Raw genomic sequence first — 71718 nt, 5'->3', positions numbered from 1 at the left:
AAACGAGATATTTTTGTTAGACAACAGTATACCTACGATACACAAGGAAGCGTTGATGGGCCCTGACTCCGGAATTCGCTAAATTCCAATATAATCCGAGATAGTTTCCATAAATGATTCAAGATTTAAATCTTGATAAACCCTCCGAAAGACTTAGAGTATAACGGATTGTAATGGGACTATAAACTGATACGATAAAAATATTTTATCCATTAAGCCCAACTTGTTGCAATAACAAGTTCAAGGAGTTGACTACAATGAGATTGTCTCACTGTAGCAATGCTTAAAGTCGGTTCAGGTTAAACTAGCAATTAATACATATTTCAATCATGAGAAAAGAAACATGGATGACAAAAGAATTTCCATGAAATGGAAGTACAACCTAGGACTTGTATGTGATACAATCCAAAGTATTTTCTCCGTCCAGAGGATGCTAGTAAGTATGCAAACTTCAGAGTTCCAACAATGGAAAGAAGAGAGCAAAATGGAGTTGGAATCTTCGTTTTTGATGGAATGGTCAAAGGGGTTTGACTTCATCAATAGGTAACGAAGATGCTTGTGGTTTCAAGAAAGTAAGTGGGAGCATAATAATATTTCTCAAAACCTTATGTGCTTGACACATTGTTAATTGGAAATAAATTTCTTGACACGAATTAGGTCTTCGTTTGAAAATAGTTTTCTGATGAAGCGCTTGGGCTAAATAGCCTTGATATTAGGTATAATGATCTATGGAGATAGATTTACCTAATGGGGCTGAGAAAAAACACATATTGACAAGATTCTAAAACCGTTTAGCTCTAAGAACGACAAGGAGTGATTCTAGCCGAAGTCACATGGAAAGAGTTTTTGCAAGAATCGGTGTCCCAAAACACCGATGAGCAAAATACATGATGGAGATTCCACACACCCATGTGTTTGTATTAATCATGTTTTCCATGGTATGTAAAACAACTAGATATGTCCAGTACTCCCAAGCTGTTGCGAATATAGATACCAAAGTGATCAAAAGTACTGATCATGGGACAACAGTGAAAAAAGGTCATTGAGTACTAAAGTAGCATCGATGACATGTTTTCTCGCAAGTGGAGATCATGAAGAGTTCGTTGTATGATGGCGCAGTTAGTTGTAAATCGATACAGTCTTTATCATTTCTCCATGTGATTTTCGATTTAAATTGAGAGTTTTGTGTAACACACAATATGGTGGCGCAGTTAGATGTAAATCGTTCCAAACAAGTTACTGTGGCGAATTCTATAATAGAGGCGGAGTATGTTGCCGCTTCAGAAACGACAAACAAGATGTTGAATCATATAGTTCATTCATGAACTTAGTATGGTTCCAAGAAGGCTTTGGTCAATGGGACACTATTGCAAATAGTTGATCCATAGCTCAGTCTGAGGAATCGAGTTTCAACCAATGATTCACATATATACAAAGCCAAGTCCACACAAAATATGAAATTTGTGAAAGCATGAAAACGCGAGGATATGCAAAAGATACACATGGAGTTGAAGTTGTCAGATCCGTTGGACATCATGCTATACCAAAAGCGAAGCATATTTTACACCAGTATGCCATATGTGTAAAGTGCATTAGCATTGACTAGATTATTGACTCTAGTGCAAGTGGGATTCTATAGGAGATATGCCCTAGAGACAATAGTAAATGCTATTATTTATCTCCATGTTCATAATTATGTTTATGTTCCATGTTATAACTTCTATGGTTCTCGAGTCTCCAATAACACAAGGCTCGGTGGAAGACTCATATGCACGTGTGGGATAATAAACTGTAAGAAGTATTCCTAGTCTGGCCTCTAAGACTAGCTCAAGTGTTGCATGATGGTTCTATTTTCCTGATCATGGGCATTTCTATGCCAGCAACTTTGAGGGCACAATATTAGAAGAACATTTGTGTTGAATTGACCCGGATTGATGTTATGCTATGAGATTCTTTCGTCACAAGTTAATGGTAAATAACACAGAGATGGTTAACGTTTGCATGATTCCTTAGACCATGAGAGTATAGAGTTTCTTCATGCTTGCTTCATGAACTTTGGGGTTTGTTAAACGTCATCTCTAAATGGGTGGCTATTACGGCGGCTTACGGGTTCATGGAAAAGTATGTCAAAGTAACTTGATAGCTCAAGATTGGGATTTGCTCCTCCAACGATGGAGAGATATCTCTGGGCCCTCTCGGTGTTACGGTATCCATCATCATTTCGCCAGACACTTTGTGATTTGATCACGGGGATGTCGGAACATGGGAACAAGAAAAGAGAACAATACAGGTAACGAGTTAACTAGCATAGTGGACAAGTTGTTGATCCACGGGGATGCCAACATGTCTCACCTCGGGTATTTGTAACATATCACGAAGCAACAGGAATAGCACACGACAACTGGAGGTTCACTCGAATATTCATTCGTGTGGGTATAGGGGTCAATATGGGTGTCCACGGCTCCGATGTTGATCATTGATCGGAAAAGGTTCCAGTCATGTCTATACTTCACCAAACCTATAGGGTCACACGCTTAAGGGTCATCTATGTGCTGAATACTAGACATGGAGTCTGGAGAAATTAATCGAAAAAGTTTCGGAGACAATGGAAGAGTTCCGGAGGGAGAATAGCGAAATATGTTCGTAAAACCGATAAGTTGTTTTGGGGTATACCATTAAGTCAAATTGTTTTCGAGGCACACCTGATAATTCTTGGAGGGTGCCAGAATTATTCTAGAAACTTCTGGGAATTTTTCTGGATAAAAACCGGAAATGTTCCGGAGCGGCCGGTACCGGTTTGGTTGCTTTTCGCACATGAAATTCACTAATCCGAAATTGTTTCGGAACAAATTCAAAATCATTTTAGTGGGTACTGGAATTATTCTAAGACCCACGGAAATATTTTCAGATTTAATGGATGCGAAAAATTGTCTTCATGAATAGTGAAAACGCATTCTTGTTTGCTTTTCGCAGATGAAAATCACTAATCCGGAATTGTTCCCGAACGCGTTGAAAATTATTTTAGTGGGTACTGGAAATGTTCTAGGCCCACATAAATATATTCGGTTCGAACGGACACTGAGAAATGTCGTCATCAATAGTGAAAGTGCTTTTTGCTTGGCTTCTTGGAAAAGCCACCCTTGGACTTGGCCTATAAATAGGGGTGGAGGTGGCTGCCTAAAGACACACTCTTTCTCACATACAAGTGCCATGCATGATCTGGCTTCTCTCTCCCTCCCAGCAAAATAGTTTCGTAGAGCCAAAAGGTTGTATGGGTTCCGGTGGGAACTAGTTCTGGAAGGTGAAGCCCTGCCAACTAGATGACACCATTTGTGTGCAACTCTGTAGAGAGATCGTAGTTTTGGTCTTAGTTCAAGAGTGCCTCCCGAAGGGCTGTCCGTGTGACCGTTTGACTTTGGAAGGTCCTCCTGAAGGGCTGTCCGTGTGACCGTCCGAGGGACTGTCGGACCGCGCCCCGTAGGGCTGTCGGAGGGGCAGACGAGGGTATACATCCTTGCAGTTGGGAGGTTGTAAATCCTAGCTGCGGGGATCTGCATCGCCGATCATCGTCGACTCTACTTCTGATGCGCAATGAGTCAGTAACGAAAAGATCAAACCTTGTATGCAGTCTCCATAGTGGTCCTGGGCTGGTGCGTAGGTCGAAAATGTTTTGTTTTCTGATGCATTACCCAACAAATCGGTTAGTCCCAAAAATGATATAAAGTTGCTAGTAAATGTATATAAAACATCCAAGATTGGTACTTTAATAGCATGGAACAATCAAAAAATATAGATATGTTGGAGACATATCACGAGCCAGCAAATATGTGAACTTCAGATCAAAGTCAACAACAGCTAGCACATTCTAGCTTGTGTAGTGCTTCCTCCCTCTATATGCTGCAACTTGTGACCTTGGCACTTTGGCAGTGACATGAGTACCATCTATTGCTCCAATGCAATCCTGGAATGGCATTACAATATGTTATCAGTCTACTTCAGAACAATAACAACATATGAAGGCATGAACTACATATTGTAAGTGCTCACCTTGATGTATGGATACCATCTTGGGCTAGTGTGAATCTTGATAGGAGTCCGGTCGGTTGGTGACCTGATCATATCCCCTTTGAGCTCACCAACAACATAAAACACTTGCTTGAAGTACCTCTCCATTGATCTCCTGAATGTGTTGTGTACAACCATGAACCTCTGGTTATGACCAACAACATGGAGGAACATAGCCACTTGCTCTTCCACGGTGGTGTGGATGCTATCTTGTAGCAGCCTCCTCCTCCTAATCGTCTTCACAAGCCTGGCGAAAGGTGCTCTTTTCATTCGAATCATCCATAGAGCTTCTGTGTCATTGCAGTTGTAGATGAAGTTCGGATTTGCTATCCTCTCTTGATCCTAGATTAACATCGGACCATACCGGATGCGAGGTTTCTCATTCAGACGAACATCTCTCTTATGGACCAACAGGATCCAGGCCTGAACCACAGCTATTAGTGATGCTGCCCGAACAATAAGCTTCATCCGTTCATCCACATCCTAAGCGACATCCATGATATGGTCAGTGATGGCGCTATCGACCTTAAACGGTCCTATCGAATGAACTAACACATAACAGAGGAGGGGGAGGGGGTAGCTTACCAGCATCGAGGTCGGGGGAGACATGGCGGAGACGAGGATGGTTGGACGGAGTCAAAGAAGAAAGGGAGAAGCGGTTGCCGCTGCTGAGGAGTGCTCCTGCCGCCTCTTGCAGCTTCAGGGGAGTGTCGCAACCACAGATCTGAGTCGCTGCTAATGATGATATAGACCTAGGGTAGGGTCATAGGCCTGCCCATATACCCTACCCAAGGTCACTGCCCTAGAAGCAAAGAAGCTCAAGAGACAACTGGGAATACCAATCGAAGACGTCGAGTGCAATCCACTCGACCAGTCATATCACTCGGGTACCCCTCCTTCCCGATACCACTCGACCATGCAAGAAACCACTCAACCTACTAAAGACCAGGAGTCGCACAGGACAGCAATGGTCAAGCATTCACTCCGTAGTCTTCCAAGGCATTAATATCACTTTATAGCTGACGCTATCAGTAACATCCCCTCTTTATGTACATTGAACTCTCTGTAATGGGGGATGGCTGGGGTTCTGGCGCACTCTATATAAGCCACCCCCATCCTCTAGGACAAGGGTTCGCACCCCCTGTAACACACACACGCATACTAAAATCCAGTCGACCGCCTCCGGGCACCCAGACATAGGGCTTTTACCTCCTCCGAGAGGGGCCTAAAATCGTAAACACTTGCATACAACCTCACCGTAGCAAGGACCTTGCCTCCTCATACGTACCCCCTACTCTTACTGTCAGTCTTAGTACCACGACAATTGGCGCCCACCATGGGACAAAGCGTCTTAGCGACTTCCGGCGAGGTTGCATTTTCTTCAGTCTTCGTCAACATGGTTTCCGGTGGCAGTTTGATCATGGGCCACGAGTTCCGACTTGGGGCGCTCACGTTCGTCGCCGACGATTCGGCCTGGCTTCAGGAGGCCTCACTCGACGTCGAGGCTCTGCCGATCCGTGGTTCATCGCACTTCCGCACGAGCACCCGCGGCGTCCTCCTTTGGAAGTCGTCGACCCCGTACCAGTCGACGCCCGTGTCGTTCTCTCACTCCACTAGATACCGCCGCAGGCGGTCGGGTCATTCATGACTCCAGCGATGGGTGAAGCATGCGGTGGCTTGGCAGGCGTTCAGCCCCCAAGTTGCGGTAACCGAGCCTGGCATATATCACTGCGGTTCAGTCGACCCGTCGACTGACCTAGCAGACGCACTTTCTGAGACCGGGAGTTTTAACCCCGCGGCGGAGGTCCTCATGGTCGACTCCCACTGCAGCCCGCCTGGTTTCCGTCGTGGCGGCGAGAACAGGGACGGCGACGACGCGTCGTTCGGCCATGAGGAGTACTAGCCTCAACCTCTCAGTTCACAGCAAAGGGAGGAGTTGCGTCGTGATACGTCTCCAACGTATCTATAATTTTTGATTGTTCCATCCTATTATATTACCCGTTTTGGATGTTTATGGGCTCTACTTTACACTTTTATATCATTTTTGGGACTAACCTACTAACCGGAGGCCCAGCCCAAATTGTCGTTTTTTTGCTTATTTCAGTGTTTCGAAGAAAAGGAATATCAAACACAGTCCAAACGGAATGAAACCTTCGGGAGCGATCTTTTTGGAACAAATGTGATCGAGGGGACTTGGAGTGCAAGTCAACAAACAAGCGAGGCAGCCACGAGGGTGCCCAGCGCCCCCCCTAGGGCTGGGCGCGCCCCCACCCTCGTGGGCCCCTCGAGCGTCCACCCTCCTATATATACCCATGTACCCAGAAAACATCAGGGGAGCCACCAAAAAACTATTTCCACCACCGCAACCTTATGTATCCGCGAGATCCCATCTTGGAGCCGTCGTCGGCGCTCTGCCGGAGGGGGAATCCACCATGGAGGGCCTCTACATCAACTCCAAGTCCTCTCCTATGAGTTGTGAGTAGTTTACCATAGACCTTTGGGTCCATAGTTATTAGCTAGATGGCTTCTTCTCTCTCTTTGATTCTCAATACAAAGTTCTCCTTCGTCTTCTTGGAGATCTATTCGATGTAACTCTTTTTGCGGTGTGTTTGTCGAGATCCGATGAATTGTCGGGTTATGATCAAGTTTATCTATAAGAAATATTTGAATCTCCTCTGAATTCTTTTATGTGTGACTAAGTTATCTTTGCAAGTCTCTTCGAATTATCAGTTTGGCTTGGCCTACTAGATTGATCTTTCTTTCCATGGGAGAAGTGCTTAGCTTTGGGTTCAATCTTACGGTGTCCTTTCCCAGTGACAGCGGGGGCAGCAAGGCATGTATTGTATTGTTGCCATCGAGGATAAAAAGATGGGGTTTATATCATATTGCATGAGTTTATCCCTCTACATCATGTCATCTTTCTTAATGCGTTACTCTGTTCTTCATGAACTTAATACTCTAGATGCATGCTGGATAGCGGTCGATGTGTGGAGTAATAGTAGTAGATGCAGGCAGGAGTCGGTCTACTTGTCACGGACGTGATGCTTATATACATGATCATGCCTAGATAATCTCATAATTATTCGCTTTTCTATCAATTGCTCGACAGTAATTTGTTCACCCACCGTAATAATTATGCTATCTTGAGAGAAGCCACTAGTGAAACCTATGGCCCCCGGGTCTATCTCTTATCATATAAGCTTTCAATCTACTTTTATTTGCATCTTTACTTTTCCAATCTATATCATAAAATACCAAAAATATATTTATCATATCATATTATCGCTATCAGATCTCACTTTTGCAAGTGGCCTTGAAGGGATTGACAACCCCTTTATTGCGTTGGTTGCGAGTTCTTTGTTTGTTTGTGTAGGTGCGCGGGACTTGTGAGGAGCCTCCTACTGGATTGATACCTTGGTTCTTAAAAACTGAGGGAAATACTTACACTACTGGGCTGCATCACCCTTTCCTCTTCAAGGAAAACCAACGCAAGCTCAAGACGTAGCACGTCGCCGCAATGAGGAGGCTCTCCATACCCCCACCGTAGGGGAAACCGCTAAGGCTCGGGCATTGGAGTACGTGCGCCTGGCCACGCTGGCCGAGCATACTCGTTTGGATAATCTCTAACATTCTCTCGACGATTGTGCCCGTTGATTGATCCCCGGATCCAGTCGGCGTACACGACAACTGTTTCCACCGGAAACTCACGTATTCCATACGCCGATTCAGAGTCTCGCAGCCACTGCGCGTATTGCGGAGTCCATTCAGCCGGCTTGCTCGGAGGCAGGAAGGGGCCTAGAACAGATCAGAGCGCTGCTCCGGGCAGCAGGAGATCAGAACTCCACCGTGTCCCAATCCGCGGAACAGAATTCACAGTCGATCGGTAATGGCAGATACCGTTCAGTCGGCACACAGTCCTAGGTCACCGTTGAGGCAAAGGGATCATGAGCATCGTCAGGATCGGCATTTGGGAAGAGTTCATGGAGAAGATGATCATGAGTTCGCCCGCGACAACTACCGTAAAGTGCCTTCGCCCCTTCCGAGAGGCGGGTCGTACGCGCCCCGATGGTATGACGACAGGCGTCCATACGATAATGACCGTAGAGTTCCATTCGACCCAAGAGAGCCTGGGTTCGATGCGAGGTCGGTCCTTGTTCAGGGCTTGGTCGACCGGAACAGAGCATACAGAGAAGGGCTAGACAAAGACAGGCCCAGCGGAAGCAGGGTCCACGTATCTGGTCCCGAGTGTTTCGGAAGAGCCATCAGGGCCGCCGAGATCCCCCACAACTTCAGATAGGCAACTGGTGTCAGCAAGTTCATGGGAGATCGAAGCCCGACACTTGGCTTGAAGATTACCGAGTGGTTGTGCACATCGGCGGCGGCAGCGATGAGGTGGCCATGAAGCACCTCCCTCTGATGCTTGAAGGTTCTACCAGAGCTTGGCTGAATCAGTTGGCCCCTGGGGGCATTTTGAGTTGGGATGAGTTAGCCCGAGTGTTTACCAGAACATTCGAGGGTACCTACAAGAGACCTGCGGTCTACCAGAGTTGCAGCATTGTGTGCAGGAACCGAATGAAACCTTGAGAGACTATATCCAGAGATGGATCACTCTGCACCACACAGTGGAGAATGTGTCAGACCACCAAGTAGTATGTGCCTTCAAAGAGGGCGTTCGCTACAGAGAGCTCAATCTGAAATTCGGTTGGACAGGAGATATGACTCTGACTCGGATGATGGAGATTTCCACCAAGTACACTAACGGCAAAGAGGAAGACCGACTCCCGAGTGGTAAGCACAAAATAGTCGCCCAAGACACCAGAGGAGGAAATTCCAATCGGAAGCAGAAGCAAAAGGCTGAGGCAGCAGGACCTGCCGAGGCAGCAGTATTAAATCAAGGAAAGTTCAAAGGGAAGCCCAAAGGGCCCTGGAATCACAAGAAAGTAAAATATCAAGATGGAAATGATGTGATGGATTTGCCGTGTCATATTCACACTAAGAAAGATGAAGAGGGGAATCTGATCCTCCCCAAGCATACCACTCGACAGTGTCGACTCCTGATCCAGAACTTCCAGAAGAAGGGTCAGCCCAGTGAGAAGGATAAAGATTCTGAGAAGGAGGAGGACAAGGAAGAGGACGAAGATGGATATCCTCATGTTAATGCCACCTTGGTGATTTTTGCTGATGTCGAGAGCAGAAGTCGACTGAAAGTCATTAATAGAGAGGTGAACATGGTTGCTCCGGCGACACCGAAATTTCTGAAGTGGTCAAAAAACCCTATCACATTCGACCAGTCGGACCACCCGCCGCGAGTAGCTACCCTTGGGCGGCAGGAGCTGGTGGTCGACCCAGTTGTTGGGGGCACTCGACTGACCAAAGTTCTGATGGATGGGGGCAGTGGCCTCAATATCCTATACGCTGGCGCCCTCAAAGGAATGGGCATTCCAATGTCCAAACTCAATGAGAGCAATATGAGATTCCATGGAGTCATCCCCGGAAAGAAAGCCGACTCACTCGGCCAGATTGCTCTTGATGTGGTTTTTGGTGACGAAAAGAATTATCGCAAGGAGAATTTGACCTTTGAGGTTGTGGATTTCGAGAGTGCTTATCATGCCATTCTGGGCAGACCTGCCTATGCCAGCTTCATGGCTCGACCATGTTATGTGTACCTCAAAATGAAGATGCCTGGCCCCAAAGGCATGATAACGGTCTTTGGTAACCAGAAAAAAAGCAGAAGATTGTCTTCAGGATGGCGCAAAAATAGCAGACGAGCGGATGGCAGCTGTGGAGTTCCAAGAGTATCAGAAAACAGTAGATCCAAGTGATTTGCTGCGTGCCAAGAGACCTACCTTAGAGTCTGCATTCCAGTCGGCCGGGGAGACCAAGCCAGTTCACATCCACCCGACCGATCCCAATGCCGCTCCAACCCACATATCAATGACACTCGACAACAAATAGGAAGCCGCGCTCATCCAGTTCCTCCATGAGAACTAGGACATCTTCACATGGAAGCCATCTGACATGCCGGGTGTACCCAGGGAACTGGCTGAGCACCATTTGCGAGTCGACTCAAAAGCAAAACTTGTCAAAGAGCATCTTCATCGGTCCGCCACGGAGAAGAGGAAGGCAATTGGCGAGGACGTGGCTCGGCTTCTGGCCGCTGAGTTCATCCGCGAGATATACCACTCCGAGTGGCTCGCCAATGTCGTTATGGTTCCCAAGAAATACAAATCACTTAGAATGTGTATTGACTTCAAGCACATCAATAGGGCCTGCCTGAAAGATCATTTTCCTCTGCCCCGCATTGACCAGATAGTCGACTCAACTGCGGGGTGCGAGCGACTGTCCTTTCTGGACGCTTATTTCGGGTACCATCATATCCAACTGTTTGGACCCGACGAGATCAAGACAGCTTTCATCACCCTATTCGGGTGTTTTTGTTATGTCACCATGCCCTTTGGCCTCAAAAATGTTGGTGCCACATTCATGCACATGATTCAGAAGTGCCTGCTCACTCAGATCAATCGGAATGTGGAAGCATACATGGACGACATAGTGGTTAAGTCACGCAAAGGTTCCGACCTGTTGACCGACCTCTCTGAAACCTTTGCCAACCTAAGAAGGTATGATATCAAGCTCAATCCATCAAAATGCACATTCGGACTTCCCGGCGGAAAATTATTTGGTTTCCTCGTTTCCAAACAAGGAATCGACACAAATCCAGAAAAGATTGGCACAATCCTCCGAATGAAGCGCCCGGTGCGTGTGCATGATGTTCAGAAGCTTGCTGGTTGTCTGGCTACATTGAGTCAATTCATTTCACGCCTTGGTGAAAAGGCATTGCCTCTTTACCGACTGATGAAGAAGTCTGACAAGTTCGAGTGGAATGACAAAGCCGAAGCAGCGTTTGAAGAGCTCAAAGCCCTGCTCTCCACCCAGCCAGTGCTTGCTGCTCCAATCAGTAAAGAGCCTCTATTACTTTACATCGCAGCCACAGAACAAGTTGTGAGCATAGTGCCCACGGTTGAGCGGGAAGAGGAAGGAAAAGCCTTCAAAGTTCAGCGCCCAGTCTATTACATTTCAGAGGTCTTTACCCCGTCCAAGCAGAGATACCCTCATTATCAGAAGCTTTTTTACGGGATTTACCTAACCATGAAGAAGGTTGCACATTATTTCTCTGATCACACAATTTCAGTCGTCAGCGATGCTCCATTGTCATAGATTCTGAATAACAGAGATGCAACTGGCTGAGTGGCAAAGTGGCGATTGAACTTCTTCCATTAGATAACAAGTTTGAGGCAAAGAAGGCCATCAAGTCTCAAGCAATTGTAGATTTCCTCGCAGAGTGGACAGAACAACAACAACCGACTCAAATCCAGTCGGAACAATTGACCATGTTCTTTGATGGGTCCAAGATGTTAAATGGCTCTGGCGCAGGAGTGGTCTTAGTGTCCCCACGAGGAGACAAGCTCAGTTATGTCCTCCAGACTCACTTTGATTCTTCTAATAATGAAGCTGAATATGAGGCACTATTATATGGGTTGTGTATGGCCATCTCACTCGGCGTCCGATGCTTGATGGTTTATAGCGACTCAGATTTAGTGGTTAATCAGGTAATGAAGGAATGGGATGTCAAGAGTCCCGCGATGACTAGTTATTGCAACGCGGTGAGAAAGCTAGAGAAGAAGTTTGAGGGGTTAGAGCTCCACCACATACCTCGACTCAAGAATCAAGCGGCCGATGATCTCACGAAGATAGGTTCCACTCGGAAGCCTGTCCCCAGCAATGTGTTCTTGGAGCATCTCCATACCCCGTCAGTACAAGAGGATCCCTTCAAGGAAGAGCCCCCGCAACCGATAAGTTCAACCAACCCGACTGAGATTGAGATTCCAGCTGTGGTCGACTTGATCATGGAAGTCTTAGTGATCATGCCCGACAGGACAGTACCATACATTGCGTACATTCTCAGGAAGGAGCTCCCAAAAGATGAGGATGAAGCCCTCAAATAGTCCGTCGATCCAAAGCCTTCACAGTAATGAAAGGACAGCTTTACAGAGAAAGTGTCACAGGAGTGGCTCAGCACTGCATCACCCCAGAAGAAGGTCGAATGATCTTAAATGATATCCAGTCGGGGACCTGTGGCCACCATGCGTCCTCTCGGACCATCATGGCCAAAGCATACCGAGCAGGATTCTATTGGCCTCGAGCAAACAAAATGGCAAAGGATATAGTCGACAAGTGTGCAGGCTGTCAGTTCTACTCCAACATGTCACACAAACCTGCGTCTGCCTTGAAGACTATTCCACTCGTCTGGCCATTTGCAGTCTGGGGGTTGGATATGGTTGGCCCTTCGAGACCGGTGCGAGTGGTTTCACCCATTTGCTTGTAGCAGTCGACAAATTCACCAAGTGGATCGAAGCTAGACCCATCAAGAACCTCGGTGCAAGCACCGCTGTTAGTTTCATCAAGGAGTTGATATTCAGATGTGGAGTTCCTCACAGCATTATCACAGATAATGGCTCCAACTTTGATTCTGACGAGTTTAAGGCATTCTATGCAACCCAAGGCACTCGGGTCAATTACGCATCAGTCGCACACCCTCAGTCAAATGGACAAGCAGAAAGGGTGAATGGTTTGATCCTCCAAGGATTAAAGCCCCGCCTAATGCGTGACCTCAAGCATGTTGTTGGAGCCTGGGTAATCGAGTTGCCGTCCGTCTTATGGGGGCTGAGAACAACGCCGAATCGGTCGGTTGGCCGGACTCCTTTCTTCTTGGTGTACGGTGTCGAGGCTATACTTTCGAATGATTTGCTGCACAATGCCCCCCGAGTAGAACTATTCACCGAAGTTGATGCTGAGCAAGCACGAGAAGACGCTGTTGATCTCCTAGAAGAAGAGCGTGAGATGGCTTTGATCCGGTCGACCATCTACCAGCAAGATCTGCGTCGACTCCATGCCCGAAATGTCAGAGAACGAGCGTTCCAAGAAGGAGACCTAGTACTCTGAGTGGATCGGAAACGGTCTCACAAGCTCGCTCTGGTCTGGGAAGGCCCCTTCATCATCACCAAGGTGCTTCACAATGGAGCCTACCACATCTACAACATAGCCAAGAAGATGGACGAACCACGTGCGTGGAACGCAGAGCTGCTCCGCCACTTCTACACATAGATCACTCGACCTGACGAGTTGTAATAAAAGTGTTTCAGTTTGCTTTCCAAAGACAAGATTATTTTCAGCATCATCAAGATCGGTTTCCCATAACAATCTGTGTCCAAATCCCCCAGTGGGTAGCTTAGCTGTGAATCCGATTCGCCTAAGTGAAAAATATTCCGAGTGGAGAGTAATCTCCCAAGTTAAAACATTTCCGAGTGGAGAGCAATCCTCCCACTCGGAGGCTTAGCTGCGACCCCGTAATCGCCTAAGTTAAAAAAATCCGAGTGGAGAGCAATCCTCCCACTCGGGGGCTTAGTTGCGACCCTGTAATCGCCTAAGTTAAAAAACATTTCCGAGTGGAGAGCAATCCTCCCACTCAGAGGCTTAGCTGTGACCTCGTAATCACCTAAGTTAAAAAACATTTCTGAGTGGAGAGCAATCCTCCCACTCGGGGGGCTTAGCTGTGACCCCGTAATCGCCTAAGTTAAAAAACATTTCCGAGTGGAGAGCAATCCTTCCACTCGGAGGCTTAGCTGCGACCCCGTAATCGGCTAAGTTAAAAAACATTTCCGAGTGGAGAGCAATCCTCCCACTCGGGGGCTTAGCTGCGACCCCGTAATCGCCTAAGTTAAAACATTTCCGAGTGGAGAGCAATCCTCCAACACAGAGGCTTAGCTGCGACTCCGTAATCGCTTAAGTTAAAAAACATTTCCGAGTGGAGAGCAATCCTCCCACTCGGAGGCTTAGCTGTGACCCCGTAATCGCCTAAGTTAAAATATTTCCGAGTGGAGAGCAATCCTCCCACTCGGGGGCTTAGCTGCGACCCTGTAATCGCCTAAGTTAAAAAACATTCTGAGCGGAGAGCAACCCTCCTGCTCGGAAGCTTAGCTATGACCATGTAATCTAAAAAATGCTCCGAATGGAGAGCAATCCTCCCACTCGAGGACTTAGCCGCGACCCCGAACTTGCCTAAGTCGAAAGGATCCTCGAGCTACGCCACAAATACAATGTGCGCTCCACCCCAACCCGCAAGGACGACGAGGTGTCGACTAAGCACGCAATCGAAAAACATTCTGAAGCAACAAGAGCAAGAGCCAAAATATTCAAGGAAAGCAAAGTTCAGATAAATCCCTCAAAATTTTGGAACCACGACAGGTAGAAGTACAAGGGCATCAAGCCCGAAAGAGTTTAACAGTTACATAACCACTCGGCATCCCGAGGCAAAAAAAAGGTCGGGCATAATGTTTGTTCACTCGGCAAGAGGAGGACTTGCTGGCTCGACAAAGCTGTCAAGGTCGATATTGTCGGTGATGCGAGTGGCGGCATCGAGGAAGGTGTCCATGAAAGACTCGAAATTGAGCTTCTTTGTGTTGGCAACCTTGAGGGCCGCCAGCTTGTCTTCTTTGGCGTCCTTGCAATGCACTCGGACCAGTGACAGAGCAACATCAGCACCACACCGAGCGGCTGACTTCTTCCATTCCTGCACTCGACCACGGATTTGATTCAGTCGAGCCATCAGAGACTCAAGATCCTGCAAGAGTTCCTCCTGAGGCCAGAGTTCAACGTCAACCCGCGTCATTGCGGCCTTCAGTCGAGCAAGGTACTCCACGACGCTGTCCAAGCGAGACTCCAGTCATAACACATTCATCGCAACATCGTCTTTGACGGGGCAGTTTATGGGATCGAGACCTGTCTCGACCCGCCCAGTTTCTGCTTCAAAGTTCTGGCAAAGCTTTGCATAGTCGGAAGAATAGTGAATCAACAGTTCAACAAGACAGGTCAATCGACGCCTCAAATCAGTCGAACAAGAGGAAATACCTTCAAGCTTTAAGACCAACTTTGCAGCAAGTTGCCCCAGATATGACTCCAGCTCACCCTGCTTGGCTTTGAGGTTCCCCACTTCACCAGTCAAGTTCTACTTGTCCTTCTTCAGTTGCGCAATCTCGTCTTCCAACTTGACGACTGAAGCCAGCTTCTTGTCCTCAAGCATTGTTTCTCTCGCGCCTCCTTCTGGGCCGCGGCAAGGTCTTGATCCTTCTTCTCTAGAGCCTGCTTCATTTTCTCTAAAGAAATAACATTCTTCAGACGAGCTTGAAGTTGACGGTTTTCACTATGCACATCTGTTCGAGTGGAATCACTCGGTTCAAAGAGACTGGAAAAGAAGAAAGGGAGAATCATAAGGTGAAAGGTTCCGAGTGGTTACCTCCCATGATAGTTGTTTCGTCCTGGGCCTTCTTGAGGTTCTTCTTAGCCAGTTCCAGGTCAAGGGTAACGTTGATTTGCTTCTTATTCAGCTCAGAAAGTTGAGCTCCAAGATCACAAGACTTCTGCAGTCAGCAAAAAAGATATGTTAGTCGACAAGAACAAAAGTCAATCTCAGTGAAAGTTACTCTAAGACTACTACCGAATCAAACATTCAACAGTAGTCTCGGGGACTACACCCAGTGGGTGCACTTAGCGTGCCCCCACTAGTTTGGTTTTACATTCGGCATGGTCAGCCCAGCAGGAGTAAAAAAAGCAATTCTCAGACCACGGCCGACTACCAGCAGTCGACCGCGGTCTCGGGGACTACACCCAGTGGGTGCACTTAGTGTGCCCCCACTGGTTCAGAGAAACACTTGACTCAACCTAGTCGACTCAAGTGGAAAAGCTATTTCAGTCTGACTACAGAAAACACCACAGTGGGTGGTTGAATGAGAGGTGCAGTCCCATAGATGCACATTAAAGGTTCCAAAACACTCATCCAAAGACGTCATATGGGCAGTGAAGCGACATTTGCAACTATCACTACTCAAAAGATCAGTCGGAAATCAACTAACCTTGACGTTCGCTTGCAGAGCAGCAGTGGCGTTGTAGGCAACCTGACTGGCCTCATGCACCACTTTCATCTGCTCCATCACAAGGTTCACCTGGAGAAGAGCCTCCCTGGCAGCACTCGGAGGCTCGGCCGGAGTCTGGTACACAGTGAAGAGTGATGATGGAAACACAGTCGAAGCAGCCATGGGATCAGACACGTGGAGTTGTACTGGAGCGTCAGGGGCCTGAGCAGTCGACCCTGATGGACGGTCAGTCGACAACAGATTGGTGAAAGTGATGCTGGTCTGGGTCGGATCTCTGGACCGCTTGACCACTGTCTCAAGCATCGGTCACTCATTCATCCTCTCGCTCAAAGTCCTTCCCCTCCTCCTTCTCCCTCTCAGAAGCACTTCTTCGTCTTCATCGTCTGAAAGGGTAATGACGTCTCGCAGGGCTGCAACATAGACAATCCCAAGAGTCCAATCGACCAATGAATCAGTCGGCAGATCAAATTCAAGTTGGAAAGGGCTTACCGACCCTGGAAGTAACCGCGTCGTCAGCCTCCTCATCCCCTGGGGCCTTGTCAACATCCATGTCAGTCGCAGTAGTCATGGGGCTGAAAAAGTTCATAATCCACTCGGTCAAAACAAGAGTATCAGTCGGAAGAAGGAAACACAGAAAGATAGAGCACTCACCCAGAGGCGATGGGAATGTCCATCTTGATCTTAGGCAAGGTCTTCCGAGTCTCCGAAGGGGGCTGCTTGGCGACCTTTTCCGTCGGCTCCGGAGTCGACGTTCGAGTGTGTTTCTGCACTTGGGTGCTTGGGGCCGCGGTCTTGCCGCGCCCACCCACTGGGTCATGAAGAAGTTTGGATCGGCGCTCCATGCATGGTGGCGAGTCGACTCCCTCGTCGTTGTTCGACTCGTCGCTCTCCTCCTCGTCGTCATCCTCTAGGGACTGCCAATCACCACTCTCTTCTGCGCTGTCCTCGCCCTCTTGGTCCTGCTTCGAAGTTTGTTCGCCATTGGGCATAGAGTACATATCAGTATAAACCTACAAGACAAGAAGTCGAGTGAAAGTCAGTCGGAGTCAAAGACAGTCAGAACATGTGCCCAAATATAGTCGGTGGCAGAGACTAAACCTTGTTCGGCTGGTTGCTGTCACTGAAGGGGTCGACTCTCCTGGTACCTCTGGGGTTGTCCTTGTTTCTCGTAATACTCCTCAACCACTGGGCCACTGTCTTGGCCGGTACTTCCTCTGGATGAACCCGAGCAGTGTCATTGGCTCCAGAATACATCCACATAGGGTGGTCACGAGCTTGGAGCGGGTGGACGCGTCGACTGAGAAATACCTCTAGCAAATCCATGTCGGTGACGCCTTGATTGATCAACTGGACCACCCTCTCGACCAGCATGTTTGTTTCCACTCTCTCCTAAGTGGTCACTTTCAGTGGGGAAGGGGTCTGAACACGATCGAAGGTAAAATGGGGAAGTCCAGTCGACTGACCTGGAGTGGCGACGTCCTGGCAGTAGAACCAGGTTGACTACCAGCCCCTGACCGACTCAGGAAGGGTCATGGAAGGGAGAGAGAGCTCCTTTTCCTCTTCTGGATACCCAAACCCCCACACATCTGGATAACCTGTGTTTTCTCATTGCTCGTGTTTGCTTTCTTCACCGACTAAGAGTGGATAGTGAAAATGTGCTTGAAAAGGCCCCAATGCGGTCGACAACCAAGAAAATTCTCGCACATGGACACGAACGCAACAAGATATGTGATGGTTTTGGGAGAAAAGTGATGGAGTTGGGCTCTGAAGAAGTTCAGAAAACCCCGGAAAAAGGGTGTGGAGGAAGCGAGAAACCACGGTCGATGTGGGTGGTGAGAAGAATGCACTCAGCCGATCGTGGTTGCGGCTCTGTCTCCCCCTCCGATAGTCCTGCAGCACCGTCGGCGATCAGCCCGGACTCAGCCAGCTCATCCAAATCTTCCTGCCGGAGCGAGGATCGGATCCAATCGCCCTGGATCCAACCCGGCGGCAATGCCGACCGCGACGATGACCCCGGATTCGTCTTCTTGACTTTCATCGCTCTTGTCGCCTTCTTCACGCGTTCCAGCGTCGTCGTCTTGTCCTTCACCATGGTGGCGGAGCGGCGGCATCGATAACGGAGGAGCCAGATGCGGTGGAGAAGCAGAGGAGAAGGGGGAGAATGGATGCGCACAATGCAGGCGCCTCAGCCCCGTCGCCTTTTCAAGGCCCACTTCTGAGTGGCTGACGCGCGTGCCAAGGCGATCCTATCAAATCCTGCAACAGTCGCGCGCTGGGTACGTGGCGAAAAAGGTGGCGTGGGGATCGAGGCGCTCCTGTCTATCCATCCCGCTTACCACGGCATGCCCCGCCCCACGTGCTTCCCTGAAATTTTGAATCCCGTGAAATCCGGGATACGCCGTAACCAATCGCGCCAAAGATTCCGCGTCAAAAACAAAACTCAACGGATGACATTATAAATTCACTCGGCAACTTCTGAATCGATCAAGACGACTGAAACGAAGCCGAAGTTCCAACATGAGCCTCCCGTTCAATGCAAGTACTTGTGAAGCACAAAGGTCGAAGCAAGATCAACTTCAACCTTCCTTCCACTCGGACCTCAATCCATTCGGGGGCTAATGATGATGATATAGACCTAAGGTAGGGTCATAGGCCTTACCCATATACCCTACCCAAGGTCACTGCCCTAGAAGCAAAGAAGCTCAAGAGACAACAGGGAATACCAATCGAAGACGTCGAGTGCAATCCACTCGACCAATCATATCACTCGGTGAAGGAAATATGCCCAAGAGGCAATAATAAAGTTGTTATTTATATTTCCTTATATCATGATAAATGTTTATTATTCATGCTAGAATTGTATTAACCGGAAACTTAGTACATGTGTGAATATATAGACAAATAGAATGTCACTAGTATGCCTCTACTTGACTAGCTCGTTGAATCAAAGATGGTTAAAGTTTCCTAGCCATAGACATGAGTTGTCATTTGATTAACAGGATCACATCATTAGAGAATGATGTGATTGACTTGACCCATTCTGTTAGCTTAGCACTTGATCATCTAGTTTGTTGCTATTGCTTTCTTCATGACTTATACATGTTCCTATGACTATGAGATTATGCAACTCCCAAATACTGGAGGAACACTTTGTGTGCTACCAAACGTCACAACGTAACTGGGTGATTGTAAAGGTGCTCTACAGGTGCTTCTGATGGTACTTGTTGAGTTGGCATAGATCAAGATTAGGATTTGTCACTCCGATTGTCGGAGAGGTATCTCTGGGCCCTCTCGGTAATGCACATCACTATAAGCCTTGCAAGTAATGAGGCTAATGAGGTAGTTACGAGATGATGCATTACAGAACGAGTAAAGAGACTTGTCGATAACGAGATTGAACTAGGCATTGAGATACCGACGATCAATTCTCGGGCAAGTAACATATCGATGACAAAGGCAACAATGTATGTTGTTATGCGGTTCGACCGATAAAGATCTTCATAGAATATGTAGGAGCCAACATGAGCATCCAGGTTTCGCTGTTGGTTATTGATCAAAGACGTGTCTTGGTCATGTCTACATAGTTCTCGAACCCGCAGCGTCCGCACGCTTAACATTCGGTGACGATCGGTATTATGAGTTTATGTGTTTTGATATACTAAAGGAAGTTCGGAGTCCCGAATATGATCACGGACATGACGAGGAGTTTCGAAATGGTCAAGACATAAAGATCGATATATTGGATGACTATGTTTGGACTTCGGAAGTGTTCCGGGCAAGATCGGGCATATACCGGAGTACCGGCGGGTTACTGGAACCCTCCGGGGATTATAATGGGCATCATGGGCCTTAGTGGAAAAGAGGAGGGGTGGCCAAGGCAGGGCCGCGCGCCCCCTCCCCCTCTAATCCGAATTGGACAAGGTGGGGGCGGCGCCCCCTTTCCTTCCCCCCTCTCTCCTCCTTCCCCCTTCTCTTACTCCTACTAGGAAAGGAGGAGTCCTACTCCCAGTGCATGTAGGACTCCCACCTTGGTGCGCCCTCCTCCTTGGCCGGCCGCCTCCCCCCTAGCTCCTTTATATACGGGGGCAGGGGGCACCCCAAGACACACAAGTTGATCATTGATCTTTAGCCGTGTGCGGTGCCCCCCTCCACCATAATCCACCTCGGTCATATTGTAGCGGTGCATAGGCGAAGTCCTGCGTCGGTAGCTTCATCAACACCGTCATCACGCCGTTGTGCTGACGAAACTTCCCCTTGAAGCTCTACTGGATCATGAGTTTGTGGGACGTCACCGAGCTGAACGTGTGCAGATCGCGGAGGTGCCGTACGTTCGGTACTAGGATCGGGTGATCATGAAGACGTACGACTGCATCAACTGCGTTGTCATAATGCTTCCGCTTACGGTCTACGAGGGTACATGGACGACACTCTCCCCTCTTGTTGCTATGCATCACCATGATCTTACGTGTGCGTAGGAAATTTTTTGAAATACTACATTCACCAACAGTGGCATCCGAGCCAGGTTTATGCGTAGATGTTATATGCACGAGTAGAACACAAGTGAGTTGTGGGCGATACATGTCATACTGCTTACCAGCACGTCATACTTTGATTCGGCGGTATTGTTGGATGAAGCGGCCCGGACCGACATTACGCGTGCACTTACGCGAGACTGGTTCTACTAACATGCTTCACACATAGGTGGCGGCGGGTGTCAGTTTCTCCAACTTTAGTTGAATCGAGTGTGGCTACGACTGGTCCTTGTTGAAGGTTAAAACATCACTAATTTGACGAAATATCGTTGTGGTTTTGATGCGTAGGTAAGAACGGTTCTTGCTCAGCCCACAGCAGCCACGTAAAACTTGTAACAACAAAGTAGAGGACGTCTAACTTGTTTTTGCAGGGCATGTTGTGATGTGATATGGTCAAGACATGATGCTAAATTTTATTGTATGAGATGATCATGTTTTGTAACAGAGTTATCGGCAACTGGCAGGAGCTATATGGTTGTCGCTTTATTGTATGAAATGCAATCGCCATGTAATTGCTTTACTTTATCACTAACCGGTAGCGATAGTCGTAGAAGCAATAGTTGGCGAGACGACAACGATGCTACGATGGAGATCAATGTGTCGCGCCGGTGATGATGGTGATCATGACGATGCTTTGGAGATGGAGATCAAAGGAACAAGATGATGATGGCCATATCATATCACTTATATTGATTGCATGTGATGTTTATCCTTTATGCATCTTATTTTGCTTAGATCGACGGTAGCATTATAAGATTATCTCTCACTAAATTTCAAGGTATAAGTGTTCTCCCTGAGTATGCACCGTTTCCAAAGTTCGTCGTGCTGAGACACGACGTGATGATCGGGTGTGCTAAGCTCAATGTTCACCTACAACGGGTGCAAGCCAGTTTTGCACACGCAGAAATACTCGGGTTAAACTTGACGAGCCTAGCATATGAAGGTATGGCCTCAGAACACTGAGACCGAAAGGTCGAACATGAATCATGTAGTAGATATGATCAACATAGTGATGTTCACCATTGAAAACTACTCCATTTCATGTGATGATCGGAACTGGTTTAGTTGATTTGGATCACGTGATCACTTAGATGATTAGAGGGATATTTGTCTAAGTGGGAGTTCTTAAGTAATATGATGAATTGAACTTTAATTTATCATGAACTTAGTACCTAATAGTATTTTGCTTGTCTATGTTGTTATATATAGATTGCCCGCGTTGTTGTTCCGTTGAATTTTAATGCGTTCCTTGAGAAAGCTAAGTTGAAAGATGATGGTAGCAATTACATGGACTGGGTCCGTAACTTGAGGATTATCCTCATTGCTGCATAGAAGAATTACGTCCTGGAAGCACCGCTAGGTGCAAGACCCGCTGCAGGAGCAACGCCGGACGTTGTGAACGTCTGGCAGAGCAAAGTTGATGACTACTCAATAGTTCAGTGTGCCATGCTTTACGGCTTAGAACCAGGACTTCAACGACATTTTGAACGTCATGGAGCATATGAGATGTTCCAGGAGTTGAAGTTAATATTTCAAGCAAATGCCCAGATTGAGAGATATGAAGTCTCCAGTAAGTTCTATAGCTGCAATATGGAGGAGAATAGTTCTGTCAGTGAACATATACTCAGAATGTCTGGGTATAATAATCACTTAATTCAACTAGGAGTTAATCTTCCTAATGATAGTGTCATTGAAAGAATTCTCCAATCATTGCCACCAAGCTACAAGAGCTTCGTGATGAACTATAATATGCAATGGATGGAAAAGACAATTCCCGAGCTCTTTGCGATGCTAAAGGTTGCGGAGGTAGAAATCAAGAAGGAGCATCAAGTGTTGATGGTCAACAAGACCACCAGTTTCAACAAAAAGGGTAAAGGGAAGAAGAAGGGGAACTTCAAGAAGAACAGCAAACAAGTTGCTGCTCAGGAGAAGAAACCCAAGTCTGGACCTAAGCCTGAGACTGAGTGCTTCTACTGCAAAGGGACTGGTCACTGGAAGCGGAACTGCCCCAAGTATTTGGCGGATAAGAAGGATGGCAAGGTGAACAAAGGTATATGTGATATACATGTTATTGATGTGTACCTTACTAGAGCTCACAGTAACACCTGGGTATTTGATACAGGTTCTGTTGCTAACATTTGCAACTCGAAACAGGGACTACAGATTGAGCGAAGGTTGGCTAAGGACGAGGTGACGATGTGCGTGTGAAATGGTTCCAAAGTCGATGTGATCACCGTCGGCGTGCTACCTCTACATCTACCTTCGGGATTAGTTTTAGACCTGAATAATTATTATTTGGTGCCAGCGTTAAGCATGAACATTATATCTGGATCTTGTTTGATGCGAGACAGTTATTCATTTAAATCTGAGAATAATGGTTGTTCTATTTATATGAGTAGTATCTTTTATGGTCATGCACCCTTAAAGAGTGGTCTATTTGTATTGAATCTCGATAGTAGTGATACACATATTCATAAGATTGCAACCAAAAGATGCATAGTTAATAATGATAGTGCAACTTATTTGTGGCACTATAGTTTAGGTCATATTGGTGTAAAGCGCATGAAGAAACTCCATACAGATGGACTTTTGGAATCACTTGATTATGAATCACTTGGTACTTGCGAACCATGCCTCATGGGCAAGATGACTAAAACGTCGTTCTCCAGAACAATGGAGCGAGCAACAGATTTGTTGGAAATCATACATACTGATGTATGTGGTCCGATGAATATTGAGGCTCATGGTGGGTATCATTATTTTCTCACCTTCACAGATTATTTAAGCATATATGGGTATATCTACTTAATGAAACACAAGTGTGAAACATTTGAAAAGTTCAAAGAATTTCAGAGTGAAGTGGAAAATCATCGTAACAAGAAAATAAAGTTTCTACGATCTGATCATGGAGGAGAATATTTGAGTTACGAGTTTGGCCTACATTTGAAACAATGCAGAATAGTTTCGCAACTCATGCCACCCGGAACACCACAGCATAATGGTGTGTCCGAACGTCGTAATCGTACTTTACTAGAAATGGTGCAATCTATGATGTCTCTTACTGATTTACCGCTATTGTTTTGGGGTTATGCTTTAGAGACAGTTGCATTCACGTTAAATAGGGCACCATCTAAATCCGTTGAGATGACGCCTTATGAATTGTGGTTTGGCAAGAAACCAAAGTTATCGTTTCTTAAAGTTTGGGGCTGCGATGCTTATGTGAAAAAGCTTCAACCTGATAAGCTCGAACCCAAATCGGAGAAATGGGTCTTCATAGGATACCCAAAGGAGACTGTTGGGTACACCTTCTATCACAGATCCGAAGGCTAAACATTCATTGCTAAGAATGGATCCTTTCTAGAGAAGGAGTTTCTCTCGAAAGAAGTGAGTGGGAGGAAAGTAGAACTTGATGAGGTAATTGTACCTGCCCCCTTATTGAAAGTAGTTCATCACAAAAATCGGTTCCTGTGACACCTACACCAATTAGTGAGGAAGCTAATGATATTGATCAAGAAACTTCAGATCAAGTTACTACCGAACCTCGTAGGTCAAAAAGAATAAGATTCACACCAGAGTGGTATGGTAATCCTATTTTAGAGGTCATGTTACTTGACCATAGCGAACCTACGAACTATGAGGAAGCAATGATGAGCCCAGATTCCGCAAAATGGCTTGAGGCCATGAAATCTGAGATAGGATCCATGTATGAGACCAAAGTGTGGACTTTGGTTGACTTGCTCGATGATCGACAAGCCATCGAGAATAAATGGATCGTCAAGAAGAAGACTGACGCTGACGGTAATGTTACTGTCTACAAATCTCGACTTATTGCAAAAGGTTTTCGACAAGTTCAAGGAGTTGACTACAATGAGACTTTCTCACCCGTAGCGATGCTTAAGTCCGTCCGAATCATGTTAGCAATTGCTGCATTTTATGATTATGAAATTTGGCAAATGGATGTAAAGACTGCATTCCTGAATGGATTTCTGGAAGAAGAGTTGTATATGATGCAACCTGAAGGTTTTATCAGTCCAAAAGATGCTAACAAAGTGTGCAAGCTCCAGCGATCCATTTATGGACTGGTGCAAGCATCTCGGAGTTGGAATAAATGTTTTGATAATGTGATCAAAGCATATGGTTTTATACAGACTTTTGGAGAAGCCTGTATTTACAAGAAAGTGAGTGGGAGCTCTGTAACATTTCTAATATTATATGTGGATGACATATTGTTGATTGGAAATGATATAGAATTTCTGGATAGCATAAAAGGATACTTGAATAAAAGATTTTCAATGAAAGACCTCGGTGAAGCTACTTATATATTGGGCATCAAGATCTATAGAGATAGATCAAGACGCTTGATTGGACTTTCATAAAGTACATACCTTGATAAAGTTTTGAAGAAATTCAAAATAGATCAAGCAAATAAAGGGTTCTTTCATGTGTTACAAGGTGTTAAGTTGAGTCAAGCTCAATGCCCGACCACTGCAGAAGATAGAGAAAAAATGAAAGGTGTTCCCTATGCTTCAGCCATAGGCTCTATCATGTATGCAATGCTATGTGCCATACCTGATGTGTGCCTTGCTATTACTTTAGCAGGGAGGTACCAAAGTAATCCAGGAGTGGATCACTGGATAGCGGTCAAGAACATCCTGAAATACTTGAAAAGGACTAAGGATATGTTTCTCGTTTATGGAGGTGACAAAGAGCTCGTCGTAAATGGTTACATCGATGCAAGCTTTGACACTGATCTGGACGATTCTAAATCGCAAACCGGATACGTGTTTATATTGAACGGTGGAGCTGTCAGTTGGTGCAGTTCTAAACAAAGTGTCGTGGCGAGATCTACATGTGAAGCGGAGTACATAGCTGCTTTGGAAGCAGCAAATAAAGGAGTCTGGATGAAAGAGTTCATATCCGATCTAGGTGTCATACCTAGTGCATCGGGTCCAATGAAAATCTTTTGTGACAATACTGGTGCAATTGCCTTGGCAAAGGAATCCAGATTTCACAAGAGAACCAAGCACATCATGAGACGCTTCAATTCCATCCGTGACCAAGTCCAGGTGGGAGACATCGAGATTTGCAAGATACATACGAATCTGAATATTGCAGACCCGTTGACTAAGCCTCTCTCTCGAGCAAAACATGATCAACACCAAGACTCCATGGGTGTTAGAATCATTACTGTGTAATCTAGATTATTGACTCTAGTGCAAGTGGGAGACTGAAGGAAATATGCCCTAGAGGCAATAATAAAGTTGTTATTTATATTTCCTTATATCATGATAAATGTTTATTATTTATGCTAGAATTGTATTAACCGGAAACTTAGTACATGTGTGAATATATAGACAAATAGAATGTCACTAGTATGCCTCTACTTGACTAGCTCGTTGAATCAAAGATGGTTAAAGTTTCCAAGCCATAGACATGAGTTATCATTTGACTAACGGGGTCACATCATTAGAGAATGATGTGATTGACTTGACCCATTCCGTTAGCTTAGCACTTGATCGTTTAGTATGTTGTTATTGCTTTCTTCATGACTTATACATGTTCCTATGACTATGAGATTATGCAACTCCCGAATACTGGAGGAACACTTTGTGTGCTACCAAACGTCACAATGTAACTGGGTGATTATAAAGGTGCTCTACAGGTGCTTCCGATGGTACTTGTTGAGTTGGCACAGATCGAGATTAGGATTTGTCACTCTGATTGTCGGAGAGGTATCTCTGGGCCCTCTCGGTAACGCACATCACTATAAGCCTTGCAAGCAATATGACTAATGAGTTAGTTACGAGATGATGCATTACGGAACGAGTAAAGAGACTTGCCGATAACGAGATTGAACTAGGTATTGAGATACCGACGATCGAATCTCTGGCAAGTAACATACTGATGACAAAGGGAACAACGTATGTTGTTATGCGGTTTGACCGACAAAGATCTTCATAGAATATGTAGGAGCCAATATGAGCATCCAGGTTCCGCTGTTGGTTATTAACCATAGACGTGTCTCAGTCATGTCTACTTAGTTCTCGAACCCGTTGGATCCGCACGCTTAACGTTCGGTGACGATCGATATTATGAGATTATGTGTTTTGATGTACTGGAGGAAGTTCGGAGTCCCGGATATGATCACGGACATGACGAGGAGTCTCAAAATGGTCGAGACATAAAGATCGATATATTGGATGACTATGTTTGGACTTCGGAAGTGTTCCGGGCAAGATCGGGCATATACCGGAGTATCGGGGGGTTACCGGAACCCCCCGGGAAGTATAATGGGTCTCATGGGCCTTAGTGGAGAAGAGGAGGGGCGGCCAAGGCAGGGCCGCGAGCCCCCTCCCCCTCTAGTCCGAATTGGACAAGGAGGGGGTGGCGCCCCCCTTTCCTTCCCCCGTCTCTCCCCCTTCCCCCTTCTCCTACTCCTACTAGGAAAGGAGGAGTCCTACTCCCGGTGGGAGTAGGACTCCCTCCTTGGTGCGCCCTCCTCCTTGGCCGGCCGCCTCCCCCCTAGCTCCTTTATATACGGGGGCAGGGCGCACCCCAAGACACACAAGTTGATCATTGATCTTTAGCCGTGTGCGGTGCCCCCCTCCACCATAATCCACCTCGGTCATATCATAGCGGTACTTAGGCGAAGCCCTGCGTCGGTAGCTTCATCAACACCGTCATCACGCCATCATGCTGACGGAACTCTCCCTCGAAGCTCTACTGGATCGTGAGTTCATGGGACATCACCGAGCTGAATGTGTGCAGATCGCGGAGGTGCCGTACGTTCGGTACTAGGATCGGTCGATCGTGAAGACGTATGACTACATCAACCGCGTTGTCATAACGCTTCCGCTTACGGTCTACGAGGGTACGTGGACGACACTCTCCCCTCTCGTTGCTATGCATCACCATGATCTTACGTGTGCATAGGAAATATTTTGAAATACTACGTTCACCAACACTAGGGTACCCCTCCTTCCCGATACCACTCGACCATGCAAGAAACCACTCAACCTACTGAAGACCAGGAGTCGCACAGGACAGCAACGGTCAAGCATTCACTATGTAGTCTTCAAAGGCATTAATAACACTTTATAGCTGACGTTATCAGTAAGTCCCCTCTTTATGTACATTGAACTCTCTGTAACGGGGGATGGCTGGGGTTCTGACGCACTCTATATAAGCCACCCCCTCCTCTGGGACAAGGGTTCGCACCCCCTATAACACACACACGCATACTGAAATCCAGTCGACCGCCTCCGGGCACCGAGACGTAGGGCTTTTACCTCCTCCGAGAGGGGCCTGAACTCGTAAACACTTGTGCACAACCTCGCCGTAGCTAGGACCTTGCCTCCTCATACGTACCCCCTACTCTTACTATCAGTCTTAGTACCACGACAGCCGCCGCCGTCGCAGCCGCAGATCTGAGTCGCCACCGCCGTCGGTGCCAACAACGGAGGAGGGCTTGTCCTACAAATAGAGGTGAGCGAGTAAATGGGGTGGTGAGGGGATATTTGGCGCCATCCCGCCTCGGCCGATTTTCCCATCTCGCCATCTCCTTCCGCATCCCTTACACTGCGCCCTACGCCGCGTCTTCATTGTTCGCCCCACTCAGCCTAGCTCGCTGGAAACGGCCGATTTGAGCGTTCCCAGCGAGCCAGTCTGTGGGGTGATTTAAGTTCCATGCAGATGCAAGCCAGGCCGGCCTGCAGGCAACCAAACGGCCTATTTTCATCTTGCCGGGCCTGATTGGGCTGTATGCTGCCTACCAAACGTGTCCTTGAACTTGTTTAGTAAGATGTTTAGTGGCCAAAAACCTCTAGTAATGTTGGCTTGCAAAAAATGTCTTGGAGAGCCCGACCTGTGGGAAATTTTCAAGACTGATGCTGACAAAATGTTTGTGTTTGAAGACATAGTCTCTTTTGCGGCTGGGAGATTTGCACTTTGGAGGAGAATGGGGGTGTTGGCTCCTTCATCATCTTCAAAAAGTGTGCATCGTAGGATTTGTTGATGTAATATAGGTTGGCAATGCTATCTGTAGCCTGGTTGGGTTTGTAAGACATGATTTCTAATTGGCGGGTGCTAAGCGCCGGCGCGCCGGGCCTAAATTTGGGCCGATCACACCAACACCATGCGATTCAGCAAATTAGAGACGTACGATCTTCTTCCTTCTTCCCCTGTGTCCTCTTTTCTGGGAAACATCCCCATGGTGTTGTGGATGAACGATGCGCCCGGCCTAGAAGCACTGCCCAACGCATCTCGCCGGTCGCTGCCCTCGCCGCCGGTCGCCGCCCCTCGTTGTCGTCGTCTCCTGTGTTTCTCGCCGGCTCCGTGCATGCAGCAGCGTGTCCTGTAGTTGCAGCTCCCCATGACGGCGATCGCAGCTCCTGTGACGGCAACTGCAGCTCTGGCGTGCGCCTGTTCCAGCTCGCAGCACCTGTGTCGCCCTGCTCTGTCGCCCATGGTATCAATTTAGATGTTGTTCATAGAAAAAACGACATTCCAGCAAAAAAACAAGGTTCCAGCAAAAAAATTGTGTGGTTCCAGCAAAACATTTATATGCTTATCGCAAAAAAATACATGGTTTCCAGCAAAAAAATTGTATAGTTCCAGCAAAAAAAGCAAAATGGCAAAAGAAAAAATTGGCATTGTTCTGTAGCGTCTCCCCTCTCGCCGCAGTCGTAGCAGCACCTCGCTAATCCCGTTGTAACATCTCATCTTGCCGATTGTAGCAAAAAAAAGAAAAGGAATAAAAGCTCACCATTCCATGGCGGCACTGCCGCCATAGCCTGAAGCTGGTCACCGCTCATCGTCTGCAGCTTCCAAGGACGCCGGTTGCAGCTCCTTTGGATGCCTATTCCAGCTTCCCGCTATCCACGGTTGCAGCTCGCCGCAGCAGTCGGGGTTCTCATGGACTCCGGATATAGCTCTTCTGAACATCGTTTGCAGCTCCCCAATCCATGGTTGCAGCTGCCTTCTGGTCGCCGGGAAGAGGTTGTAGCTCCACCATCTCGCCAGTTGTGTTGTGACCTCGCCGGGGGAAAGAAAGAGGAGGGGATTTGCTATGACCTCGCCGAGAGAGAGAAAGAGGAGGGGATTTGCTCGGGCATGGCCGCTTCGTGGGAGAAGAAACGAGTGGATAGAAGTGGTTCCAGGTGAAGATAAGGACGCGTTGTTTGTAAGTCCCACGTGGATCCCGCCCGATCGAACGCGTCCCGTGTGACTTCGACCGGTGAACCGGGTGGAAAGGTTTTCCTTTCTAATAACAGAAATCGGAGAGGAAACTCTTTCTTCTTAAAGAAATCTAGGAATAATTCTAGCATGGGGTGATCGATGCATTGGAAATTAGAATGAATTTTAAATTAGTACAATCCATTGTGTGGCAAGAAAAGAGAGGGCCCCGACCTCTCGCTTAACACCAACGTTAGACTACTCCGAAGGAAAATGATCACTGCTTACAGGAAAGGAAAGAAGAAGAAAACACTGCATGCGTAGCGTCCCCGTACGAGGGGCTCCTCTTCCCACGAACCTCGAAGCTTCGGAACCATATATCTCCAGATGTGATTGCGCCCACACGGCCACACGCGTCCCCTCCCACTGACCACCTGTCCCCTCCACCTCCAGCGTCGCCGCCTACAGCCTTAGCGCTAGCGCTGCAAAGAGCAAAGGCGCACTTCAATAGCTTGCGGAAGAGTGCAGTTCGTCGCGAACTCGGGGATCACCACTCAGACAGAGGAGAAAGTCAGCATCTTGGACCATGCTGCCAACACGTTTCCCTAGCCGCGGTGCCGACAACGGTGCGGGGCTGGAGACCCTGCTGCCAGCAGCTTCCCGCGCCGTGCTGTCGGAGTTCATAGGCACCGCCGTGTTCGTCTTCGCCGCCGAAGGCTCCGTCTACGGCCTCTGTACGTGAAGAATTTGGTTTGATTGTTGTCACGCATCCTCTCGCGTACATGGACATTTCCCGGTGCTCTGTGTGCGTGTGTGAAGATTTTGGTTCTGTTTGTATGGCAGGGAAGATGTACAAGGACACGGGCACGCTGGGGGGCCTGCTCGTGGTGGCGGTGGCGCACGCGCTCGCCCTGGCCGCGGCGGTGGCGCTGGCGAGCGACGCCTCGGGCGGGCACGTCAACCCGGCCGTCACCTTCGGCGTGCTCGTCGGCAGGCGCATCTCCTTTGCGCGCGCCGTGCTCTACTGGGCGGCGCAGCTTCTCGGCGCGGTGCTCGCCGCCGCTCTCCTCAGGATCATCTCCGGCGGCGTGGTAATTAAGCTGTTCTCTTCTCAACAAGCGCTTTTTTTTTCTGCACTGCGTTGCCTTTGATTAAGTTGTTTCGAGTTCAAGCACATTTGTCTGAAAAAGTCACCACGCTCAAATTCGTGGCCAGAAGCATTTACCGAGCATGGCACCGTTGCTCGGCTACATTTTGGTTGTTCTTGAGCCTACCAACAAATTCAAAGAAACGGTTGCGTATTTTCCTCTCGGCGAGAGTTGTCTGCACACACGTACACACGTCATGTCCGCCACGTCTCATTTCTATGTGTCTTGGTCTTGTCCTGCAGCGCCCCATGGGGTTCATGCTCGGCCACGGCATCCACGAGCGGCACGCCCTGCTGCTCGAGGTCGTCATGACGTTCGGGCTCATGTACACCGTGTACGCCACGACCGTCGACCGGAACCGTGGCGGCAACGTCGGCGCCATCGCGCCCATCGCCATCGGCTTCGTCCTGGGCGCCAACATCCTCGCCGGCGGCCCCTTCGACGGCGCCGCGATGAACCCGGCGCGGGCGTTCGGCCCGGCCCTCGTCGGCTGGACCTGGCGCCACCACTGGGTCTACTGGGTCGGGCCGCTGATCGGCGCCGGGCTGGCCGGCGCACTGTACGAGTTTGTGATGGCTGAACAACCCGAGGAGCCGGCGGCTGCGGCCACGCGTGGGCTGCCCGTGCCCGCCGAGGATTACTGAGCTGCGCTCTGCATCTGCTGTAACTAATTAGCACCTGCAGTACATATTACGGAAAACGGAAATAAATTCAAATAAAGAAGAGAGAGGGAGTCAGAGTCCGATTCCAAGCCGGTTAGTAATGGCACTTCGTGTTGGGGTTCATCACGGTGTGGTGTGATACTGTGATAACGACATACCGTGCGGGCAAGTAGATATAATGCCAGCCTCAGCTAGCACCTGACTCGTATCTTGGCTAACCCAATGTCTTGGTCTGAGCTCCCGGAGGACCTCGGCGACTCGATCCTCCGCCGCCTCCGGCGCCACGATGATCGCGTCTGCTTCGGCGCCGTCTGCCGGCAGTGGCGCTCCTGTGCATGGCGGAACAGCCCTCCGTCGCTCTTCCCGTGGCTCGCCTTACCGGACCAGACCTTTTACAGCTTGCCCGACTCGGCTTTCCGGCCGCTGTCGCTCCGTCTTGACTTCCATCGCCAGGTACCGCATGCCCAGAGCTCCTGCGGCGAGTGGCTCGCCTATGAGCGCATCGACGGCGCCTACACGCTGGTGAGCCCTTTCTCCGTGGCCACCACCATGGTGCTCTCTCGGCTATCCGCAGGACCGGCCTTGTCGGAGCCGTTCGTCAGGAAGCTGGTCGTGTGCTCGCCCAACCTTGTCGTTGCGGTCGTTGGTGAGGAAGGGATTCACAAGCTGGCCTTGTGCCGGCCAGGAGCGGCGTCCTGGGTGGTGATCGCCCACGACCAGCTGAGGCGAGTTCAAGACATGATCTTCTATCAAGGCAAGCTCTACATCCTCCAGGAGACCCGCGACCACCTCCTCTCCGTCTCCGTCGGCGAGGACAGAACCGGCGAGCCGACCGTGACCCGGGTGGATAGACTTATGCAGGTCCCTACATGGGGCTACATCGAGTCGCCGCTGCAATACCTCCTGGAATCTGACGGCGCGCTGCTGATGGTGCGCAGAGAGGATCCTAACACACGAGACCCCTTACAATTCTTGGGAGACGGTGGAGGGCGTTTGCACAAGGTAGGCGCGGGCTTGGAGAAGCCCACTGAATTCACGGTGTTCGCGGCGGACTTGGCGGGATCACGGTGGACGGAGGTGAGCAGCGTCGGGGAAGTCCGGGTGCTGTTCGTCGGGCAATGGTGCTCCCGAGCTGTACGCGTCCCGGACCAGTGCAAGGAGTACGTCGCGGGGGACCGTATCTTCTTCGTGGACGCTCATGCTGCCCGCGGCTACGCCGACCCGTGCTACCGGAAGAAGGTCTGGTTTTACTGCAGCGTCCACGACATGGGGGAACCGCGGTCTCGAACGTATCTGAGGATCAAGGTACGGCCGCTGAAAGGGTTTCCCGTTGCGTGGCTGTTCCCTCGTTTGGAGCCGGTGATGAACAGCTAGCCTGAACGGTTATCCTATGCAAAAAATTGTTGTTATGCTAATAGTTTTTCTTTATTTTTTTATCTATTCATCTTCAATCATGACAGTACAACAAAAATTAAAAATAATAAAAATTACATCAAGATCCGTAGTCCACGACTATAAGCACGAAAGCGAGCCGAAGGCGCGCCGCCGTCATTGGAGTCGGGCAAACCTTGTTGTAGTAGACAGTCGGGAAGTCGTTGTGCTAATTAAGGCCCCATATGACGAACGCACAAGAACAACAACCGCCACCGATGAAGAGTAGTATAGATCGAAAGGATCCAACTTGAGAACACACAAACGTAGACGAACGACGAGCAGGTCCGAGCAGATACACCAAACACAGGTCGACTGGAGACATGCCTCCACACTTCCACCGGAGATGCTAGACGCACCGCCTTGGCGGGGCTAGGCAGGGAGAATCGTATTCCATCTTCAAGGAACCGCCGCCGTCTCATCTTCCGGAGCAAGACACAAACCCTAACAGAATTCAAAGAAATGTTTGAAAACGGAGCCCTCCCACCGACAAAGGCTGTGATCCACGACGCCCCCATGGCCCTAAGGCCACTGGAGACGAGGTGGACAGACGGCGGCAGCGGTGGGAGATAGATGAACCCTAATAATAGTTGGATGGGATGATTTGGGTATGTGCACCGGTTGATAAGGCTTTTTTATGTAATAATTCACATCATCTAGAGAAAAAATAAAACTTTTTTTTTCTAACCAGCCGAGTTACACTCATTTCGCGATAAAAAAACCATTCAAGTTCAGATTGAATGGCATCACATATTCACATCTACATGAATAGGAGTTTCCCTTTACTTTTCGGTAAGGGTACAAAACCACTCAAATTCAGATTCATTCCTCTGCCCCAGATACTTGCTCTCCTCTACAAGCAGAAGCAACAATGCTCTTCCTTGTAGCTAATGCAACTCAACTCCTTCAAGTCAATCAACCCACTTTTCTTATTGATAACCTGACTCTTGCTAAGGTTACGACAGTTAGGGATGTGGCTCGAGACATAATTCATCGGTCCATTAGGAAGTCTCTAGCAGATTACTTCAAAATCACTAAAGACCTTCATCCTCGGGTGTATCACATCTCTAGAGAAACAAATGACAAAACTCACAATGTTGCTCATCATGTTCTAAATAATTATGCAAAACCTGCTTTTAGAGATATATGGCATGCCCTATAATTTCCTTGCTTTCTCTGCAAACTTCTGGGGTTTTATACTCCATGTTGTAAACTACTCCCTCCGTCCCATAATGTAAGACATTTTTTGACACTACACTAATGCTAGAGAACATCTTACATTATGGGACGGAGGGAGTATATTTGAGCTAAATGAATTTGGTGCCTTGGGCGCCTTTTAGTGTTAAAACACTATGAGTAAGCCAGGGACATGTAAAATCTTAGTACAAAGATCCAAATGTCTAGTATTTCCTCTGTTTCAAAGTAATTGAAGTTCTAGGTTGTCTTAAGTCAAACTTGTTTAAGTTTGAGCAGGTCTAGAGAAAAATATATTAACACCCAGAAAACTAAAGTACTCTCATGAGATTCTTTATAAAATGTATTCTCGTATGACATGTATTTGTTATTGTTGACCTTAGCATACTTTTCTATAAAAGTTGGCCAAGTTAAACAATTTTGACTTAGAACAAATCTAGAATTTCAAATATTTTAAAACGCGGAAAGTATAACCAACCTCTTTGCAAATTTAGAACTCTAGACTATTTTTTGAGTAGAAGACCGAATTTTATAATCAAGTAAAACACAGTGCATCAGATTATACAAGGAAATCTTAGAACAACTTCTGAATTTTTCTATTTCTTGAGAACAGAACAATTATTGACCTTTTTTTAAGGAACAACTGATGACTAAGTAGACAATTTTTTCCTTTGAGGGGACTAAGCAGACAGGTGCTTCACAGTTCGATGCTCGTCTAGATAGGTTGGGCCAAGATGCAGGCCTGGCGGCTGTCGTACATCACGACCCTTCTTCATAAGGCCCACGCATGCAGACCATGTGTAATAATTCACTCCACATGGTCCGGGTCCTGAAGGAAACACCTACAACCTCCACTTCGGGCGCCTCTATGTCTTTACTTCACGCGAGACAGAGGGAAGTCTCGCCCGAAGGGAGGCGCGAGATGGGCTGACCTAGGTGCACCGGAGGCCACAAATCTCAGTTTTACTTTCACATTTTTTTTAATTTTATGCTTTATATTTTACTTCTGTTTACACTTCCAAATATTCTAAATGAATATAATACAGAAAACACTTTACATAAAAACATTTAAAAAAATTGTTAAATGTGTATAGTGAAGGTGTTTCTCATGTATACAAAAAAATGTGTATAATATTTTTTGATCATGTATTAAAAAAATGTTAATCAAGCATTTGGAACAAAAAGTTAAACAAGTATTTGAAAACTGTTAATCAAGCATTTTTAAAATATTTAATATGTATAGAAAAAAGTATTGGCCATGTATTAAAACATATTTTAATCTTGCATTTAAAAGATGTTAACCGAGCATTTGATATATATATATATATATATATATATATATATATATATATATATATATATATATATATATATATATATAATGTGTATAAAAATATATTGACTATGTATTAGAAAAATGTTAGTCTTATACCTTAAATATGTAATCAAGCATCCGAAAACGTTAATATGTGTACAGGAAAAAATGTTGACCATGTATTAAAATGTTAATATTATATTTAAAAATGTTAATCAAATATTTTAAAATGTTTACAAAAAACATTGACCGTGTAAGCAAAACATGTAAAATTTGTATTTAAAAATATTAAACATGTAATAGAAAAATGTTCTTGACGTATACGGAAAAAGTAAAATGAAATCCAAAAGAAACAAGGAAACACGAAAAAACCAATGAAAACCCAAAAAAGAAACATGAAAAAACCAATGAAAGCCCAAATAAGAAACAAAGGAAACCAAAGAAAAATAAAAAAAACCCGAAAAAACAAGTGCAAAAGAATGAAAAATAGTGAAAACCGATAAAGAAAAACAAAAGAAAACCGTTGAAAACGAAAAAACTAAGAAAAAAAGGGAAAAGGAGAAAAAAAACAACCCAATGAAACCATGAAAGAAACAAACAGTAATCAAAGAAATAAAAAAAATCAAAAGTTTAGCGACAGAAAGACAGAGAAGAAATAATGAAAAGAAAAAAAATCCGAATGAAGACGTCAGCAAAGAGATCGACCAACGAACGAGCGAGTAACACTCTGTTGGGCCGGCTCATACGCCTGCGCGCTGCTAGTCTCGCTATAAGCGAGACATAGCATTTGCGCTGCACCTCTGCGTTCGCCCGCGGCTCCAGAAAAGATCCCCTCCGCCCCCGACCCCGAGGCAACAAGGGCAGCTCGCATTTCGCCGCTCACCGAGCCCTCGAGGCGCGCTATCCATGGCCACGTACTACCCTTCCGGCGCCTCCGCGCTCCTGCTCCCCGTCCCGCGAACCCGCGCCGCCGTAATTTCCAGCGCCTAGCACAGAAACCCTCGATTGCTCAAGGCAGAGCTGAGCCGCGCCGTGCTGATGTGTTTTTTCTAGTTTCCGCAGAGGTTTCCCGGTCCGGCTTCCGGGAGGAGCTCTCCCTGTGCAGCTGTTCGGCCGCAGCGGAGGGGAAGGGGAGCGGTGGGCGTCGTGCGAGCATGCTTCAATCCTTTCGGGGACGAACGCATCCTCCGGGAGGCCTTGAAGGTAAATTCTGTGTGAAGCTGGCCTGGTATTGGGGTTGTTGAATTGGTTCCTCGGCTTGACGTTTATCTACAGTTGAGTATACGGTTCCTTGATGTGCATGTTTGCTCTACGAAATTGTTAACTGTCTGTTAGATTTAGATCCATCAGTTATGCTTAGGTAATCTCCCATGTAGTTGCAGATTTATAGAATTTCTAGTCTTCGAAAAGTCCTTTCTTGGCGTGCGTATATGAAAGGGGTAGTTTATCGTAATTGGTTACTTCTCTTATCCAAAAATAATTGTCTACTTCGATGTTCATGGAGTGAGGGAGTTCAAAAGAATGATACATAGGGTTCACTCTTAACTGCAGTTGTTATTATCTTCTCATCAGTATAGAGAAGGGAATAAAAATTAATAACTTCCATTTAGATATGTGTGTGTGTGTGTGTGATTCTCTTTGTGTAGTAAATGTTTGATTGATAAAGTTCTTGCTCAACAACAACAACAACAACAACAACAACAATAGCAAGCTTCCACGCACACCTGTCCATAGCTAGCTCTTTGGTGATACTCCAATCCTTCAGGTCTCTCTTAACGGACTCCTCCCATGTCAAATTCTGTCTACCCCGCCCTCTCTTGACATTCTCCGCACGCTTTAGCCGTCTGCTATGCACTGGAGCTTTTGGGGGCCTGCGCTGAATATGCGCAAACCATCTCAGACGATGTTAAACAAGCTTCTCTTCAATTGGTGCTACCCCAACTCTATCTCGTATATCATCATTCCGGACTCGATCCTTCCTCGTGTGGTCACACATCCATCTCAACATACGCATCTCCGCCACACCTAACTGTTGAACATGTCGCCTTTTAGTCGGCCAACACTCAGCGCCATACAACATTGCGGGTCGAACCGCCGTCTTGCAAAACTTGCCTTTTAGCTTTTGTGGTACTCTCTTGTCACAGAGAATGCCAGAAGCTTGGCGCCACTTCATCCATCCGGCTTTGATTCGATGGTTCACATCCTCATCAATACCCCTATCCTCCTGCAGCATTGACCCCAAATATCGAAAGGTGTCCTTCTGAGGTACCACTTGGCCATCAAGGCTAACCTCCTCCTCCTCACACCTAGTAGTACTGAAACCGCACATCATGTACTCGGTTTTAGTTCTACTAAGCCTAAACCCTTTCGATTCCAAGGTTTGTCTCCAGAACTATAACTTCCTATTTACCCCCCGACTATCGTCAACTAGCACCACATCATCCACAAAGAGCATACACCATGGGATATCTCCTTGTATATCCCTTGTGACCTCATCCATCACCAATGCAAAAAGATAAGGGCTCAAAGCTGACCCCTGATGCAGTCCTATCTTAACCGGGAAGTCATCAGTGTCAACATCACTTGTTCGAATACTTGTCACAACATTACCGTACATGTCCTTGATGAGGGTAATGTACTTTGCTAGGACTTTGTGTTTCTTCAAGGCCCACCACATGACATTCCGTGGTATCTTATCATAGGCCTTCTCCAAGTCAATGAACACCATATGCAAGTCCTTCTTTTGCTCCCTATATCTCTCCATAAGTTGTCGTACCAAGAAAATGGCTTCCATGGTCGACCTCCCAGGCATGAAACAAAATTGATTTTTGGTCATGCTTGTCATTCTTCTTAAGCGGTGCTCAATGACTCTCTCCCATAGCTTCATTGTATGGCTCATCAGCTTAATTCCACAGTAATTAGTACAACTCTGAACATCCCCCTTGTTCTTGAAGATTGGTACTAATATACTCCGTCTCCATTCTTCTGGCATCTTGTTTGCCCGAAAAATGAGGTTGAAAAGCTTGGTTAGCCATACTATCGCTATGTCCCCGTGACCTTTCCACACCTCAATGGGGATACAATCAGGGCCCATCGCCTTGCCTCCATTCATCCTTTTTAAAGCCTCCTTGACCTCAGACTCTTGGATTCGCCGCAGAAACGCATGCTGGTCTCATCAAAGGAGTCGTCCAGATCAATGGTAGAACTCTCATTCTCCCCATTGAACAGCTTGTCGAAGTACTCTCGCCATCTATGCTTAATCTCCTCGTCCTTCACCAAGAGTTGGCCTGCTCCGTCCTTGATGCATTTGACTTGGCCAATATCCCTCATCTTCCTCTCTCGGATCTTGGCCATCTTATAGATGTCCCTTCCGCCTTCCTTCGTGCCTAACCGTTGGTAGAGGTCCTCGTATGCCCGACCCCTTGCTTCACTAACAGCTCGCTTTGTGGCCTTCTTCGCCATCTTGTACTTCTCTATGTTGTCTGCACTCCTATTCAGGTATAGGCGTCTGAAGCAATCTTTCTTCTCTTTAATCGCCTTCTGGACATCATCATTCCACCACCAGGTATCCTTGTCTTCGCTTCTCCTTCCCTTGGACACTCCAAACTCCTCCGAGGCCACCTTACGAATGCAAGTCGCCATCTTCATCCACACATTGTCCGCATCCCCCCCCCCCTTCCTCCCAAGGGCCCTCCTTAATGACCCTCTCCTTGAACACCTGAGCTACCTCCCCCTTGCTCGCTGTCATAAAATCTTCCAGCTCCATCAAATTTGGGGGTAGAAGTTTAGGAGGAAAAGCAAACAAAATGCAGGGATGACTAGTTAGAGATTTTGGGGAGTCATCACATTGACAATAATCTCTGGATTTTACAATATGTCGTTCTTGAAGCAATAACACGTGTTTATGTTTTGCCTGCCTTGTATGTAGGAGCCAGTTGCATTCATGGGTGGCGTGTTTGCTGGTCTCTTGAGGCTTGACCTGAATGAGGATCCTCTCAAGGAGTGGGTAACTCGAACGGTAGAGGCTTCTGGAATAGCTGAAGAGAATAGTGCTGAGGAATCAGATGAGGGAGCTCAAAATGATGGACCCCAACAAATTGAGATTGAGTGAGGTGCATTAGTTGCCTTTTGCCCTCCTTTACAGCCTTACTTGTAATTTATCCTGAATATTTGTAATATCTAAGCAATAAAATGCTTGCCCATATTTTTGTGTTTATAGTACAGCTCTAAGTCAAATTATTAGCACATTGTCATTATTTACTAACTTTGCCTCTTCTTAGTGGGTATAACACTAAATACTACATCTTATTAGTTCCCTTTGTATTTTGGGTCAAACTTTGACCTTATATTTAACTAGTAAAATACAAGTTATATACCACAAAAACAGTATCGTGGGAAACATCTTTAGAATACAAATTCAACAATAAGTTTTTTATGGCATACAACTATATTTTGCTGATCAAATCTATGGTCAAAATTCGACACAAAGTATGATGGGCCCCAATAAATCCAGATGGAGGAAGTAAGAAATTACTATAGACAGAACAAATTGAGACGATTGGAAAGGAAAAAGAAAACCTTCACCCATAGAGATACATACTTCTATTTGTGAGTTCTGGTTAAATGTTGCAGTTATAAGAAATGCAGCTTTTAGCCTTCTGCTGAGACTTCGTTATCCCTTTTTTAAGCCGTATCCCTTTTGAGTTACTTTTGGAATATTTTCACTTATGGGGTTGAAGCAGTATATGTTGGCAATTAAGCAAGATAGCCAGAGAGTGAATTTCTCAGCCGTTCTGTGTCTTCTTTTTGGTAGTTTAGCTTAACTTAACTTAACTTATTTTCGATGCTTTTTCATCCTTTCTTCTCTTTGTGTTTGCATTGTCTTTTTTTTTCTAGTTTAATTATAATTGTACTTTGCCCCTTCTCGGCATTCTTCTTGTAATGGAACATGACACACGCTTTGTGGTGTGCTCGAGAAAAGTTTAGCAAGATAGCCATATGAACATGGCATGTCTTGTTTCTTCAGTACGTGTAGTAATTCTGGCCCCGCTTTCATGCTATTTTTCAAACTGTTGTCATTTTCAGACCCACAAAATGAATAATGTTTTTTCAGCAAAAAGAGAGGACAGAACCCATCACAGTGATTGATGGATAACTAGATGATCAAACAGTCATGGCCTTTCAGTGGGTAGGCACTTTCCTGTTCAATTTTGCTTGCATTGATTAGACATTATGATCTAGTTTTGGAAGTCTCGAAAATGCATTTATTTGCACTGGAGCTTGACTACCAAAACAGTGTATTTTTCATCACCTTGTGCTGTCTTTCATGATCTTCGTCTAATATGAGCTTGACTATTAAAAAATAGTGTGTTTCTCATCATCTTGTGATGTCTTTCATGGTCTATGTCTAATGTGACAGAAGTATACTCTTGGCCCATGCATCATGTGGCTTCAGGTAAAGTGTTAGGTTGAGTCTAACTATGGAAAAAGGCTCTCTTGCATCTTTTGCTTCCCCTCCCGGTCTCTATTCTAGATTGACCGTCTTCGGATGCATCAGTTTATTATGCTTATGCCTAATATTAATAGTTTAATACTGGCTAGTTACTTCAATTACCTTACCCCTGACATGCGATAAGTATTCTGTATTGGGTTTGACATGGATATTATTTAATGTTTATCACTTTAGAGTTTAGACGTAGTACACTAGTTCAGAGTTGAAATTGCATTGTGTATGACAGGTTGACAGCCATGACTTACTAGAAACAGTAGTTATTGCATGGATTCATGACATGTAGTTTTGAAGAATCATTTCTAAGGGGGTTAAAAACTGCACAAGGAAATGTAGTAGTCTGCCATATTAACACCCTTTACAAAGGGGAATTTTTAGCCCACCAAACTGCTTTTGAGGAGCATTACTGTTGGACATTGTTTTTCTGTGCACTCAAGAAAGTAAGATTTGTAGTTCATTTCTGATTTTTGAAGTTGGCCTGAGATAAAGGTCTTGAGACTCGATACGTCATTCTTGGTTTGAATGTAGTTTCTGGACATTGGTTGACCAATGGTTTCTTAGCCAGATTCTTGCTGAAATAATTTATGTTTTCAAAATATGATGCATGTGTGTTGTGCTATTTTAAAATAAGTATGTGGACATTCGTTGATCAACTATTTTGTTTTTTGCAAGGAAGAACGTGTGTTTTATTCTAATGATAGTAACTTTTTACTAGGTTGATGTTGGTATATATACTCTTGATTTAATCTAGGATGGCACTATTTATGTAAATTACTTCTATGCTTCACACAGATTTCTCCAATGATCAGTAGTTCTCTGTTTAACCTTTTCAAAATAATATACCTAAATATGTGAAGCCTTACCTGAGGTGGTCTGTTTTTCTGAAGTGTCATGGAATATTGTTACCAGGAGAAAGCTATGGATACTGCCATTTTGCTAGGTCAATGAGCAATGAAGTCTTGCCACCAATATTTTCAAACTGGGAGAAACATAGGCTTGCGTGTCTTGACATGACAGTGCAGACAATGGTGTTATTTTACAAGCCTTGACAATTCATGCTTGTTCAGCACTGTACCTTTATCAAGATTGTCTTCAGCACTGTACTTTTTTCACTGTTCGATTCCAGTTTCCTCAGTTGGTTCGGTTACTAAGTTTATCCAGACACTCATGATGTGGTCAAGTTGTCCCAACACTCATAATGTTAATGCACCAAATATTGGAGATTTCTGGATTTGGGAGCCGACCTTCTCGATTTCTTGGGCCTTAAAAAGAAGTTCACCAATTACGAAGACCTGTCCAAAATGATTATCTTTGCTTCCTATCTTTTATGAGCAACGAATGTGTCGTTCCATATAAGGTTCTGCCTTTCATGCTTTCAGTATTTGGTTCATCCCCTTTTTTTTATTGTGTGCATATGTGGACTGGAAAGTAGGCGATCATATTTGCCTCCATAACATGCTGTTTGGCTTTTTTCGTCAGTGGTCTTGTCACTTGTACAGGAGCACTCCTGTATCTACATCATTATGCATTGACTAAGTACTACTCCCTCCGTCCCATAATATAATAGCGTTTTTTACACTACATTAGTGTCAAAAACGTTCTTATATTATGGGACGGAGGGAGTACTAATCAGCTCTGGTACGGTGGTGGTTGTTCTGTGTCTGCTGGGATATTTGTGGCCTCTTAACTAAATGTGCCATGCCTTGCCAACTGACAGTTCACACGATGTTTAGGCTGGTTGCTGTTAATGCACAAATGACCCACATGTACTATCTCCGACAAATTGTCCATTTAATTAGAGCCAGTAGACTTCCCTTTCCACTTGGAGGCCTCTGTTTCAAGCCCAAACTTTTCTTAGTTCGACTTCGACGTAATCGGACCCCGTTTTTTCAGTGTTTCTGGCTGATTGTTTGGTTTAGCTGTGCAGGGCCTAGCAGGCTGTTGGGCGGCGCTTTCCAACTAATAATCGGATGATGGACAAGGATCTAGCTGCACAGGCCTGAAGCCTGAAGGGCATCCTTCGCTTGTAAGTTTCCGACTGCAACTTGCTTGCGAGCTGTGTTATTATGGTTGTGGAATGGTTGGCATTCCAGTGCCAGTAGCTGTTATCGTCGCTATTTTGACCAATGACGTGAACACAAGTGATAACTCATTGCAACTGCTATCTGCCTGACGATGACTTCATTTCCTCCCTAGTTTGTTATGCTTCTTGTTGGAGAAGGATCGCCTTTGAATGCTGACCGAAAAACGCTGTGAATTCACATCCAGAAAATTTCCTCCAAATAGGTATATAAATTTGAACTTCAGTTGGTACTAGTAGCAGTAATCAATTCGGTATTCGGAGAATCGAAGTGTTGCGAATATGAGTATTATTATGCCTTACATGTAGCATAGAGCATAGCACACACATCATTTGCATTGGTCACCGCAAATTTGGTTTTAATTACATCGTTTTCGTTTGCAAAGTTTTCCCTCCCTAAGGAAGAATTTCCTTTTAGAGTTGGACTCTTCATCATGTACCAACTTTTTATATATTTAAATTGCAATTATACCTCTCCCCCCTGTGCTCGTATGTGTGAACTTGACTTGCTACAGTGAAGAAGGAACTCTTCGACACCAAGCATGGCTGAAAGCTCTTCGACACCGGGGTCATGGGATACAGTTCAATGTCGTCCTAATAAATGACAATGTTGTGATCTTTTAAATCAGTCAATCAAGCAAGCAATCAAATATTTTATTTTATCATCTTCATAGTTTAGTTTCCCTCGAGCTTAAGAGGTCCTTGCAATCAAACTACACAGACACAATCAGAGCGGCATCCTGAGACGCCACTGTCAGTACACCTGTCTTTTGGTGCCGTGGAAGGAGAGCTACTGCTCATGCAAGTGACCTGATCATTATCGTGTCATTGTCGTGCCCAACTGAAGCACCATCAGGCATCCATCCCCGAAATTTTGCAAGGAAGGATGCCATCTGAAACCCACAAATCATGGCAATGGCACCTCCTTTGCTGTTTCGTCCACGGCTTCTCACACGCACAGTCACGCATCGCGCCCCGCCCCCTTACGTTCGTCGCCATGTTGACACGCATTTGATGTTCACCGCAGTTAGGTAGCCCATGCAGATGGTTTCCGTTTCCATGTCATGCCCCATGCATCCTTTGCTGATGATGACTTGACCGCCTATATAAGAGAACAGTGTTACCGTGACCTCACCTGCACCGGTAAGTAACTAGTGGGCAAGTGGTACGTACTGTAAAACATCACATCGTCGCACCGTGACGGTGTTCGGCCGAGCTGGTCGATCGACACGGCAGCCAGCATGAAGGCGTCCTGCTTCCTGGTCGTGCTTCTACTCGCCATCGCCACGGAGAGCAGGCTCTCGCTCGCCGCCCGCGAGGGCAGCACCCTGGGCGGCGAGCTCGGCGAGCTCATCGCCAAGGCGGGCAGCTTCCTCACATCGGCTGGCCGCGCGGGGGCGGACGGCTGGCACTCCGCCGCGGCCGCGGAGGTGGACGCCTCGGCGAAGAAGGGGCACGGCCATCCGGCGGGGCCGAGAAAGCGTCTGAAGAAGTCGTCGGTGAACTGCATCCCCGCCGACATGTGCCGGAGGAAGAAGGTGCTGTGCGGCAAGCGGTGCTACAAGACGTCGCACGCCGCCGGCGCCGGCCTCGACCACGTCCCCTCCAACCGGTGCGTCGTCAGGTGCAAGAAGTGCGTGCCCACCTGCTAGATCGATCGTTGGTTGCTCCTACCCTTCCCTCTTCTGGGTTACGTGTCGTGTCGTGTCGTGGTGCTCGATCCGTGCATGCTAGCTACATTTGCTTTTCCTTCCATAGGGTTCGTGCATCAGTTGAATAAGCAGGCGGGCTTCCCGCCATCATGCATGCAGTATAGGTAGTGGATGGGTTCTACTCTAAAAGAAATGTACCACGGTTGTGTGCTAAGTTTGAACGTGATCTCATCTCATCTTCTCCCCTGGTGATGAGTAGTTTCCTGCACGTGATAATGCCGACTCTACGTAGTGGAGAAACGAAACCGTGGGGCAATGCGATCGTTGTGTGCAGCTTTCCGAGACGCAAAAGTCATGTGGTCATGCGGTTGTAGGGCATGGCGACTCCCGCGTCATGACGGCTGTGGGGATGAGGGAGACCTCAACCTGAACGAACCAACTGTTGTTCTAGTGTACTATACGAATTATCGTCACGTGTTGTTTGTGGACGGATGGTGGTGCCACTAGCACTCCTTTCCAGTTCGACCCGTTTTGCTACTCTGGCACCGTTTTCCTCGCTGGATGCCACTGTGCCAGCAACTCGCTCGGCCCATGACCATGCATGGTTCATGCACATGAGATGAAAACCTACGTGGCTCCAAGACAAAGCCCGTTTTGCTGTTACTGTCGCTGTACCATAATAACTGTACGTAACCCCTCAAAAAAATCACTGCGCGTATCTGGTTGCAGTTGAGGGTTTGAGCTTTGAATGCCGATCGTTTTCCAAGTGGCACGCAGGCCGCAGACAGCCGGAATCCATGGATCGTTTTCATAATACTCCGTACCATGAAACTTTCTTCTTTCGTCGCTGCTCGATCAAATCCTTCATGTGAACGTCTCTCGCCCTGAACCTGAAGTCTGAACCATGGACATCAGAAATATCGTTCATGCATCCTACTAGTAGTAGTACCACTGTGCTAGCTAGCTATCGTGCATTTACTCGTCGACCCGTGCGGCCTCCGTGATGTCCACTCGGTTGCTTGCCTGGACTAACCATTTCACGAACATGGCTGATATCTTCTCTCTCGATGGGAACATAAAGTAGTACGTACGTACAATGTTTGCACGCTCGAATGCAAGTCAGTGAGCTCTACCGAACACTCTAGATGGTTCGCGCGGGCCTCGGTGCTACGTTCCCCGTCGGTAACTGTTAGCAGCAGAGTATGGATTGACAGAGCCTATCTATCGTGGTTCGTGGATCCTTTCACCAAGGATTTCGTTTCCTCTTCCCGCTGAAAGTACTGTGTGGTTATTCAGTCAAATCATATGGCTGGGTACTGGAGTACGTAGTAGTTATGGTGGTCAAGTGGCCAGGAGGAGACTGGCGCGGAGACAGGAGCCCACAGCCACAGAAGAGAAGCACAGTGCGCCTGCCGCTCGTGTTACGCATCGCCGTCAGCGTAGCCGTCGCGCCGTTGGATGGATGCCAGGGGCGAAGATGATGCCGCATCATGGGTGCGTGCAGTTGGGGCGCGCGGTTGGAGCTGCACCGGGGCGGGGCGGACCTCATTACGGCCAGAATGGACGTCCAACTGCACCGGGGCAACAATACGGTGGTGTATCCATCCATCCATCCATCGTGCCTGCCTGCGGGCCGTGGCACCAGGCCGGCTAGGTTCGATACGGTGCAGTGCATGTGTGCTCGCCCGGTGCCGGCCGGCCGTACGCACGAGGCTTCCCTAGGTCAAACTTGGACGCTTGCTCGATCGTCTTGTTGGGAGGATGGTGGTTGAGGACTTGGGGTCTACGTCCCTTTTTTCCTTCCAGCAGATACTTTCATTTATGTCCATTTTAGAAGAGAGAAACAAACACAAGGGGTGCTGAACAGAGACGAGATAGCATCGTTTTTGGAACACATGGGCGCGGTGTGGCAGCGCCGGGTGGCCACGCACGCGCGCGTTCCCTTGTCGCGGCCGGCTAATCTGAAGGGAGTTTCGGCGGCAGCCACCGGCGCCGGCCGTGACGCCTTTGCATTCAAGCCGTTGGCGGAGGCGAGGCAACTTGACTAGCTAGCTGGAGCTAGGGGAAGAGTCAAACAACTCGACTCCATCCGGGCTACTTTTTTTTTCTTCAGTTTTGCGAGAAAGTATCTGGGCCAGCCGAGAGTATGTGTAGGAGTTGGAATCGAAGCAAACTTCCACAGAGTCAACCCCATAACCATCTCCGGCCGTTCGCTGGTGGCAGATAGCAGCACCGCCGGGAGTTTAATTCCCTAATTTGGCATTTGTATCACGTACTCCTAGTAGTCTCCTACCGCTAGCCGCTACTGTATGCCTGTGTGCCCGGCCGTGTCCTGTCCTTCTCACGACTCACAAGACAAGCGTTGACCATGTATTATTAGTTAGGTTATTACATGCAACTACAGTACTCGTCCAAGAATCATGCATGCAGGTACTGAGGTACAGCAAGAAATAGCGAGACTGGATACTCCTGCGTGTATCGCAGTTGGCATATGCTCGGGTTGTGTTGGTAAAAATCTACGTCGTGTTGGTTCGTTGCATCGATCGCCCGCCCGGATGGCTCTGGATATCCACTGGTCCACAGAAAGCAAGCTTAAAGACGGGACGATGGAGTGAATAAAGAATCGATAACTAAAAATAAATGAAGATAAAGGGCGTGATGGCCGGACGGAGGGGCAGCGGCCGGGGGCAGGCGACCATAAAGTTTCTGCACCAACGTCTACCAGTACGTCCTCCGTAAAATTGAATGCGCCCGCATCTCGTCTCCGGGCTCCGGTTCTCTCCCTCTCCGTCTTCATGGCGTGTGCGTTGTAGCACGCCGTACGCAACGTAACGTGTTTCTTCTTGGCCGGCCGGCCTCTTGACTGCTCTAGCCCGCGCCAACGTACTACTGCTAGAAAACACGGACGGCTTTGCGCAGCCCAGCATGTATGACTCGTGATTTGGCACGCCTTGCGTCCACGGCCGTCACAGCACCTTGCGGTGCTAAAATCACAAGGTTCGAGTTGGGGTCTGATTCTGAGTCCCACGCGCAAACATGCAACATGCATGCATGTGTTTGGGTCTGGGGATATCAAAACTGATTGAAAATAATAGTATATGTTTACACGGATACACTGTTTATGGAACATACTACTCGAGCAGGATGTATTTTTGGTTCACAGGTGTAGCATAATTCATAGTGTCTCAACAAACTAAATACTTTATCCAAGAAGAATTAAAATGGGTAATACCTAGTGGAGCTTCCACGTATATTTGGACATTGTGGATGCACAACAGCAAGAACATTCTTGCTTAATTTGAAGCCCACTTAAAACGAGTGAAGAGGAATGCATAAATGACACCTGGTGTTTTTTTTGTTCGACATTTTCTGTTTTGAGATTGTTTGTTCGACATTTCATCCCTGCACTCCGAAAGGGCATCAACAAGACTCATCTATATTGTCGCAAAAAAGAAGGCTCGTGTAGGCTTCGGTCTTCAATTGTCTTTCTTCTAACAGCATCTACAATCGTAATTGGCTAATCTGGGTCTCTATACATCCGCAGACGCGTCTGCGGACAGTGACTGGACAATCCTCAAATATTACCATTTGCAACCATAATTCTAATTTTCAAAACATCAAACACATACAAACACATGCACGTCGATCATCTTGACCAAACATAGTTCAATGCACACAAATACAAATTGTTCGTTCTTAAGAATACATAATGCAAACATAGTTCAAACATAAATATTGTTCATAGTGCATAATTGATAAAATAATAGCAAAGTTCACTGGTTTTTAGTGTGGACCCACATATGCTTCACAAGATCATTCAAAAGTTGCATATACGTATGTTAATCTTGCAGTTGTCGATGCATCTTCAGAAAGTTGGCAATGCTCTCTGCCTTTTGGTCCGGGAGGCGGATTTGAGTTCTAGGCTTCTCAAAATCATGTGTGCGCGTTGCCCCTTCACCCTTATCCTCAACAATCATGTTGTTCCCCCCGCAAAAAAAAGCCAATCATGTTGTTCAAGATTACACAACATATTATGAGTTGTCAAAGAGTCTCTGCTTCCGACATCATCGCAGCTCCATGAATAATACGTAAGAACACATTTCCACTCATTCGATAGCGAAGTCGAAAGAAACTTTCAGGGAATGTTGGGTTCGCCATGAAGTAGTCCGAGTACAGAAGCCTTGCAGCGGCAATCCTATCCCGATGAATAAATCTCCGGCCCTTTATGGAACCCTTAAGTTCAGGATGTGCTCATCTTCCTTCTCCAACTCATGTTGGATGCTCATCATCATTTCAGCATCCTCATCATTCGAATCTGACGAGGCGATGAACTCGGTTAATATGAATTCGTCAAGGTCGGGGTTCCCATAGCCATCATTCCATGATGAATCCATTGGTGACCTTGAAATAATGACCGAAAGAATCAAAATCTGGCTCCGACATTTCATCGAACATGTAGAGCGCGAGGTGTACATATGGGGGAGTTGGATGTACCAAGGCGGCCTCCGGTGGCGGCGACCTTGACCAGTTGTGGCCTGGCCGGCGACAATGTGGGTTGCGGCCTCCGGTGACGAAACCCTAGGTTGGGGATGGCGACGGATCAAGGGGGGCGGCAGAACTCCTGTGGCGGCTGTGCGGACGAGGGCCAACGGAGAAGAGGAGAGGGTTGGTCAGGCTAGGAGGGGCAGATATGGGCGAATTGGCGTAGGTCCTAACAGTCAGCCCGACATGGCGAGTGCGTCCGAGCATCCCTATAACTGCCCCAGATATCGGTTGGGTATGGAGAGCGTCGGTCAGTCGAGGCGTTTGGGCCGAATATGAGGAGCCCAACCGGGTAGCAATTTTTCGTCCGTACACTGACCGGGCAGCCCGCCAAGGCATTTTGGGCGGGTATGGGGTTCAGTTGTAGATGCTCTAAGGGTTTACAACTACTTGACTTAAGATAAATCTAATATTCAAAGCGAAAAAACGAAGGGAGTACTCCCCTTTTCCTTTGTACCAAGGAAAAAGTACACATAGATAATCTCTCAACTATTGTTGGAAGTCTAAGTTTGGTCTCTGAACTCCAATAAGAAATAGTTGATTTCTCAAATGTCAAACTCTTATAGATTTGGTTATTTGGTATGTGTCATCTGGATTCTTTCAGATCTGGGTCGACACTTTGTCCTTCTTGGTCGTAGCGCTGCAGTGATGGCTGATGTTTGTGGTCTTTGGAGTATTTGCAGGCTCTCTCTGACGTTTTTTCTCCAGGGTGCAATTTGCTACGCAGATAGCGACCGTCGGTGTCTTCTGGTTTACATCGACGACTTCCCGACAACTACTTGCTCCTAGATTTAAACAAGTTTGCTTCGTTGAGGCGGAGGTCCAAGGGCGACAACGAGTTTTGATCACGGCATGCCGCTGGTGGATGCAGAAGGAAGAATACTTTAGCACCCCAAATCCATGCATTTTCAGTTTTCTAGGGTGCGTTTGGAAGGATCTGTGAAGCTTAATATATGACCTTATACTTTTCCGCAAAAAAACATAAAAGAGGTGTTGGTAGTGAAAATGCCGAGAGTTTCACGCGCGCGACAACCAATCAACACAGAAAAAACAATTCTAAGAAATTTGTGGGTATAAACATAATATTTAACATTTAGGGGGAAGACCAAGGAAAAAAATAGCACGCTACAACAAAATAGCGTCGGCCTCAAAATACCCTATTAGCGTGCTATATCGCGCTATATCATGCTATTAGCAAAGCGTTCTACACTGATTTATTTAGCAAGACTATTCTCAACACACTATAGCATGCTATTAGGGGCGCTATAACACGCTATTTTTTTCAGTCGGGAGACATAAATATTCCAAAAAAGCTACAAGAGTGTTTTGGGGATTTAAAAAAATACAGAACAATGAGAAATATATTGGAATCCCATATGATTCAATAAAAAGTCAAGATATTTCTTCTTAGATTATTTACATTATAATATAATAAAGCCTTTCAATTCCAATAAACTTTCTTGAGTATTCCTAGTTTGTACATCTCCAAATATCTTTCATCCAGTTCTTCAATTTAGCATAGAGAAGCCGTTTAGTAGATTTTAGTTTGTGCAAATATATTTTTACATTTTATTGTGATTTTGATATGTTTCTCCGAAGGTGCTTGATTGGAAAAGGATTTTTTATTTTTCTCCTGATTTTATCCATTTTGTTTCACATGCACAAAGCCACCCACACATCTTTACTATTTAAGGAGGGTCCATGGTCGTGATGGTAGGTTTGTGTTTGTTCACTCGTCGTTATCCCTACTTCCAAAATCACATCGAGTATTAATCAAATCAAATCTTATTAAAAGGTCAACTAAATCAAAACTTTTCTTACCTTTCCGTACCCATACCAAAATCATATCATAACTTACCAAAACGTCAACCGAATCAAAACATTGCTTGCCTTCCCTACCCATCCTCAAATCTAATCTTACCAAAAGTGTAAGGTATTATCACCAAACTTTTGGTCAACAGGTTGCAAAAAGTTATTCTTAGGCTGGTTCACACAAACCATTATGGTTTCCTTAATAACAGATGCATTCAAGACTGCCTAGCATGGTCATATGAATATCTGCATCAATGCAACCAAACCAAGAAAGAAATTTTGTTACTCAAATTAGACTTTGAAAAGGCATTTGACATGCTCAACCATGAGACCATTTTTGAGATACTGAAAGCTAAAGGATTTGGAGACAAATGGACTAGCTGGATCAAGCAGATTTACAACACTGGCTACTCATCGGTTCTACTCAATGGAGTTCTTGGCCAACAATTCCTTTGCAAAAGTGGAGTAAGAAAAGGGGACCCCCTCTCCCCATTGATATTTGTTATTGCAAAAGACCTCCTCCAATCCATGATGAATGAAGCTATGAACAATTCACTAATTGAATCCCCTCTTATGCATGCATCATGCCTCGATTTCCCAATTATTCAATATGCAGATGAGTCTACACAAGCCCAAAGTGGTAGACTATTTCCCTTGGCTAAGGAGAATTGAATCAAGATTACAGGGATGCTCCACTCTGCTCTCATATGGAGATAAGCTTGTCTTGATCAAGTCAGTTTTCTCATTATGCCTATTTTTTAGTTGAGCATCCTATCTACACTAGTGACTGTTATCCAGCAAATCAATAAGTATATGAAGCAATGCTTTTGGAGGAAATATGCCAATGAGGAGGAGGCTCCTGCTCTGATTGCATGGGAAAAGGCTTGCTTACCAAAACCTCATGGAGGTCTAGGTATACTGGATATCTCAACACACAATGAGGCCCTTCTCATGAAGTTCCTACACAAAATTATCAATAAACATAACCTCTCTTGGGTGAAGATTCTATGGGAAACCTACTATACTTTGCATACCTCAGGAGAGAGACTGATTGGATCATTTTGGTGGAAAGACGTTGCTACTTGTCAGCTGCATTGGGATTTTCCACGAAGAGGAGAGGAGATGCAGCACCATAGAGATAAGTATTTCCCTCGGTGAAAACCAAGGTTTTTCGAACCAATAGGAGAATCACGCAAAGCCTCGTGAACAACACCTGCACACACAAAAGCAAATACTTGCACCCAACACGGGCAAGAGGGTTGTCAATCCCCTTGAACTCGTTAATTACAAGGATCAAATCTCGTAGTGGTAGATAGATAAATTATGAAATAAAATAAAAGTAATAAAATTGCAGCAAGGATATTTTGGTTTTTATATATGATAAAAGTAGACCCGGGGGCCATAGTTTTCACTAGAGGCTTCTCTCTCAAACACATAGCATACAATGGGTAAAGAAATTACTGTTGGGCAATTGATAGAAAAGCACATAGTTAAGACGATATTCAAGGCAGTGATCATGTATATAGGCATCACGCTCGAGACAAGTAGACCGGCTCCTGTTTGTATCTACTACTATTACTCCACCCGTCGAAAGCTATCCAACATACAGCTAGGGTATTAATTCAATAAAACAGAGTAACGCCTTAAGAAAGATGACATGATGTAGGCAAAGTAAACTCAACTAATATGAATAAACCCCATCATTTTACCCTTAATGGCAACAATACAAATACGAGTCTTGACCCATACTTTGTCACTGGGATAGAGCACCGCAAGATTGAACCCATTACAAAGCACCTCTCCCGCTGAAGATAAATCAATCTAGTTGGCCAAACCAAACCGATAGATCAAAGAGAAATACAAAGGTATAAAATCATGCATAATAAAGTTCAGAAAAGACTCAATTAATTCTCATAAATATTCAAATCATAAATCCACAATTCATCCAATCCCAATAAACACACCGCAAAAGAAGATTACATCGGATAGAACTCCAAGGACATCAAGGAGAACAAGGTATTGAAGATCAAAGACAGAGAAGAAGCCATCTAGCTACTAGCTATGGACCCGTGGGTCTGTGGTAAACTATTCACGCATCATTGGAAGGCAGCAAGGATGATGTATAAGCCCTATGTGATTGATTCCCCCTCCGATAGAGTAGTGGAAAGGCCTCCAGATGGGATCGCGGAAGAACAAAAGCTTGTGGCGATCGAAAAAGTGTTTCGGGTGGCTCTTTGTTGGTTTGGGAATATTTATAAATTTATAGGTTTGGAATTAGGTCAATACATGCCATGGGGGGCCCACAAGCACAGGGGCGCCCCATACGAGCTTGTCACTCCCTCGTGGCTCTTCTGGTCTCCTCCCGTGATGTGTAACGTTGCATGAAAATCAAAAAAATTCCTACAAACACCCAAGATCTAATCTAGGAGATGCATAGCTACGAGAGGGGAGTGTGTCTACGTTCCCTTGTAGACCAAAAGCATTAGCGTCATAACACGGTTGATGTAGTCGTACTCTTCGCGATCCAATCACGATCCAATCTGATCTAGTATCGCATGTGCGGCACCTCAGATTTTAGCACACGTACGGATCGGTGATGTCATCTCCTTCTTGATCCAGCAAGCAAGGGAGAGGTGGTAGATGAGATTGGAACCAGCCCAACAGGAAGGTGGTGGCAGCAGAATTTCGGCAGGGCTTCGCCAAGCGTGTACACGTGGGAGGAATTGGGAGCGGGAACGGGCCAGGGTGAAGGGGTGGCTGCCCCCATGCGCCTCCCACATCTATATATAGCCTAGGGGCAGGGGAGGGCATCCAAAACCCATCTAGGGCCGACCACTAGGTTGAAATCACTTTAAACTTGGAGATAACATCTTATCTCTAGATTCAACCCTTTAAATTTAGAGATAAGACCTTATATCTAGATTTAAACAACATGTGCCTTGGGGAATGGGGTGGCCAACCTATGTGGGCTGTAGCCCCACCCCTCGGTCCATGTGGTCCCTTCCTAGGTTGTTGGGCCCCACGGCGGAACCTCCAGAACCTTCTAGAACCTTCCTGGTACAATACTGAAAAACTAAACTTTTTCCGGAACCCAAAATATGACTTCCCGTATATAAATCTTTACCTCTGGACCATTTTGGAGCTCCTCATGATGTCCCGGGTCCCATTCGGGACTCTAAACAACCTTTGTACTTTCCACTATTATGATCTCAATACTACCCTAGCGACATCGAACGTTAAGCATGTGACCCTATAGGTTTGGGAACTATGTAGACATGACCAAGACACCTCCCCGGTCAATAACCAATAGCGGGACCTGGATGCCCATATTGGTTCCTACTTTCCACGAAGATCTTCATCGGTTGAACCACAATGTCAAGGATTTGGGTAATCCTGTATGCAATTCCCTTTGTCTGGTGATATGTTACTTGCCCGAGATTCGATCTCGAGATCTCCATACCTAGTCAATATCATTACTGGCAATTCTCTTTAATCGTTCCGTAATACAAGATCCCGTGACTAAACTCATTAATCACATGAAGCTTCTTATGATGTTGTATTATCGAGAGGGCCCAGAGATATCTCTCCGTCACACGGAGTAACAAATCCCAGTCTCGATCCATGCAACCCAACAGACACCTTCGGAGATACCTGTAGAGCACCGTTATGATCACCCAATTACGAAGTGACGTTTGATAGCACACAAGGCATTCCTCTGGTATCCGGGAGTAACATGATCTCATGGTCGAAGGAATGGATACTTGACATGAAGAAAGCCATAGCAAATAACTAAGCGATACTTTCTATTGCTAAGCTCATGGTTGGATCTTGTCTGTCACATCATTCCCGTAATGATGTGACCCCATTATAAAATGACAACTCATGTCTATGGTTATCAAACCATAACCATCTTTGATCAACGAGATAGTCTAGTAGAGGCTTATTAGGCACACGGTGTATTCGCACATGTATTTAAGTTTCCGGTCAATACAATTCTAGCATGAATAATAAACATTTATCATGAACGGGAAATATGATAGTAACCAATTTATTATTGCCTCTAGGGCATATTTCCAACAATCTCCCACTTGCACTAGAGCCAATAATCTAGTTCACATCACCATGTGATTAACACCCAATGAGTTCTGGTGTTTGATCATGTTTAACTTGTGAGAGAGGTTTTAGTCAATGGGTCTGCAACATTCAGATCCGTTTGTACTTTGCAAATCTCTATGTTATACCGTAGATGTTGCTACCATGCTCCATTTGGAGCTATTCCAAATGCCTGCTCCACTATACATATCCAGTTTGTGACTCAGAGTCATCCGGATTGGTGTCAAAGCTTGCATCGATGTAACCCTTTATGATGAACTCTTTATCACCTCCATAACAGAGAAACATTTCCTTAGTCCTCTTTAGGCACCTAAGGATAATTTTGACCAATGTCCAATGATCCACTCCTGGATCACTTTTGTACCCCATTGCTAGACTCATGGCAAGGCACACATCAGGTATGGTACATAGCATGGCATATATTATAGAGGCTATGGTTGAGGCATAGGGGACGACCTTCATCCTTTCTCTTCCTTCTGTTGTGGTCAAGCTTTGAGTCTTACTCAACTTCATACCCTACATTACAGGCAAGAACTCCTTTTTGACTGATCCATTTTGAACTCCTTCAAAATCTTGTCAAGGTATGTGATGTGTGAAAGTATTAATAGGCGTCTTCATCTATCTCTATAGATCTTAATGCCCAATATGTTGACAGCTTTACCTAGGTCTTCCTTTGAAAAACTCCTTTCAAACAACCCTTTATGCCTTCCAGAAATTCTACATTATTTCCAATCAACAATATGTCATCCACATATACTTATCAGAAATGTTATAGAGCTCCCATTCACTTTCTTGTAAATACAAGCTTCTCCATAAGTTTGTATAAAACCATAAGCTTTGATCGCCTCATCAAAGCGTATATTCCAACTCTGAGATGCTTGCACCAGTCTGTAGATGGATCGCTGGAGCTTGCATACCTTGTTAGCATCCTTAAGATCGACAAAACCCTCCGGTTGCATCATATACAACTCTTCCTTAAGAAAATTGTTAAGGAACGTTGTTTCGACGTCCATCTGCTAGTTTAGTAGTAACTTGATTAGAAGTTTAGTAGTAACTTGATTAGAAGTTTCATGATTATCATCATTAGCTCCTCTCCAGTTGGTGTGGGCATCATGGGAAGTGCTTTTTGTGATGCGCTACTCTCCAGTTTGAGAGAAGGTACAATTACCTCATCAAGTCCTAATTTCCTCCCACACACTTCTTTCGAGAGAAACTCCTTCTCTAAAAAGGACCCATTCCTGGCAACAATAGGGGAATCAAGCTAGTCAAAGAAGAAGGAAGCATGGGTATAGGTAAGTCTAGACATATGACTCATTCCACCCCCCCCCCGGTGGGTCGTCCTCTTATTCACTCCCGCGAGCAAAGAAGAAGAGAGACATCATTCAAGCCAGCAATGGACTTCATAGAAGGTATACCTGATACGTCTCCAACAGAATAAAATGGAGTTTTTGTTTTTTCCTTGTTCTTGAGCTTCGCAGAGAAGGAATACCAAACGGAGTCCAAACGGAATAAAACCTTCACGATGATTTTTCTAGAACCAGAAGACGCCTAGGAGACTTGGAAATCAAGTTGGAAGAGCCACGAAGCGGCCACAAGGGGGAGGGCGCGCCCCCTGCCTTGTGGCCCCCCGTGACTCCCCTGACCTAATTCTTCATCCTATATATTCCCAAATATCCAAACCACCAGAAGCATCCACGGAAACACTTTTCCACCGCCGCAACCTTCTGTACCTGTGAGATCCCATCTAAGGGCCTTTTCTGGCGTCCTGCCGGAGGGGGATTCGATCACGGAGGGCTTCTACATCAACTCTATTGCCCTTCCGATGAAGCGTGAGTAGTTACCTTAGACCTATGGGTCCATAGCTAGTAGCTAGATGGCTTCTTCTCTCTCTTTGATTCTCAATACCATGTTCTCCTCAATGTTCTTGGAGATCTATCCGATGTAATCTTATTTTGCGGTGTGTTTGTCGAGATCCCATGAATTGTAGATTTATGATCAGCTTATCTATGAATATGATTTGAATCTTCTCTGAATTCTTATATGCATGATTTGATATCTTTGTAATTATCTTCGAACTATCGTTTAGTTTGGCCAACTAGATTGATTTTTCTTGCAATGGGAGAAGTGCTTAACTTTGGGTTCAATCTTGCGATGTCCTTTCCCAGTGACAGTAGGGGCAGCAAGTCACGTATTGTATTGTTGCCATCGAGGATAAAAAGATGGGGTCTACATCATATTGCTTGAGTTTATTCCTCTACATCATGTCACCTTACTTAATGTGTTACTCTGTTCTTCATGAACTCAATATTCAAGATGCAGGCAGGAGTCGGTCAATGTGTGGAGTAATAGTAGTAGATGTAGGCAGGAGTCGGTCTACTTGACATAGACGTGATGCCTATATTTCATAATCATTTCCTTATATATCGTCATAACTTTGCGCTTTTCTATCAATTGCTCGACAGTAATTTGTTCACCCACCGTATTATTTGCTATCTTGAGAGAAGCCACTAGTGAAACCTATGGCCCCGGCTCTATTTTCCATCATATAAGTTTCCCATCTACTATTTTGCAATCTTTTACTTTCCGATCTATAAACCAAAAATACCAAAAATATTTACTTTATCTTTTGTTTAACTTCATCTATCTCTACCAGATCTCACTTTTGCAAGTAACCGTGAAGGGATTAACAACCCCTTTATCGCGTTGGGTGCAAGCTATTTGATTGTTTGTGTAGGTCTTGGTGATTTGTGCGTTGTCTCCTACTGGATTGATACCTTGGTTCTCAAACTGAGGGAAATACTTATCTCTACTTTGCTGCATCACCCTTTCCTCTTCAAGGGAAAAAATCAACGCAAGCTCAAGAAGTAGCAATACCCAATGGTCTCCTTAGGGTATCCTATGAAGACGCACTTCTCCGCTCTGGGTTCAAGCTTATCAGGTTGAAGCCTCTTGACATAAGCATCACATCCCCAAACTTTAAGAAATGACAACTTAGGTTTCTTACCAACACATAATCCATACGACGTCGTCTCAATGGATTTAGACGGTGCCATGTTTAAAGTGAATGAGGCTGTCTCTGATGCATAACCCCAAAACGATAGTGGCAAATCGGTAAGAGACATCATATAATGCACCATATCCAATAGAGTATGATTATGATGTTCGGACACACTATTACGCTGTGTTGTTCCAGGTGGCGTGAGTTGTGGAACAATTCCACAATTTCTTAAATGCATACCAAACTTGTAACTCAAATACTCACCTCCACAATCAAATCGTAGAAGCTTTATTTTGTTGTTATGATGATTCTCCACTTCACTCTGAAACTCCTTGAACTTTTCAAATGTTTCAGACTTGTGTTTCATTAAGTAAATATACCCATATCTACTCAAATTATCTGTGAAGGTAAGAAAATAATGGCATCCATCGAGTGCTTCAACACTCATCGGACCGCGTACATCAGTATGTATTATTTCCAACAAGTCACCAACCCAATCCATTGAACCGAAAAGGGGGGTTTTAGTCATCTTGCCCATGAGGCATGGTTCACATGTCTCAAATGATTCATAATCAAGATATTCCAAATGTCCATCATCCTAGAGTTTCTTCATGCGCTTTACACCAATATGACCCAAGCGATAGTACCACAAATATGTGATACTATCATCATTAACTTTGCATCTTTTGGCATCAATATTATGAACATGTGTGTCATTAAGATCAAGATTCAACAAGAATAAACCATTCACAAGGGGTGCATGACCATAAAAGATATTATCCATATAAATAGAACAACCATTATTCTCTATCTTAAATGAATAACTGTCTCACAATAAACATGATCCAGATATAATGTTCATGCTTAATGCAGGCACCAAATAACAATTATTTAGGTTTAAAACTAATCCCGAAGGTAAATGTAGAGGGAGCATGCCGACGGTGATCACATCAACCTTGGAACCATTTCCGACGTGCATCATCACCTCGTCCTTAGCTAGTCTCCATTTATTCCGCAACTCCTGTTTAGAGTTACAAATATTAGCAACCAAACCAATATAAAATACCCAGGCGCTACTTCGAGCCCTAATAAGGTACACATCAATAACATGTATATCACATATACCTTTGTTGATGTTGCCAGCCTTCTTATCTGCCAAGTACTTGGGGCAGTTTCGCTTCTAGTGGCCATTCCCCTTGCAATAGAAGCACTCAGTCTCAGGTTTGGGTTCAGCCTTGGGTTTATTCATGGGAGCTCTTATTGACCATCAACACTTGATGATACTTAAGCATCGTGAATAGCTCGGGGATCGTCTTTTCCATCCCTTGCATGTTATAGTTCACCACAAAGCCTTTGTAGCTTGGATGCAGTGACTGAAGAACTCTGTCAATCGCTACTTCATCCAGAATATTAACTCCCAACTGATTCAAGCGGTGTAGTACCCCAGACATTCTAAGTACATGCTCACTAACGAAGTTGTTCTCCTGCATCTTACAGCTAAAGAACTTGTCATAGGTGTCATACCTTTCAACCCGGGCATGAGCCCGAAATACAAATTTCAGCTCCTGGAACATCTCATATGTTCCGTGGTGCTCGGAGCCCCGGTTCCATGACGTAAAGCATGGCACACTGAACTATCGCGTAGTCATCACTTCTAGTCTGCCAGATGTTCATAGCGTCCAGATTTGTAGGAGCGGGTGGCACACCTAGCGGTGCTTTGAGGACATAATCCCTCTATGCACTAGTGATGATAATCATCAAATTACGGATCCAGTCCGCATAGTTTCTTCCATCATCTTTCAACTTTTCTTTCTCTAGGAACACATTAAAATTCAGGGGAGCTACAACGTGATCCATTGATCCACAACATAATTTTGCAGAGATAATTTAGACTATGTTCATGATAATTGGTTCAATTAATCATATTACTAATGAACTCCCACTTAAATCAACATCCCTCAAGTTGTCTAAGTGTTACATGATTGAAATCAACCAAACCATGTCCAATCATCACGTGAGATGGGGTGGTCATCAATGGTGAACATCTCTATGTTGATCATATCTGCTATATGACTCATGTTCGACCTTTCGGTCCTCCGTGTTCCGAGGCCATGTCTGTACATGATAGGCTCGTCAAGTTTAACCCAAGTATTCCGCATGTGTAAAACTGGCTTACACCCATTGAATGTGAACGTATAGTTTATCACACCCGATCATCATGTGGTGCTTCAAAACGTCGAACTTTCACAATGGTGCATACTTAGGGAGAACATTTTATCTTGAAATTAAGTGAAGGGATCATCTTATAATTCTATCGTCGTCCTAAGCAAAATAAGATGCATAACAAGAAAAACATCACATGCAATCAAAAATATGTGACATGATATGGCCATTATCATCTTGTGCTTTTGATCTCCTTCTCCAAAGCACCGACATGATCTCCATCATCATCGGCATGACACCACGATCTCCATCATCATGATCTCCATCATCATGTCATCACATGGCTGTCTCGCCAACTATTACTTCTACAACTATTGCTAACGCATAGCAATAAAGTAAAACAATTACATGGCGTTATTAGTTGACAAGAAGGTCATAAAATAAATTAAAGACAACCCTATGGCTCCTGCCGGTTGCCATACTAATGGACATGCAAGTCGTGAACCTATTACAAAACATGATCATCTCATACATCAACATATATCACATCATGTTCTGACCATACCACATCACAACATATGCCCTGCAAAAACAACTAGCAAGAACCGTTCTTACCTACACAAAGCCACAAGGGTGATAATCAAGTTGCATTTTAACATTCTACAAGGACCGCCTTTGTCAAAATAGATTCAACTAAAGTAGGAGAGACAGCCACTCGCCGACCACCTTATGCAATACAAGTTGCATGTTAGTCGGTGGAACCGGTCTCATGTGCGAGAACATGTAAGGTTATTCCGAGCCATTTCATCCCACAATATTGCCGAATCCAAATAGGTCAAGGGAGTTAAGCAATCTGAACATCATCGCCCACAAATTATTTGTGTTCTACTCGTGCATATACATCTATGCATAGACCTAGCTCTGATACTACTGATGGGTAACGTTGCATGAAAATCAACAAAATTCCTACAAACACACAAGATCTAATCTAGGAGATGCATAGGTACGAGAGGTGAGTGTGTCTACACACCCTTGTAGAACGAAAGCGTTAGCATCGTAACACGGTTGATGTAGTCGTACTCTTCACGATCCAATCACGATCCAATTCGATCTAGTACCACACGTGGCACCTCCGAGTTTAGCACACATACGGCTCGGTGACGTCATCTCCTTCTTGATCCATAAGAAAGGGAGAGGTGGTAGATGATATTGGAACCCGCCCAATGGCGAGGTGGTGGCGGCGAAATTCCGGCCGGGCTTCGCCAAGCGTGTACTAGAGGGACGTGGAAGGAATTGGAAGCGAGAACGGGCCAGAGTGAAGGGATGGCTGCCCCCATGCACCTCCCACATATATATATAGTCTAGGGGCAGGGGAGGGCATCCAAAACCCATCTAGGGCTGGCCACAAGGTTGAAATCCCTTTAAACTTGGAGATAATATCCTATCTCTACATTCAACCCTTTAAATCTAGAGATAAGACCTTATCTCTAGATTTAAACAACATGTGCCTTGGGGAATGGGGCGGCCAGCCTATGTGGGCTGTAGTCCCACCCCTCGGTCCATGTGGGCCCTTCCTAGGTCGTTGGGACCCATGATGGAACCTCTGGAACCTTCGCGGTACAATATCGAAAGACAAACTTTTTTCAGAACCTAAAATATGACTTCCCATATATAAATCTTTACCTCCGGACCATTACAGAGCTCCTCATGGTGTCCCGGATCCCATCCGAGACTCCGAACAACCTTCAGACTTTCCACTATTATGATCTCAATACTACCCTAGCGACATCGAACATTAAGCGTGCGACCCTACTGGTTCGGGAACTATGTAGACATGATGGAGAGACCTCTCCGATCAATAATCAGTAGCGGGAACTGGATGCCCATATTGGTTCCTACAGATTCCACAAATATATTCATTAGTTGAACCACAATATCGAGGATTCGGGTAATCTTGTATGCAATTCCCTTTGTCCGGCGATATGTTACTTGCCCGAGATTCGATCGTCGATATCTCCATACCTAGTTCAATCTCATTATTGGCAAGCCTCTGTACTTGTTCCATAATACAAGATCACGTGACTAAACTCCTTAATCACATGAAGATTCTTATGATGTTGTATTATCGAGAGGGTCAAGAGATATCTATCTGTCACACAAAGTGACAAATCCCAGTCTCGATCCATGCAACCCAACAGACTTCTTTGAAGATACCTATAGAGCACCTTTATGATCACCCATTTGTGAAGTGATGTTTGATAGCACACAAGGCATTCCTCCGATATCTGGGAGTAACATGATCTCATGGTCGAAGGAACAGATACTTGACATGAAGAAAGCCATAGCAAATAACTAAGCGATATGATCTATTGCTAAGCTTACGGTTGGTTCTTGTCCATCACATCATTCTCCTAATGATGTGACCCCGATATCAAATTAAAACTCATGTACTCCCTCCATTCCAATATCTAAGGTGTATTATTTTCAACACGTTAACCAAGGCACATAATTATGTACTATTTAGGACGAAATTACCCTTGTCTAATTCATAGATTAACGGCAATAAATCATTTAGGCTAGAAAAAGAAGAGATACACATAATCAGGAGAGAGATAGTTTCCTTTTGTTTCTCTATAAGGAGAGATACATGCAATCAGGGGAGAGATACTTTCCTTTCTCTGGAGGGCCAAGATCGGAATTACGAGGAATTAGAACAAATGCACCTTATATTGTGGAATTTTATCAAAAAACAAATACACCTTATATAAAGGAACGGAGGGAGTATATGGTTAGGAAATCATAACCATCTTTGATCAACGAACTAGTCTATTAGAGGCTTACTAGGGACACGGTGTAGTTTATGTATTCACACATATATTTAAGTTTCTGGTCAATATAATTCTAGCATGAATAATAAACATTTATCATGAACGGGAAATATGATAATAACCAATTTATTATTTCCTCTAGGGCATATTTCCAACATCACAAACCTTCTAGGGTCCCTTCTGGTCCAAAAAAATTAATCCAAAGATTTTTTTTCCCGTTTGGACTCGGTTTGATATCGATTTCCTGAAAAGCCAAAAGCAAGCAAAACAACAACTGGCACTGAGCACTAGTTAATAGGTTAGTCCCCAAAAATGACATAAAATAGCATATAATTGCATATAAAACATCCAAATTTGATATTATAATAGCATGGAACAATGAAAAATTATAGATACATTGGAGACGTATCACCATCCCCAAGCTTAATTCATGCTCTTACTCGAGTAGGTAATGATAAAAAAACAATTTTTTTGATGTCGAATACTACCCAACATGTTTATCATGTAATCTCTTCTATGGTATGAATATTTATGATACAAATGATTCAAGGCAATAATCTATAATTTGATATAAATACATGAATACTCAGGCATACCAACAAACAATCATGCCTTTCAAAATAAAAATGCTAAAGAACGCTATCCTTACAAAATCATCTAGCCTTGTCATGCTCAGTTTTCCTAACACAAAGTATAAATCATGAACTACCCCGATGACAAGCCAAACAATTGGTTCATACTTTTTAACGTGCTTCAACTTTTTCAACCCCACGCAATACATGAGTGTGAGCCATGGATCTAGCACTATGGATGAAATAGAATGTGGTGATAGAGATCAATATGGGGAAGTCAAAAAGGAAGATAGTCTCGCAGCGACGCAGCTAATTAACGGGCTATGGAGATGCCCATCAATTGATTTAGAAATGAGGAGTAGGGATTGCCATGCGATAGATGCACTGATGACCCACAAGTGTATGGGGTCAATTGCATCTCTTTTCGATAAGTAAGAGTGTCAAACCCAACGAGGAGCAGAAGGAATGACATGTGGTTTTCAGCAAGGTAATGTCTGCAAGTGCTAAAATTGTAAGTAGCAGAGTAGTTTGGTAGCAAGATAATTTTTAATGAGCAAGTAACGATAGTAGTAACAAAAGTGCAGCAAGGTAGCCCAATCCTTTTGAGGCAAAGGACAGGCCAAAACGGTTTCTTATGATAAACAAAGTGTTCTTGAAGGTACATGGGAATTCATCTAGTCACTTTCATCATGTTGGCTTAATTCATGTTCGGTACTTTGATAATTTGATATGTAGGTGGACCGGTGCTTAGGTGTTGTTCTTACTTGAACAAACCTCCTACTTATGATTAACCCTCTCGCAAGCATCCACAACTATGAGAAAAGTATTAAGAATAAATTCTAACCATAGCATTAAACTTTTGGATCCAATCGGCCCCTTACGGAATAGCGCATAAACTGGGGTTTAAGTTTCTTTCACTCTTGCAACCCACCATCTAATAACTACTCCACAATGCATTCCCTTAGGCCCAAATATGGTGAAGTTTCATGTAGTTGACGTTCACATGACACCACTAAGAGAATGACAACATACCTACCATCAAAATATCGAGCACATATCAAGTTCACATGATTACTTGCAACATGATTTCTCCCGTGACCTCAAGAATGAAAGTAACTACTCACAAATAATAAACATGCTCAATATCGGAGGAGTATTGAATAGCATAATGGATCTGAACATATAATCTTCCACCAAATAAACCATATAGTAATCAACTACAAGATGTAATCAACACTACTAGTCACCCACGGGCACCAATCTATAGTTTTGATACAAAGATTGAACGCAAGAGATGAACTAGGGTTTGAGAGGAGTTGGTGCTGCGAAGATGTTGATGAAGATAGCCCTCCCCAAGATGGGAGAGTTGTTGGTGATGATGATGACGATGATTTCCCCCTCCGAGAGGGAAGTTCCCCCGGTAGAATCGCTCCCCTGGAGGGCAAAAGTGTTCCTTCCCAAGTTCCGCCTCGAGGTGGCGGTGCTTCGTCCCGAATGTCTTCTCCTTATTTTTTCTAGGTCAAAATGGCTTACTCCCTCCTTTCCGGTTTATAGGGCTTATCTCAAAATTTTAGATTTTCCATTTTATAAGGCTCAATTTGGTTGTTTCCCATCACATGTTCAGATTCCAAGGTGCATTAAATCATTGCATGCAAGTATTGAGAGAAAATTGACCAATGCATGTACTTTATGCATGCATGCAATGCAATTAATGCATTGATAAACATAATTTTTTGAGAAAAACAAGAGCATTAATTAGGTGCTTTTGCAAACTACAAAAAGTGTTCCACCACTCACCATCTACCTTGGATGGTGAGATTTTTGAATTGAGCCTTATAAACCGGAAAGGAGGGAGTATATACCAGAAGATGGGTACCGGAGGTGGGCCGAGGAGGGCAGCACCCACCAGGGCGCGCCCAGGTGGGTTGTGCCCACCTGGTGGCCCTCCTCTGGTACTTATTTGCTCCAATATTCATTAAATATTCCATAAAAATCCTCGGGGAGTTTCAGCTCATTTGGAGTTGTGCAGAATAGGTAGCTTGACATAGCTTTTTCAGGTCCAGATTTCCAGCTGCCAAAATTCGCCCGTTGGTGCATACCTTGCATATTATGAGAGAAAAGGCATTAGAATTACTCCAAAAAGCATTATTATACAATAAAACAACATAAATAACAGTAGGAAAACATGATGCAAAATGGACGTATCATGCACTACGAGTTATAAGTGTATGAAAGCTCAAACTGAAACTAAGTGGGTGGGTGATACGTCTCCAACGTATCTATAATTTTTGATTGTTCCATGCTATTATATTATCTGTTTTGGATGTTTAATGAGCTTTATTATACACTTTTATATTATTTTTGGGACTAACCTATTAACCGGAGGCCCAGTGTAAATTGTTGTTTTTTTGCCTATTTTAGTGTTTCGCAGAAAAGGAATATCAAACGGAGTCCAAACAGAATGAAACCTTCAAGAGAATCGTTTTTGGAACAAATGTGATCCAAAGGACTTGGAGTGGACATCAAGAAAGAAGTGAGGAGGCCACGAGGCAGGGAGGCGCGCCTGCCCCCTGGGCGCGCCCCCACCCTCGTGGGCCCCTCGCAGCTCCACCGACCTACTTCTTCCTCATATATATACCCATATACTCCGAAAACATCCAGGAGCACAATAGATCGGGAGTTCCTCCGCCGCACGCCTCTGTAGCCACCAAAAACCAATCGGGTCCCTGTTTCGGCACCCTGCCGGAGGGGGGATCCCTCACGGTGGCCATCTTCATCATCCCGGCGATCTCCATGACGAGGAGGGAGTAGTTCACCCTCGGGGCTGAGGGTATGTACCAGTAGCTATGTCTTTGATCTCTCTCTCTCTCTCTCTATCTCTCTCTCTCTCTCGTGTTCTTGATTTGACACGATCTTGATGTATCGCGAGCTTTGCTATTATAGTTGGATCTTATGATGTTTCTCCCCCTCTACTCTCTTGTAATGGATTGAATTTTCCCTTTGAAGTTATCTTATCGGATTGAGTCTTTAGGGATTTGAGAACACTTTATGTATGTCTTGCATATGCTTATCTGTGGTGACAATGGGATATTCACGTGATCTACTTGATGTATGTTTTGGTGATCAACTTGCGAGTTCCGTAACCTCGTGAACTTATGCATAGGGGTTGGCACACGTTTTCGTCTTGACCCTTCGGTAGAAACTTTGGGGCACTCTTTGAAGTACTTTGTGTTGGTTGAATAGATGAATCTGAGATTGTGTGATGCATGTCGTATAATCATGCCCACGGATACTTGAGGTGACATTGGAGTATCTAGGTGACATTAGGGTTTTGGTTGATTTGTGTCTTAAGGTGTTATTCTAGTACAAAATCTATGATAGATCGAACGGAAAGAATAGGTTCATGTTATTTTACTACGGACTCTTGAATAGATCGACCAGAAAGGATAACTTTGAGGTGGTTTCGTACCCTAAAATAATCTCTTCGTTTGTTCTCCGCTATTAGTGACTTTGGAGTGACTATTTGTTGCATGTTGAGGGATAGTTATATGATCCAATTATGTTATTATTTCTGAGAGAACTTGCACTAGTGAAAGTATGAACCTTAGGCCTTGTTTCCTAGCATTGCAATACCGGTTACGCTCACTTTTACCACTTGCTACCTTGCTGTTTTTATATTTTCAGATTACAAAAACCTATATCTACCATCCATATTACGATTGTATCACCATCTCTTCGCCGAACTAGTGCACCTATACAATATACCATTGTATTGGGTGTGTTGGAGACACAAGAGACTCTTTGTTATTTGGATGCAGGGTTGTTTGAGAGAGACCATCTTCATCCTACGCCTCCCACAGATTGATAAACCTTAGGTCATCCACTTGAGGGAAATTTGCTACTGTCCTACAAACCTTTGCACTTGGAGGCCCAACAACGTCTACAAGAAGAAGGTTGTGTAGTAGACATCAAGCTCTTTTCTGGCGCTGTTGCCGGGGAGGTTAGTGCTTTAAGGTATATCTTTAGATCTTGCAATCGAATCTTTTAGTTTCTTGTTTTATCACTAGTTTATTCTATAAAAGAAAACTACAAAAAAATGGAATTGAGGGTGCTTCATATGCTTCATCTTTTTAATGTCTTTCATGAAGATAAGAATTCCGATAATTGTGCCAAAGTGTTTGAAGAAGAATGCATTAGAATGTTTGGCACTAAATATTTGAATGATGAGCATGATTGCAATGTTGTTAGTATGAATTCCTTGAATATCCATAATACTAAAGATGATTGCACTAGTCATGATGAAAATGTCTCTTATAAGCATGCCAATTTTTATGGAGTGCATAGAGTTGGCAAGTACACACCAAATAGGGAAGATAGATTTTACAAGAGGCATAAGTATTTAGAAACTAAATGGTTGCAAGAGAGGCTAGATGCTTGTGCTGAAAAATTAAAATTTCTTTGCCATCATTGTGAACTTTGCAATGAACATGATCATTTAAATCTCTAATGCAAATTGTTTCATGATCGAATCGTGTCCAAAAGTTGTGATGACTTGATTTCCCTTGCGCATCATAATGAACTTAGTTTGCTTGTGGGTTATGAAGAAATGAAATGTGTAACTAAGGATCTTCCAGAATTTGTCCTTGATAAAGTTCTTGATTTTGATCTAGAAGAAATTTATATGTATTATGCGGTGAATTGCATTGAAAATCCTTATATTGCCAATTACATAAAGAAAATAAAACAAATATAAGATGAATAGAATACTAAGGAAAGGGAAGAGACTTCCCAATATCCTCCTATTATTTCTTATGATGAATCAGGTAATGAGGAGGAGCTCTCTATTCAACCAATCTCATTAATAAGGAGCTCAAAAAAGAGGCTTAAACCCACACATGATGTGAAGAAGAAAAGGAAAAGATGGAGAAGCAAAGGTAGAAAGGTATCCCTCCCAAATGATGTTGCTCCTATTACTCACTGTGATGATGATAATTGCTATACTATTGGTGCTATCCATACTATTAATTATGAGAGTGATTATGATTATGATAGTAAAAGGCCCAAGCTTGGGGATGCTATGTTTGATAAGAATGACATGGTTGAGAATATATTTGCTACAATTAATGTTTGTCCCAAGCTTGGGGATGCTATGTTTAATGAAGATGATATTTTTCGCCTCCCAAGTTTTGATGAGCAAATTTATTATGATGATAGCATGCCTCCTACTTATGATGATTATGTTGATGAAAGTGGGTTTGGAAGAGTGTCAACTTTAGGAATTAGTGATCCCATTATTTTGGAGGGTGTTGAATCTTTTTGTGATATTATGAAAGTGGATTTGGAGAGGTCATGACTTTATTTAGTGATGAATCCACCATTTTGGAAGAGGTTTCAATTGATTATGATGAGAACAAAGTTGCTACTTATGATGATTATTGTGATGATACTTATGCTATAAAAAGTAGTGATGATTATATTTATGAAGCTTGTCATGATTATTATTACCCTTTTTATGAATATTACTCTTTTAATGTGGAAACAATTTATAGTATTCGACTTTCTTATGATACTCCCACTATTCCGAATGAGAAGAAGTTTGCTTATGTGGAGAGTAGTAAAATTTATATGCTTGTGCATCATGAAAATAATGCTTTATGTGATGGTTATATTATTCAATTCATTCATGATGCTACTGAAAATTATTATGAGGGAGGAACATATGCTTGTAGGAATTGCAATAATATCAAGTTTCCTCTCTATGTGTTGAAAATCTTGAAGCTATGCTTGTTTTGCCTTCCTTTGCTAGTTGATTATTGTTCCCATAAGTTGTTTGCTCACAAAATCCCTATGCATATGAAGTGGGTTAGACTTAAATGTGCTAGTTATATTCTTCATGATGCTCTCTTTATGTTTCAATTCTTATCTTTTATGTGAGCATCATTGAAATCATCATGCCTAGCTAGGGGCGTTAAACGTTAGCGCTTGTTGGGAGGCAACCCAATTTATTTTTGTTCTTTGCCTTTTGATCCTACTTAGTAATAAATAACTCATATAGCCTCTGTTTAGATGTGGTTTTATTGTTTTAGTTAGTGTTTGTGCCAAGTAGAACCTTTGGGAAGACTTGGGTGAAGTCTTTATGATCTTTCTGTAAAAAACAGAAACTTTAGCGCTCACGAGATTAGCTGCCATTTTTTATTGGAGAGTGATTTTAGGTTGATTATTTTTGAAGATGATCAATAGATAAATTCCTCAGGTCCACCACTTTATTTCATAATTTTTGGAGTTACATAAGTATGCGTTTGATACAGATTTCTACAGACTGTTCTGTTTTTGACAGATTCTGTTTTCATTGTGTTGTTTGCTTATTTTGATGAATCTATGAGTAGTATCGGAGGGTATGAACCATAGATAAGTTGGAATACAGTAGGTATTACACCAATATGAATTTATAATGAGTTAACAACAGTACCTAAGTGGTGGTTTTATTTTCTTATACTAACGGAGCTTACGAGTTTTCTGTTAAGTTTTGTGTTGTGAAGTTTTCAAGTTTTGGGTAAAGATTTGATGGACTATGGAATAAGGAGTGGGAAGAGCCTAAGCTTGGGGATGCCCAAGGAACCCCAAGGTAAAATTCAAGGACAACCAAAAGCCTAAGCTTGGGGATGCCCCGGAAGGCATCCCCTCTTTCATCTTTCTCTATCGGTAACTTTACTTGATGCTATATTTTTATTCACCACATGATATGTGTTTTGCTTGGAGCGTCTTGTATAATTTGAGTCTTTTCTTTTTAGTTTACCACAATCATCCTTGATGTACACACCTTTTGTAGAGACACACATGAATCGGAATTTATTAGAATACACTAAGTGCTTCATTTATATCTTTTGAGCTAGACAATTTTGCTCTAGTGCTTCACTTATACCTTTTTAGAGCACGGTGGTGGTTTTATTTTGTAGAAATTATTGGTCTCTCATGCTTCACTTATATTATTTTGAGAGCATTTTAGAACATCATGGTAATTTGCTTTCGTTATAAAATTAGTCCTAATATGATGGGCATCCAAGTTGGGTAAAATAAAAACTTTCATATGAAGTGCATTGAATACTATGAGAAGTTTGATTCTTTATGATTGTTTTGAGATATGAAGATGGTGATATTAGAGTCATTCTAGTAGAGTAGTTGTGAATTTGAGAAATACTTGTGCTAAAGTTTGTGATTCCCGTAGCATGCATGTATGGTGAATCGTTATGTGATGGAGTTGGAGCATGATTTATTTATTGATTGTCTTCCTTATGAGTGGTGGTCGGGGACGAGCAATGGTCTTTTCCTACCAATCTATCGCCCTAGGAGCATGCGCATAGTACTTAGTTTTGATAACTAATAGATTTTTGCAATAAGTATGTGAGTTCTTTATGACTAATGTTGAGTCCATGGATTATACGCACTCTCACCCTTCCACCATTGCTAGCCTCTCTTGTGCCGCGCAACTTTCACCGGTACCATACACCCACCATATACCTTCCTCAAAACAGCCACCATACCTACCTATTATGGCATTTCCATAGCCATTCCGAGATATATTGCCATGCAACTTTCCACCATTCCGTTTATTATGACACGCTCCATCATTGTCATATTGGTTTGCATGATCATGTAGTTGACATCGTATTTGTGGTAAAGCCACCTTTATAATTCTTTCATACATGTCGCTCTTGATTCATTGCATATCCCAGTACACCGCCGGAGGCATTCACATAGAGTCATATTTTGTTCTAAGTATTGAGTTGTAATTCTTGAGTTGTAAGTAAATAAAAGTGTTTTCGCAAAAAAAAAGTAAATAAAAGTGTGATGATCTTCATTATTAGAGCATTGTCCCATGTGAGGAAAGGATAATGGAGACTATGATTCCCCCACAAGTCAGGATGAGTCTCCGAACTT

The 71718-nt window shown here is 44.8% G+C and overlaps 4 protein-coding genes across 8 annotated transcripts; 3 read left to right on the top strand and 1 right to left on the bottom strand.

The window, feature by feature from the left end:
• Positions 1–28477: 28477 nt before the first annotated feature.
• On the bottom strand, positions 28478–29855 carry LOC123041658 (uncharacterized). Of its 2 annotated transcripts, none has more exons than XR_006418583.1 (2): positions 29352–29855; positions 28478–29042 (listed from the first exon to the last, which is right to left on the bottom strand). XR_006418583.1 is itself a non-coding variant. In XM_044464243.1 (2 exons), the coding sequence occupies exons 1-2, from the start codon at positions 29398–29400 to the stop codon at positions 28709–28711; spliced, it is 378 nt and encodes a 125-aa protein (XP_044320178.1). In that variant the 5' UTR covers positions 29401–29792; the 3' UTR covers positions 28478–28708. The 2 variants fall into 2 exon arrangements, 1 of the variants encoding a protein (XP_044320178.1); XM_044464243.1 differs by having other exon boundaries at positions 28478–29037; positions 29352–29792.
• Positions 29856–30199: 344 nt separating this feature from the next.
• Positions 30200–31672, top strand: LOC123041656 (probable aquaporin TIP3-2). Its single transcript, XM_044464241.1, has 3 exons — positions 30200–30495; positions 30605–30852; positions 31152–31672. The coding sequence occupies exons 1-3, from the start codon at positions 30348–30350 to the stop codon at positions 31551–31553; spliced, it is 798 nt and encodes a 265-aa protein (XP_044320176.1). The 5' UTR covers positions 30200–30347; the 3' UTR covers positions 31554–31672.
• Positions 31673–36273: 4601 nt separating this feature from the next.
• On the top strand, positions 36274–44993 carry LOC123046052 (UPF0426 protein At1g28150, chloroplastic). 4 transcript variants are annotated; one of them, XM_044469339.1, is made up of 4 exons: positions 36274–36483; positions 36565–36714; positions 39440–39623; positions 41930–44993. In XM_044469339.1, exons 1-3 carry the CDS (start codon positions 36418–36420, stop codon positions 39620–39622), a joined length of 399 nt encoding a protein of 132 aa, XP_044325274.1. In that variant the 5' UTR covers positions 36274–36417; the 3' UTR covers position 39623; positions 41930–44993. The 4 variants fall into 4 exon arrangements, with proteins under 4 accessions (XP_044325274.1, XP_044325275.1, XP_044325276.1 ...); XM_044469340.1 differs by having other exon boundaries at positions 42948–43211; XM_044469341.1 differs by having other exon boundaries at positions 42940–43211.
• LOC123046051 (uncharacterized) lies at positions 44227–44993 on the top strand. Its single transcript, XM_044469338.1, has one exon. It carries the CDS (start codon positions 44342–44344, stop codon positions 44750–44752), a length of 411 nt encoding a protein of 136 aa, XP_044325273.1. The 5' UTR covers positions 44227–44341; the 3' UTR covers positions 44753–44993.
• Positions 44994–71718: the final 26725 nt, after the last annotated feature.

Source organism: Triticum aestivum, chromosome 2B, assembly GCF_018294505.1.
Source record: "Triticum aestivum cultivar Chinese Spring chromosome 2B, IWGSC CS RefSeq v2.1, whole genome shotgun sequence".
NCBI classification, from domain to species: domain Eukaryota; kingdom Viridiplantae; phylum Streptophyta; class Magnoliopsida; order Poales; family Poaceae; genus Triticum; species Triticum aestivum.
This window is presented reverse-complemented; position numbering and strand designations above follow the sequence as displayed.

What these genes read in the sequence shown, in the direction of transcription:
- LOC123041658 (XM_044464243.1), bottom strand. Translation starts at nt 29,400, where the DNA reads ATGAGCGGTGACCAGCTTCAGGCTATGGCGGCAGTGCCGCCATGGAAT. An exon ending in GGCAGTGCCGCCATGGAATG is followed by an intron (nt 29,038 to 29,351) that starts GTGAGCTTTTAT and finishes GCGACAGAGCAG; the next exon opens with GGCGACACAGGTGCTGCGAG.
- LOC123046052 (XM_044469339.1), top strand. Translation starts at nt 36,418, where the DNA reads ATGGCCACGTACTACCCTTCCGGCGCCTCCGCGCTCCTGCTCCCCGTC. An exon ending in TCCCGCGAACCCGCGCCGCC is followed by an intron (nt 36,484 to 36,564) that starts GTAATTTCCAGC and finishes TGTTTTTTCTAG; the next exon opens with TTTCCGCAGAGGTTTCCCGG. An exon ending in TCCTCCGGGAGGCCTTGAAG is followed by an intron (nt 36,715 to 39,439) that starts GTAAATTCTGTG and finishes CCTTGTATGTAG; the next exon opens with GAGCCAGTTGCATTCATGGG.
- LOC123046051 (XM_044469338.1), top strand. Translation starts at nt 44,342, where the DNA reads ATGAAGGCGTCCTGCTTCCTGGTCGTGCTTCTACTCGCCATCGCCACG.
- LOC123041656 (XM_044464241.1), top strand. Translation starts at nt 30,348, where the DNA reads ATGCTGCCAACACGTTTCCCTAGCCGCGGTGCCGACAACGGTGCGGGG. An exon ending in AGGCTCCGTCTACGGCCTCT is followed by an intron (nt 30,496 to 30,604) that starts GTACGTGAAGAA and finishes TTTGTATGGCAG; the next exon opens with GGAAGATGTACAAGGACACG. An exon ending in GGATCATCTCCGGCGGCGTG is followed by an intron (nt 30,853 to 31,151) that starts GTAATTAAGCTG and finishes CTTGTCCTGCAG; the next exon opens with CGCCCCATGGGGTTCATGCT.